The 72,089-nt window shown below is 45.6% G+C and overlaps 1 protein-coding gene and 1 long non-coding RNA gene across 2 annotated transcripts; one reads left to right on the top strand and one right to left on the bottom strand.

The window, feature by feature from the left end:
• Positions 1-22,200: 22,200 nt before the first annotated feature.
• Positions 22,201-24,768, bottom strand: LOC130285278 (involucrin-like). The gene has a single exon (XM_056536634.1). The coding sequence runs from the start codon at positions 24,766-24,768 to the stop codon at positions 22,201-22,203; it is 2,568 nt and encodes an 855-aa protein (XP_056392609.1).
• A 4,944-nt stretch (positions 24,769-29,712) lies between these two features.
• LOC130283810 (uncharacterized) lies at positions 29,713-57,998 on the top strand. Its single transcript, XR_008846852.1, has 3 exons — positions 29,713-29,794; positions 57,823-57,875; positions 57,969-57,998. It is a non-coding gene; the product is annotated as an uncharacterized LOC130283810 (long non-coding RNA).
• Positions 57,999-72,089: the final 14,091 nt, after the last annotated feature.

Here is a 72,089-nt window from a genome sequence, read left to right as displayed (position 1 = left end):
GAATAATAGCCTTATACCTATCTCTGACTTATATGAAGGATAACCTTATACCTATCCCATGCATGCTTAAAGGGGTACTCCGGTGGAAAATAATTTATTTTAAATCAAATGGTTCCAGAAAGTTATGCAGATTTGTAAATGATTTCTATTAAAAAATCTTAATCCATCCAGTATTTATCAGCTGCTGTTTACTACAGAGAAAGTTCTTTCCTTTTTGAATTTCTTTTCTGTCTGACCACAGTGCTCTCTGCTGACACCTCTGTCCATTTCAGGAACCATCCAGAACAGGAGCAAATCCCCATAGCAAACCTCTCCTGCTCTGAACAGTTCCTGACATGGACAGAGGTGTCAGCAGAGAGCACTTCCTGTGAAACACACCAGTTCAGTGTGAGAAGCGTGCGGGTGTGTCCCTGTTTGAGCTCTCCAGGACTTCCAAGCAGACTACAGAGGCAGGTGTTCTAACAGCTTTTCCCAGGAGGGTGGCAGACTCCTGGGGAGAGCCTCCCTGCATGGAGCCCCGGGAATCTCGGGGCTCCACTTCCCGTTCCAGGCTGGCGGGGGGTGGAGAGAAGCCAACTACAGCCAGTCTTCCGGCCTGTGTGAGAAAATCTAGCAGGGACCGCAGTAATGTGGTCCCTGCTCCCCAGGCAACGGCGAGTAGTGGAAAGGCCACTAGTGGCAGGAAGGCCAAGAAAAGCCTGCAGAATGTTGAGATGTGGGGCAACCGAGACCCGAAAGAGTCCGCGGAAATATATTGCTCCAGGATGACGGCTCGGTTTACAGAGTACGACCGCTGTGGGAAAGAACTAAAGGCAGCCAGGGAGGATTTGCGCCTGGCCCAAAACCTGGCTGACAGGGGTCCCAAGAAAAAACGACCCGAGCTGAGGGTGAGAATACAAGCCCGGAAAACAGAGATTAAGGCGTTGGAAGAAAGGAGAAAGGTCCTTTTGGAAGGCAGTGGACTTTTCCGTGAAAAATTGCTAAACAAGGACAGATTCACCGCCATGAAATCCCCAGGTAAGGAGGTGGTGGATGATGGGGAGAGTAGTGGCGGTGAGGAGGAGGAGGTGGAACAGTCAGAGATTGTCGGAGAGGCTGAGGGGAGGGTGGAGAGTGTGGTGCTGGATGGTGGGGCCCCTGCTGTCTGTGTCACCCCTAGCCCCCCCCTCAGTGAAGACCACCTTGCTGCTGCTCAAATGGTGGCCTTACCTGTGTCATCTGCTGATGAGAGCGAGGAGGACAGTGATGGCGGGGTGCTCCGGGCCATCATCCTGCAGGAATCCCCCACTCATTTCCAGAACTTTTCTTTTGGTGATGATCTGGGCCCTGAAGGAGGGAAGAAGAAAGGGCAGAGGAGCAAAAAGAAGAGGAAAGTGGGAGAAGTCACCCGTTTTGTATTTAGTCCTTTCCAGCAGTCTGGGCCGGCTGAGAAGTCGGTACAGGCTGCTGGGCCCCCCACTCTGCAAGACCCCACTTCTGAGGTGGAGCGGGGCCAGCACGGGGGGTACAGTGTGAAATCCAAGATGGCGGAGGGAGATGCTGAGAAGCCCTCCTGTCCTGTCGGTAGGGAAGGGCAGGACAGGTTTGAAGTGGGGGGCGGTCCCCTGGGCATTGCTGGTGCTGCAGGGCACTCCTCTGTGAGGGGGGGGAGTGTCCGGGCATCAGCTGGACAGTCCATGCGGTCGTTCAGTGCAAGTGCTGACATAATGGAAACTTCCCCTGTGAGGGAGGGGATTTCCTACACGTCACATGGTGGAGGAGGAGGGGCGGCCCTGCTCATGGAAGTGACGTCAGGAGATGGAACTAGTGACATCAGTGGCAGAGATGTGATGCCAGAGGCAGAGTTAGTGACATCGGCACCAGCAACATTACAGTCTATCCCGGCCAGCTCAGCCAAAAGTAAGAGTGAAAAAGTTACTGCACTGAAAGGGTTTAGTAATACCTGTGTGGATGAGAGGAGTGGTAGTACTGTGAATGGGAGGAGTGGAAGTGCTGTGAATGGGAGGAGTGGAAGTGCTGTGGATGAGAGGAGTGGTAGTGCTGTGAATGGGAGGAGTGGAAGTGCTGTGGATGAGAGGAGTAGTGGTGTGAATGAGAGGAGTGGTAGTGCTGTGAATGGGAGGAGTGGAAGTGCTGTGGATGAGAGGAGTAGTGGTGTGAATGAGAGGAGTGGTAGTGCTGTGAATGGGAGGAGTGGAAGTTCTGTGGATGAGAGGAGTAGTGGTGTGAATGGGAGGAGTGGTAGTGCTGTGAATGGGAGGAGTGGAAGTTCTGTGGATGAGAGGAGTAGTGGTGTGAATGGGAGGAGTGGTAGTGGTGCAGATGGGAGGAGTGGTAGTGCTGTGGATGAGAGGAATGGTAGTGGTATGAATAGGAGGAGTGTCATGGATGGGAGGAATGATTGTGGTGTAAGTGCTGGTGGCTCTGGTGTGTCGGGGTCTGGTCCGGCTGCCCCCCCAGTCGCCAGGAGTTATGCAAGTGTGGCGGCTGGGGGTTCGGGAGGTTCAGGGAGTTCTTTACCTTTGGAATCTGGAAATGGTCACTTGCAGCGGCGCCTCCTGGAGGCGCTTAGGAGAGGAGAGAGGACGCTCCAGGTAGAGGGAAAGGAGGTGGACCTGTCTTTTTGGGTGGAGAGACATGGTCTTGGAGCGTTCCGAGAAAAAGATGGGGAGATCGTATGGTCCCTCCATACACCCGGGCAGGAGGCTGGCCGCAGGAATGTGGCCCGTTTGGTGTGGACTGGCAATGATGCGTGCCCACAAAGGGGCAAGGTGGTGGAGCTTCTGCTCCAGATGGGTTTCAGGGCTAGGGACATCTTTGCCCTGATTCACCCCTTCGGCTCCTCCGAGTTTGACGTCAGCTTTGTTGGGCCAGAGGGACTTGATCTTTTCTGGTCTAATTATGAGCTGATGAAGAACGAGCCCGGATGGCGTGATTTTGCTGTAAAAGCGGTATCCCGCCAAAGCATGCTGAAGAAGGTGACCGTATTAACCCGTAATGAGTCACTTTCATGCTACGATATCATGACCTGGCTGGGCAGGTACGGGGAGGTGACAGACGTCCCCCGAAAGAATTTTGATGAACACGGGATCTGGTCTGGGGCCTGGACGTTTTCCGTCCGTCTCAGGCGTTCAGGGAACACAGTCACCCACATCCCTTCGGCCACCTTCCTTGGACGCGACAGGATTCAGGTCTTCTACCAAGGGCAGCCGAAGCTGTGTCACAGGTGTGGTGACCCCAACCATTTTAGTGCAAACTGCACTCAGCAGATATGCGCCCTCTGCTGTGGGGTGGGTCACCTGGCAGCCACCTGTGGGCAGATTAGGTGTAACTTGTGTGGTGACTTAGGTCACCCTTTCAGCCGGTGTCCGCGCTCCTTTTCCTATGCTGCGACCACTCCTGCTGGGGAGAGCCTGTCGGTTGCCTCAGTGGGGGAGGGGACCAGCCATGGAGAAGGGGCACCAAAACCAGTGAGGGAGAAGCACAAGACCCCCTCTAAGCTGAGGCGAGAGGAGAAGCGCAGGTTGGAGAGGGTCCAGGAGATTTCCCAGGTGCCAGGGGTAGCTCTGGGTCCCTCTCCAGGCACGGGCTCAGTTGGTCAGCAATCTGAGGTTTTGGGTGAGACTGAGTTGGATGAGGAGGTCGGGAGAATTCGCAGAGAGGAGGGTGAGATTGCCCTCTCCTCCAGTTCTTCCCAATACGAAACAGTGGATGAGGAGGAGGAGGGAGGGCAGAAACTAAATGGTGACCGTAAAAAGAAGAGGAGGAGGAAAAGGGGAAAAAGTAAGGAGGTTCTGTTCCTCTCTTCTGTTACAGCCCCAGACCTGAAAAGGAACATCCCAGTCTCCGACCCTCTGATCGTCCTCTCGAATCGGTATGAGGCCCTCGGGGATACTATCTCGCCTCCTCCTCTTGAGGGGGAGGAAGAGGGGCGGGAAGTGGTGCAGCCTCAAGGGGGCGCCGAGCCTTCCACCCCTGAGGTGGGTTCCTCAAGGGGAAAGGCAACTCTGGATTCCAAAGGTAAAGATCCTGGGATGGATTTATCCCACAGCCTTAAAAGGGGTAAGGGGTCTTCCTCTGACTCAGATGGGGGTGGGGGAAAGGAGAGGAAGAAGGTGTAAGGGATAGAAGGCCGTCTAACTCAATCACCCTGTATGGCGGCACTCACCCCATTGACGCTGGCATCTATTAATTGTGCCAGCATAAAATCTGATACGGCTAGATTTGCAGCCTTTGATTTTCTCGGCCGCGTTGAAGCCGACATTTTCTTTTTACAGGAGACCAGGTTGTCAGATCTAGCCTCCCTGGTAAAAGCCAGGAGAGAGTGGAGGCGCGGTCCCTCCCACTGGTCTCTTGCGGCTGAGCCGTATAGTGGGGTGGCGGTCCTTTTTACCGCTCCTGTTGAATGCCGACGGGTTATTGAATTAGAAATGGGGAGGTGCCTGATCCTAGATGTCCTCATGAAGGGGCAGGAGCTCCGGCTCATTAACATCTATGCCCCGCAAACTAAGCGGGGCCGTAAAGATCTCTTTATGAGGATTAAGCCCTTTCTTTTTACGAGTCGGCAGGTGATCTTTGGAGGGGACTTCAATAATGTCACGAGGTCCCAAGATAGGAGAGGCTCCAATGGTCCGCTGACTTGTGATAGTGTGGCACTGATTAGCATAGCTAGAGAAGCTCGCCTAGAGGATGCCCACATCCGGAACCCCTCGGGCCACGCGGGTTTCACCTATCATCAAGGTAGTCGCAGGTCTAGAATAGATAGGTTTTATTTAAAGGAGGAAGCCGTCTCTTCCGCAGTGTCCGTGGTTGAGGTGGAGTTCTCCGATCACTGTATGATTTTGTTTTCCCTGAATGTTTCAGAGACCCCCCGGATGGGTAAAGGTTACTGGAAGCTGAATTCGTCCCTCCTGGAGGAAGTGGAGGTAAGACAGTCCTTTGAGGATTTTCTTCAGAGTCAGGTACCTTTACTGGGCCTATGTAGTAGTAAGTCAGAGTGGTGGGAGATATTCAAGAAGCGGGTTGCGGGGTTCTTCCACCAGCTCTCGAGCCTCAGGTCCCTGAACAGGTATCGCCTGTATCAGGGACTGAGGAGGAAACTCGAGCTTCTCGTCTCGACTGGAGGTAGCCGAGAGGATATCTCCAGAGTGAAATCCTTGCTGATGGGGTGTCAGTATGATAGGCACGCATCTTTGGTTTTTGAGAGGGATTACGGGAGGTACTGCTCGCCCGACCCTTACAGAAACTGTAAGATGTCAGTGAGTAGTAAAGTCATTTCAGGACTGATTGATAGTACAGGATCTCTGAATCGGTCCAGATCAGGGATCTTGGACGTCGTCAGATCCTTCTACTCGCACCTCTTGGGGAGGAAGGATCTAGATCGAGACAAGATGTCGGTTTTCCTGACTGAAACCATTCCTGAGCCAGGGGTAGACCCCTCTCTTGATGTTTTGGCAGAAGAAATCAGGGAAGAGGAAGTGAGACTGGCGATCGAGGGGCTTGCCCCTAAGAAGTCACCAGGTCCGGATGGCTTAACATCCGAGTGGTACAGGACCTTTAAGGAGTCTTTAGCTCCCCTCTTGACTGAGGTATTCAATGAGTGTCTCTCCTCGGGCACTCTGCCGAAGTCATTGAGGAGGTCAGCCCTGATTCTTTTGTCAAAGGGTAAAGATCCCAGCCGTATTGAGAATTGGAGGCCCATAGCTCTTCTCAATACGGACAGGAAGCTTCTGGCTAAGATACTGTTTAATCGGCTGGTGAAGTTTGCACCCTGGCTCCTTTCGCGGGCCCAGCACTGCTCTGTTCCAGGCCGAAGCACCTTAAGTGCGGTCCTTAGTGTCAGGGAGGCAGTGGAGCGGAGTAGTGCGGGTTTCTGGAAGGGGTACTTGCTGTCCCTGGATCAGGCCAAAGCGTTTGATCGGGTGAACCACGAGTACCTCTGGTCCGTCCTCCTGAGATATGGCTTACCGAGTCCTTTTGTTAATTGGCTTAAGATCTTGTATGCAGGGGCAGAGAGTTTCCCACTGGTGAACGGTTGGTCTGGCCGCTCTTTTGAGGTGGGGTCCGGAGTCCGTCAGGGTTGTCCTTTGAGCCCGCTGTTATACGTGTTCGCAATCGATCCCTTCGTCCGGAGGGTAGATTGTGGGCCGTTGGCGGGAGTCGGGATGAGTCTGGCGGAGCTGGATGTCGCCCAGAGAGTGGTGGCGTACGCTGACGATGTCACCATTTTCGTGTCCTCGCGAGAGGAGGTCGATGTGGTGATGTCGGAAGTGGACCGCTACTCGGAGGCATCCGGGTCTAAGATCAACCGGGATAAGTGTGAGAGTCTCTGGCTGGGAGGGGGAGATCCCACGTTTGATCTCCCGGACACCCTTCCAGGGCCCCAAGAGTCAGCAAAAGTTTTGGGCATCATATTCGGCAAGGATGATTATCCCACCAAAAACTGGGATGGTAAGCTCCAGGATGCCGCTCAGAAGGTGGACCAATGGAAGAGTTGGTCTATGACCCTCAGGGAAAGGGTACACCTGATCAAATCGTACCTGCTCCCCTTGTTTATCTATCTGGGCAGCGTATGTATCTTGCCAGAGGCTTACCACACTAGGATCTACAGCCTGTTTTTCCAACTGTTATGGGGAAACAGGATGAACCTAGTCAAGAGGGAGGTTACGTACCGCACGAGGAGACTAGGGGGTTTATCTATGGTAAACCCTGTGGTGTTCTTAACCAACACCTTCTTGAAAGCTAACATCTCAAACCTCTGGTCAGAGAGGGCTTCTCCGTGGGTACTCTCCTGCAGGGAATGGTTTCGGCCTTTCTTCCAGGAATGGGAGACAGGAGGGCAAGTGAAGGACCTCCGTACGCCCCATGGGCATCTTCCGGCTTACGCTACCCCGACTCTGAAGGTGATACGTCGGTGGGGTCTGGGAGTGTGGGAGATCAGGACCCAGTCAAGGCAGTTCCTTGACAAACGGGTTCTGTTGACCCACTTCCAGAAGCCTCTGGCGCTCAGGGACTGCCCAGGTCGGGATCTGAGGGTGGGGTTGTACCTTTTAAACATGAAAAGGATCCCCCAGAAGTTTTGGGACTTGGCCTGGCGCTGCTTTCAGGGGAAGCTATATGTGAGGGACAATTTGAAGTGTAGGAACTCTGATGACCGGGGATGTCCCCGAGAAGAGTGCGGGGACACGCTGGAAAGCATGGACCATTTCCTGCTTCATTGTCCCTTTAATATAGGGGTTTACAACAGGGTGGGCGCTTCCATCGGCTGGAGTCAACTTGCCGGCCTTACCTATCAGGAGTGGGCTTATGGGGCATTCAGGAACCTGGGTGGCCGAGATCGGGGCACTTTATTCTTAGTTAGTTTAGTGGTTAGGTACTACACGTGGAATGCACGGTGTTTAGTGTCGACCCAACAGAAAATCCTCTCCGAGGTGGAGGTCTGTAGGAACATCACTGGTGACCTCGGGAAGATCAGGTCTTTGGAGTATGGCAGTCTTGGTACCAGTAGGGCTTCTCTCCTATGGAGAGGGTTTTCTTTTGATGTGCCCTAGGTACTAGACCTTTTAGGTAGAGTACCTTTATTTTGGTTAGGGACAGTGTTATAGGGATAGAGATAGGATGAGAACAGGGTTAGTTTGAATGGAGGGATAGGATTAGGGAGAATTGTAGGGGGAGTTAGGGAAAGAGTGTAAAATTATTTTGAATGTATCAAGTCTGCCATCCTTCTCCCTGGTGGTGGGCTGATGCATGTGCACGCTAGCTTTTTGTTTTGTTTTTAAGCTGATATGGTATGAAGGGCTTACAGGCGACCAAACTTGGGCCTAAAGTGGTTTGTGGTTCAGTGTGTATAAGTTTGTGTATAAGTTGGTTGGGAGGAGTGCTAGGTGGGGAGGGTGTGCTTGTGGGTGGTGGTGTTCATCTTTGGGGGACCTGACATGGGTCAGTTAAGGACTGGACTTTGTGAACTGTAAGAACGGTATGGACTCTGACCCATGTACAGGAGGGGTGGTATGGGTGAGGGTACAGTTTTAGTGTAGGGTTTTTCCTAGGGTTTTCTATTGATCTTGTAGGTGTTTTCTGTAGTGCATATATTTTGTTTATATTATATTTTATTTATATAGTATATTTAGTAATTTTGTACGTATATTGTGTTATATCTATATTGTTATACCTATATTGTTTCATATTGTTTCATGTTATAGCGTTATGGTAGCCGGACCAGTTGTTGTGTTGATATGTGATTTATTTTGTTTATTTCAGTTATTTGGTCTGTTTTATGTTTTCTTTGGTATTTTCATTAGTCCCGGATAGAGGATCCAGTTAATTTGGACATTTTGTAAGTGAATGTATGTGTGATATGATTATTTTGATTATTATTATTCTTATTATTATTGCTATTTTATTTTATTTTATTTTATTTTTTTAATTTTTTTTATTTTATTTTTATTTTTTTTGTTTATAAAAAAAAATGTGTGTGTGTGTGTATGTATATATATGTATATATGTATATATATATGTATATATATAAAAAGATTAAAAAAAATATAAATAATGTAAAAAAATAAGTAAAAAAAAATATATAAAAAAAAAAAAAGTAAAAAAACATAATAATTTTTTTTTTTTTTTTTTTTTTTTTTTTTTGAGGTTTCTGTTTAGTTTTCTTGTTGCGTGTTCCCAAGTATGGATGGTTTTGAGTTATAGTCGGGTAATGATAACTTTTATGTTTATATTTTGACAAGCCAAGTTGTGCTATTTTATTTATTTATTTATTTTTCTTATGTTCATTTTCGGTAAGCGTGTGAGTGTTTGATTTAGATATTTTGGGCATATTTTAATATCTTAGTATTTTAGTATCTTAGTAAAGCTGGGCTGGCCGGTTAGGCAGGGTTTTGTTTGAGGTTTTGTTTTTGGTTCTAAAGTATTTCTTATTTATGTTATAGCTGGTTAAGCTTGCTTTGTGTTTTGTATTTGATAAGTTTTGTATTTTTCTAATAAAAAGAGTGTCAGCAAAGAGCACTGTGGTCAGACTGAAAAGAAATTCAAAAAGAAAAGGACTTTCTCTGTAGTAAACAGCAGCTGATAAGTACTGGAAGGAGTAAGATTTTTTAATAGAATTAATTTACAAATCTGTTTAACTTTCTGTCACCAGCTGATTTAAAATAAATTGTTATCCAACAGAGAACCCCTTTAAACTCTTTTGCTGTATTTGCAGCTACTACTTCTTCAGGAAGGCTATTCCATGTAGCCCTGCGGCCCCCTCTTCTGTCATTTGTCAGTTGTAAATACCCTATTAGGGTAAAGTCACACGTAGAGTAGACGCTGTGCATCAGACTTTGCTAGCAGTGAAATACACAGCGTATATGCTACCTGTGACCCTACCCTTACACTGGGCGATGTGTAGCCGATATACAAAACAATATTTAAATCTGTGAAAACCCAATGATAACCTGGTACCTGTGCAGAACCAAAAATTTCGTTTTTTTCGTTTTGTTCATTTTCGTTTTTTTTTTAATTTTTGGTTCTGTGAATATTCGGAATGCTGTGCATTCGTCACATTCGTTTTTCGGATGCATCCGCAAATTTTTTTTTCGTTTTCGGATGCATTCGTCAATAGCATCAAATGCATTCGTTAATTCAGATCTTTCGTTATATCTGTAAAATTCGTTAAATTTAGTATTGGTTACTAAACGAAATGCACATTAGTTTCCCTTGCTGATCCTCTTTTGTAATAAATAGCAGGTGTTACCTTAGGATTCTTGTTGTTTTCACCTTTTTTTGCAGTTTTCTCTGTGTAGGAAGGCAAGTTTTCCTCAGGTAAACCCAATGAAAAGAATCTAATTCATTCCTTACATTTGGTTTACTGATAACGAATGCATTCGTTATTCGTCAACATGCATTATTCGTTATGAGTTACTTAACGAATGCATTCGTTAACTTTATATTCGTATTCTTTTTCGGAAATATTCGTTTTTTTTTTTTTTTTGTGCATTCGGATTGTAACGAACACCCGAAAACGGGAAAATTCGTTAAGTTTAGTATTCGCTCCGAAACGAATTGCACATGTCTATAACCTGGCGTTTTCTTATTCGTTGGCTGATTTCCGGCCCTATTACATAGGGTGACATCTGCCAATTCTGCTCCATAATTGCTCCATTTATTGTACCCTGATTCTTTCTGCAATGTTCTGTGTAGCTTGCATAGGATGGAGAAGAAACTATATCATGAAGGTGTCAAATATTTATCAATCAGCTACATGTTTTTCCAAATATTCCTTGTAACAATAAACTATAAAATATCAAAGCTATGATCTAGTAACCAGTTCTACAGTGAGGGTTTGGTAATGTTCCCATTTATTTATTTATTTTATTTATACAAGAAGTTGCAATATTTTATTGTATCGCTAGAGGTCGGTAATGAGCCTTTGATTCACGGTATGGATGAAATAATACGGGAAAAGTGAAACTGATGACCCAGTTTAAGCAGAACGATTTCTTGCACAAACCGATTATGGTGCAAATGAACTTTCTAAGAAACCGTCATTCCCTATAATCGGCCTGTGTAAAAGGGGGAACCAAACTACTGACAAACAGGCAGAAGCTCGTTCATTGGTTGATCGCATCTTTTGTGCGGCCATTGAAATGATCTCTATCGGCCACATAACGCCCTGTCTGAACAGGTATTGTGCAGCCGACAGGGATGTATTTAAAGGGGTACTCTGGCCCTGAGACATCTTAACCCCTATCCAAAGCATAGGGGATAAGATGTCTTACCATGGGGGTCCCGCCTTGTATTCACCACTCACCACCCCCGCTATGCAAGTCTATGGGAGCGGGCGTGACGCCCCCTCCCATAGACTTGCATAGCAGGGGCGGGGGATGACATCACACGGGGTGGAGTCGTGACGTCACGATACTCCGGCCCATGGTCACCACCAAGCTGTTTGTGAGCTGGCACCACGGCGTACAGCTCAAACAGGTGGGTGGCGAATACAAGATTGCGGGGGTCCCCAGCAGCGGGACCCCCGCAGTGAAACATCTTATCCCCTATCATTTGGATAGTGGATAAGATGTTTCAGGGCCGGAGTACCACTTTAATGGGCCGAACCAATGATCTAGTGAACCAGTGATCCCATGATCATTCGGACGGCTTCACTGCGCTATTACTTGCTCCTTGGCGCTCTTTCCCTGCCTCCCATCAGTCTGTCTAAAAAGGCCCTTAGACAGTGTAAACCTACACAAGACAGTCAAAGACAATTTCAGATTTAATAAAGTGTAATATTGTGTTTGATAAATCTGTTGCATTATTACAACTATATAGTCTAAGTTTTGACCAAGGAAAACGGTCATCCTGGTCACCCACACTAAACCCAATACACCGCGTTATAGTGTGGATGAACTGGAGACCAGTGAGGGGGTCACTGACTAATATATGTACATTCAGTCCGGAGATACACTGCCCAAGAATTAAAGGGAACACTTAAACAACACAATGTAACTCCAAGTCAATGACACTTCTGTGAAATCACACTGTCCACTCAGGAAGCAACACTGATTGACAATCAATTTCACTTGGGACAGACAACAGGTGGAAATTATAGGCAATTAGCAAGACACCCCTCCCCAATGAAGGAGTGGTTTTGCAGGTGGTGACCACAGACCACTTGTTCTTATGCTTCCTGGCTGATGTTTTGGTCACTTTTTAATGCTGGCGGTGCTTTCAATCTAGTGGTAGCATGAGCCAGAGTCTACAACCCACACAAGTGGCTGAGGTAGTGCAGCTGATCCAGGATGGCACATCAATGCGAGCTGTGGCAAGAAGGTTTGCTGTGTCTGTCAGTGTAGTGTCCAAAGCATGGAGGTTCTACCAGGAGACAGGCCAGTACATCAGGAGACATGGAGGAGGCTGTAGGCAGGGCCAGATTAAGGATGCCTGGAAGATAGAGCAATTCAGCATGATGGGGCCCCCAAACAATCTCCCCAAGACAGTCCCCCCTCCCCCCCCACTGAGACTTGTTTCCGGCTAGCAGGGGTGGACTGACAACTCATAGGGCCCCCCATGCACCCGCACCCATATAGATGCCCTGCCCACATACAATAAATACATTTTTCAATTCATAAAGAAAATATAGCAAAATAACACAATTTTGGAAAGTTTTTGGGGGTGTGGGTTCGTTTCTATGCAATATATTTTACGGTGAAAATTACACATTATCTCTATTCTGTAGGTCCTATGATTACAACGATAACCAATTAATGTAGGTTTTGTTATATTTTACTACTTTTCGTGAGAAAATTGACATGCATAAAATTTTCCCATTCTGAACCCTATAACGCTTTTATTTTTCTGTATAAAAGACTATATGAAGGACCATTTTTTGTGCCATGATCTGTATCATTTTTGTTTAGATGGGAATTTTTTATCACTTTTCATTCATTTTTTATGGCATGTGATGGGAGCAAAAATCAGCAATTCTAGACTTTGGTATTTTATTTTTTTACATTTATGCCATTCACTGTCCTCTCCTAATCTTACCACTGAGTGCTGACTGACATCACCCCCTCAGTGCTCAGAAATTAACCCCCTGACTTCACCAGTGACATCACCCCTGATATCACCACCCAAGTGCTCACTGACATCCACCCCCAACAAGTAATGTAATGTATGTACACCCACCAGCAGAATAGTGAGTACAGCTCTGAAGTATATAATACAGGATATAACTCAGGATCAGTACAGGATAAGTAATGTAATGTATGTACACAGTGACCCCACCAGCAGAATAGTGAGTAAAGCTCTAGAGTATAATATAGGATATAACTCAGGATCAGTAAAGGATAAGTAATGTAATGTATGTACACAGTGACCTCACCAGCAGAGTAGTGAGTACAGCTCTGGAGTGCTGACCAATTAGTTGCGGGTGTGGTCGTGCTTCAGCTGTGCTGCGTGTGTCTGCTGTGTCTCCTGAGCTCCAGGGATTTCCACCTGTTCCACCTGGGGCCTGCTTCCTCCTCCCCAGGGAGGGAGTGGGTTTCCAGGCATGAGTGAGGGAGGCGAGGCCCAGGCTTCTGCTCCTCGGACTAGGCCGCAGGGGAGCAGTAGAAGCCAGCAAGCGGCCGGAACATCGGAGGATTTGGGGGTGAGGCGTTCCACCAGGAGTCGCAGCAATGCTGCTCCAACTCCCCCCACAGAGGCGAGAAGCTCCAAGGTGGGATCCTCCTTGGGAAAGCTGGGTGCTGCCAGTGGAAAGCTGGGTTCGTCCGGAAGAAGGCAGAGTGCTCACGGAGGTGAAGCCGACCTCAGTGAGGAAGGCTGGGGAGTGCTGAGGACCCGGGAGTCTATTTCCACCTATACCTCCCGGGTAAAAAGTCACCTCCGTGAGTATGAAGACGCCTGTAAGGCCATCAGGAGGCTCCGAGAGGAACTGCGCTGTGCCCGTGCCAGAGCCAAGGTAACTCCTAAACGGAAAAAAACTGAGATCAAGGCAGAGATAAAAAGACTTATGGCTGACATGCAAGTTTTGGAGGAGAGGAGAGCTGAATTATTGGAGAAGAGTGGGCCATTTAAAGAAAAATTGGAAAATGAGGAGCGCTTCAGGGTGACAGAAGAAGAAAAAAATAAAAGGTTGATGGGGCTGCAACCTGAGAGCCAGGTGGATGATGCGGAGGAGATGGAGGAAGAACTACAGCCAGATCCACCTGGTGGCCTGCGGCAACAGCAGCAGGCCCCGTACAGTGGGCCCCCTGCACAGCAACCAGTATCACCTGCCGACTCAGGAGAGGACAGTGACAGCAGCTACCAGGGAGGGGCGCTAATGGCCCAGATCCGCATGCTGGAATCCCCAGTGTGTCCTCAGAATCTGGTGTTTGGAAATGAGCTCCCAAATGAGGCACCTGGGGGTAAGAAGAAAAAGAAGACCAAGCCAAAGCAGCAAGAAGTGGTGAGTTACATCTACACCCCCCTCCCTGTAAACCCTGAGTCGGCCGCAGGGTCAGCTCATTGTGCAAGCCCCGTTACCCAGCCCAGCCCGTTTTCTGTGGTGGACTCGGTGCAAAGGTGCGGGGAGAGTACAGATACTAAAAGGGCGCAGAGCTCCATGCCTGTTTGCAGTAGCAGGGATGGAGCAGAGAAGGCATCGGCCGCAAGGCCGTACAGTGAGGGCGGCTCAGCGGTGGGCATAGAGGCAGACTCCGGTGCTGTAGTTCGCTCCCCTGTGGGAGAGGGGGGTGACTCAGAGCCGGAGGTAACAAAGGGCATAACAGACACTCCTAAAAGTAAAGAAAAACGTTTATTTTGCATTGGTGCCGCTGATCCCATTGATCAGCGGCGCCATGAGAAGACTGGAGATGATGCTGATGAGGCGGAGGGCACTAATAAGAACAGGACTGGGGCCTCCTCTAGACTGGGCAAGCATGCTGCCCGGTCCCTTAAAGGGCCAGCGGAGGTTGTCCCAGCCCCAGTGCCCCGTGATGCTGAGGCAAAACGGGGAAAAACATCATCATCATCATCATCCTCGTTTCCCGGATTTGCTATTTCTGGTCCAGCTAGAGTGAATGAGAAGGTAAATGGGGGTGCGGGGTGTATGACTGGAGAGAGGATGGAGGTTAATGTTATTGGAGAAGGTGATTTTGCTGTTGCTGTAATTGGGGGTGGTGGTGATGGGACTACAGATGAGGCTCTTGGAAACAATGTTGTTGGGGGAAGTGCTAATGTTGTCATTGGGGGTGGTGGGGATGTTGTCATTGGCAGTGGTGTAGGTGTAGGGTCTGGTCCGGTTGCCCCCCCAGTGGTGACAGACCATAGGAGTTATGCCAATGTCACTGCTGGGGGAAGTAGAATATTTTCCTCGTCTCCTGACTCTAGGGACGGTTTATTGCAGCGACATCTCCTGGAAGCTCTGAAAAAGGGGGAAAGGTCGATTAATGTAGAGGGTAGAGCAGTTGATCTGTCTTTCTGGATAGAGAGACACGGTCTCTCTGCCTTCCGAGAGGAAAGAGGGGGCGATACTGTGTGGTCCCTCCCAACAGCCGGGGCAGGTAGTAACCGTAGGAATGTGGTTCGTCTTCAGTGGCAGGGCGAAGATACGTGTCCTTCAAGGACCAAAGTGGTTGAGCTCTTGCTAAAGATGGGCTTCAAGGCAGTCGATATCTTCGCCTTGATAAATCCCTACGGTACTCCTGAATTCGATATCAGTTTTGTTCGGCCAGAGGGGCTTGAGCTTTTCTGGTCGAATTATGAATTGGTAAAGAATGAGCCCGGCTGGCGAGACTTTGCCGTACAGGCATTGTCTCGTCAAAACGAAATCAAAAAAGTGACCGTTTTGACCCGTAACGAATCACTCTCTTGTGTTGACATCATCACCTGGTTAGGACGGTATGGCGAGGTAATGGGGGTCCCGCAGAAGAACAGGGACGAGTTTGGCATCTGGTCAGGAGCCTGGACGTTTTTGGTAAAACTTAAGCGTTCAGGAAATACAGTTACCCATATTCCATCCTCTGCCTTTCTCGGTAGGGATCGTATCCAGATTTTCTACCGGGGTCAGCCGAAGCTCTGTCACAGATGTGGTGACCCCACACACTTCAGTGCAAACTGTACGGTGCAGAAATGTGCCTTGTGTGGGGGTGTAGGCCATCTTGCCGCATCTTGTGCAGAGATTAGGTGTCACCTGTGTGGTGACTTAGGTCACCCATTCAGTCGTTGCCCTCGTTCTTTCGCTAATGCGGTCTTGTCCCCAGCGGGTGAAGATCACGAGCCGGAATCTGCTGGGGAGGGGACTAGCAGGGGTGGAGGAACTGAGGGGTCAGTGAGGAACAGCAAGAGAAAGACACCAGCCCAACTAAGACGTCTTGATAAACGCCAAAGGGATAGGGTGATGGGGAAAGCCCGGGTCACCGGGACGACCTCTCATTCTGTCCCAGAGGCCAACCTTGCTGCTGAGACCCCGAGGGATGGCGAGTTGAATGAGGAGGTCAGGAGGATCCAGAATGAGGAAGGTGCCATCTCCTCAGATAGCGTGGAGGAGGATGATGGGGGATGGCAGAAGGAGACACGAAAGCGGGGTACAAGTAGAAAAAATGGAGATTTAAGATCTTCTCCCACCCTGGTCCAGGTGCCAAAGGAAGGCAAAACTGACTCCCCTCTGGTTGGCCTTTCCAATCGATTCCGACCCCTCAGGGACATCTCCTCCTCTTCTTCGGAAGGGGAGGATGAGGGGGAGGTGGCAGAGGGGCTTCCAGGGGGCGCCGAGTCCTCTTCCCCTGGGGAGGTTATGTCCTCAGGGGAAGGGACTGGCCTAGAATCCGGAGACGAGGAAAGTAAAACGACGTCTGGTGAGATGGACACTTCTATTTCTCTAAAGAGGGTGAAGAGTTCTTCTGATGTGGAGGGTGAGAAGGGGAGTGGGAAAAAGAAAGCTGTTTAACTCAATCACCCTCGATGGCGGCACCCTCTCCGTTGACGCTGGCGTCCATTAATGTCGCCAGCATTAAGTCAGATACAGCTCGTTTTGCTGCCTATGATTTTTTTGCCCATATTAATGCTGATATTTTATTTTTGCAGGAGACCAGGCTAACAGATATGTCATCTATCTACAAGGCTAAAAGAGAGTGGAGGAATGGGCCCTCCTACTGGTCTCTTGGGGCCGAGCCGTATAGCGGAGTGGCAGTCCTTTTTACCGCAGCGGTAGAATGCCGACGGGTTATCGAGTTAGAAATGGGGAGGTGCCTGATCTTAGATGTCCTCATGAGGGGACAAGAACTTCGCCTTATTAACATCTACGGCCCACAGTCTAAGTGGGACCGGAAGTGTCTCTTTATGAGGATCAAGCCCTATCTTTTTACAAGTCGGCAGGTGGTCTTTGGAGGGGACTTTAATGCTGTCACGAGGCCCCAAGACAGGGGAGGTGCCAGAGACAAGCTGACTTATGATAGCGTCGCCCTTAATAGCATAGCGAGTGAGGCTCGCCTGGTGGATGTCCACATCTGGCACACCCCAGGCCACGCGGGATTCACCTATCATAGGGGTAGTTGTAGGTCTAGGATAGACAGGTTTTATTTAAAGGAGGAAGCCGTCTCTTCAACAGTGTCTGTTGTTGAGGTGGAGTTCTCCGATCACTGTTTAATTATGTTTTCTCTGAATGTCACAGAGACCCCCCGGATGGGCAGAGGCTATTGGAAGTTGAATTCGTCTCTCTTGGAAGAAGCGGAGATAAGACAGTCCTTTGAGGATTTTCTTCAGAGCCAGGTACCATTGCTGGGCCTTTGTAGCAGTAAGTCAGAGTGGTGGGAGATCTTCAAGGAAAGGGTTGCGAGATTCTTCCGCCAGCTCTCGGGCCTCAGAAGCCTAAACAGGTACCGCTTGTACCAGGGCCTGAGGAAGAAACTTGAGAACCTTGTCTCGACTGGAGGTAGTCGTGATGATATCTCCAGAGTGAAGTCCTTGCTGATGAAGTGCCAGTACGATAGGCACGCATCTTTGGTTTTTGAGAGGGATTACGGGAAGTACCGCTCGCCCGACCCTTACAGAAACTGCAAGATGTCAGTGAATAGTAAAGTAGTCTCAGGACTGATTGATAGTACGGGATCCTTGAAAAGGTCCAGATCAGGGATCCTGGAGGTCGTCAGATCCTTCTACTCGCACCTCTTGGGAAGTAAGGATCTAGATCGAGATAAGGTATCAGCTTTCTTGGCTGAAACCGTCCCTGAACCAGGAGTAGACCCCTCTCTTGACATTTTGACAGAGATGATCCGGGAAGAGGAAGTCAGGATGGCTATTGATGGGCTTGCCCTCAAGAAGTCACCCGGTCCGGATGGCTTAACATCTGAGTTCTATAAGACCTTTAAGGACACTTTGGTTCCCCTCTTGACTGGGGTTTTTAATGAGTGTCTATCCTCGGGCACTCTGCCAAAGTCAATGAGGAGGTCAGCGCTGATCATCCTGTCAAAGGGTAAAGACCCGTCCCACATTGAGAATTGGCGTCCCATAGCACTTCTCAATGCGGACAGAAAGATTCTGGCAAAAGTGCTGTTTAACCGGTTGGTGGAGTTTGCACCCCGGCTCCTTTCGGGGGCTCAGCATTGCTCTGTTCCGGGCCGCAGTACATTTAGTGCTGTGCTCAGTGTCCGAGAGGCTGTGGAGCAGGGTAGGGCTGGCCACTGGAAGGGGTACTTGCTGTCCTTGGATCAGGCAAAAGCATTTGATCGGGTTAACCATGAATACCTCTGGTCTGTTCTTCTGAGATATGGCCTGCCGGGGGGGTTTGTTGATTGGCTTAAGACCTTGTATGTAGGGGCAGAGAGTTTCCCGCTTGTGAATGGTTGGATTGGCCGCTCTTTTGAGGTTGGGTCTGGTGTCCGTCAGGGTTGTCCTTTGAGCCCTTTGCTGTACGTGTTTGCAATCGATCCTTTCCTTAGAAGAATTGATTGTGGACCGTTGGCGGGGGTGAGAATGGACCTGGTGGTGCCGGATTCGGCTCTGAGGGCGGTAGCGTACGCTGATGATGTCACCGTGTTTGTCTCCTCACAAGAGGAGGGCAGATGGGTGATGTCAGAGGTGGACCGCTACTCGGAGGCATCCGGGTCCAAGATCAATCAGGATAAGTGTGAGAGTCTCTGGCTGGGAGGGGGAGATCCTGATTTTGATCTCCCGGACGCCCTTCCAGAGCCCCAGGAATCCGCAAAAGTCCTCGGCATCGAATTTGGTCAAGGGGATTACCCCAAACAAAACTGGGAAAGCAGGCTTAAGATCGCCGCTCAGAAGGTGGATCAGTGGAAGGGTTGGTCTTTGACCCTCCGGGAAAGGGTTAACCTGATGAAAACTTTCCTGCTCCCTTTGCTGATATATCTGGGCAGTGTATGCATGTTGCCAGAACCTCTTTGGACCCGGGTCTACAGTGTGTTCTTCCAAATGTTATGGGGGAATAGACTGAACCTAGTGAAGAGGGAGGTTACTTACCGTACAAGGAGACTAGGGGGGTTGTGTATGGTCAACCCTGTGGTGTTCCTAGTGAATACCTTTCTTAAGACCAATATAGCAAACCTCTGGTCAGAGAGGGCTCCTCCGTGGGTATCCTCCTGTAGGGGATGGTTTCGGCCTTTCTTCCAGGAATGGGAGACAGGAGGACAAGTGAAGGATCTTCGCACACCACACGGGCATCTCCCGGCTTATGCTACCCCGGTTCTGAAGGTTATTCGTCGGTGGGGTCTGGGGATGTGGGAGATTAGGACTCTGTCGAGGAAATTCCTTGACAAGGGGGTCCTGTCTTCTCATTTCCAGAGGCCATTGGCGCTCAAGGACTGCCCAAGTCGGGATCTGGAGGTGGGTTTAGAGCTTTTGAATTCTATCAGGATCCCCTTGAAGTTTTGGGACTTGACTTGGCGCTGCTTCCATGGGAAACTGTGTGTGAGGGACAATCTGAAGTGCAGGAGCTCTGATGACCGGGGATGTCCCCGCGAAGAGTGTGGAGGCATGCTGGAAAGCATGGAGCATTTTCTGCTTCATTGTCCCTTTAACACAGAGGTTTACAACAGGGTGGGCGCTTCCATTGGTTGGCCTCGGCTGGCCAGTCTCTCCTATGCGGAATGGGCCTATGGGGCATTCAGAAACCTTGGAGGCTGGGACCGGTGCACTTTATTCCTAGTCAGTTCAGTGGTCAGGTATTACACGTGGAACGCACGGTGTTTAGTGTCGACGCAGCGTAAAATCCTCCCTGTGGGTGAGGTGGTTAGGAACATTCTTGGTGACCTGGTGAAGGTGCGTTCTCTGGAGTACGAGAGGCTGGGTGCTGGCAGGGCCTCTCGTCTGTGGAGGGGCTCTGCCTTTAAAGTGCCTTAGCCTGTTGTCTCCCCCTGGTGGTGGGCTGATGCTGGCACATTAGTCTTTTTGTTTTGTGCTGTAGATATATGGTAATATAGGGCTTGCAGGCACTGAACTTGAGCTTTAGGGGTTTGTGTGATTGAAAAGCCTTATTGTTGTTTGTTGTTTGGTTTGTATAGTTTGCATTATTTTGTATATATTTGTTTTGTTTGTACATTTATGTATATGTGTATATATGTATATATATATATTGTGTTTTTTTCTAGGGGTTGTGTTGTGTTGGGGTTCAGTGTTAGGTTGGGTGGTGGGTAGATGGGGGGAGGGGGGTTTCTGTGTGGGACTTTTTATTAAAAAAAAAAATCCTGGACTGGTTCATGGACGTCTGTTATCATGTACTGGGGGCATGGGATGCGGGACCAGCTCAGGGCCAAAAAAAAAAAAAATAAATAAAAAAAATACAAAAAAATAAAAAAATAAATAAAATAAATACATTGTATATTCTGTTTTTCTGTTTGCGGTGTTTGTTGGTGGTTTGACATATTTATTATTTTGGGTGGGGAAATGCAACCGGACCAGTTTTTAGTTATTATTGTTGTTATTATTATTACTGTAAGTATTATTATTATTGTAGAGTGTTTAGTAGTTGTTGTTATTATAGCGGTGTGTTTGGTGAGAATGAGGCTGGACCAGAAGATACTTGGTTGGACATTTTTGGACTAATATGGACTCATTTTTGTATATATTATACAGGTGTATGTTGTTTGTATTATTGTTATGGTGATGTTTGTTCTTTTTGTAATGTTTTATATTTTTTTAATAAAAGATCTACAGGATATAACTCAGGATCAGTACAGGATAAGTAATGTAATGTATGTACACAGTGATCTCACCAGCAGAATAGTGAGTAAAGCTCTAGAGTATAATATAGGATATAACTCAGGATCAGTACAGGATAAGTAATGTAATGTATGAACACAGTGACCCCACCAGCAGAATAGTGAGTAAAGCTCTAGAGTATAATATAGGATATAACTCAGGATCAGTACAGGATAAGTAATGTAATGTACACAGTGACCAAACCATCCTCCAGTTCTTGCAAAACTACAACTCCTAGCTTGCCTAAACAGCCTTTGGCAGCCATGAGGGTGGTATGAGGGCCCGACGTTCACAGGTGGGGGTTGTGCTTACAGCCCAACACAGTGCAGGACGTTTGGCATTTGTCTAAGAACACCACGATTAGCAAATTCGCCACTGGCGCCCTGTGCATTTCACAGATGAAAGCAGGTTCACACTGAGCACATGTATCAGACGTGACAGAGTCTGGAGACGCCGTGGAGAACGTTCTGCTGCCTGCATCATCCTCCAGCATGACCGGTTTGGCGGTGGGTAAGTAATGGTGTGGGGTGGCATTTCTTTGGGGGGGTGCACAGCCCTCCATGTGCTTGCCAGAGGTAGCCTGACTGCCATTAGGTACCGAGATGACTTGACCTGGTACAGGGACTTGACCCCTGGTAATAAGTATGAGGGTGTAATAGCCACCCTTCTAACTGACCATACTATTATATAACCAGGTCAGTAGCGTGTATTGTGTATGAGCGACAGCCAATTCTGCCTATGAGGCACCAGAACCATTGCACACTCGCCTATGCCATGTTTCGGTGTTATAAGGACCATTTAGCATACACACACATACATGTCATGAATAATTTATCACAACAGTTTCTGCATGATGTCAGCTCCTTGGGAGCTCCTGTCGGCTAACCACAACACGGTGTAACATGAAGCACTTAAGGAAGTCATTTAAAGGGGAACATTCTGCATGTCGTAAAAATGGAAGATAATGCTTTTTTTCATGTTAAAAAGGTATACAGGCATAATACAGACGTAGGGGGGAAATTAATCAACTGCCGCGCATTTATAAAATTTCGTGCACAGTGTGGGGTTTTATTGCACATTGACATGCACCAAAATGATCATCTAAATTTGCACTATTTTTATGATGTCTGAGCTGGTTTAGTCATTTTTTTCATGTTGTATTTCCACAGAGTATGGTGTGCAGATGCACTGGTTGGTGCACTGAATTTATTGCTTGTGCAAAAATAATTTTGAGACAAATTCAGTGATCATCTGGCATAGGAATGTCTGTGTGTGTGTGTGAGTTTTCAGCCCTTTTTGCACTATCCAGGTTTTTCTTTGCAGAAAAATCTGCGCTAATGAAATTTGTGCAAATGACATTCAATGCAGCACATTTACGCAAACATTTATAAGTTCAGCACACTAACCAGCACATCTTCTAACCACACCCCTGGAAGCGCATAACTAGAAAAATTACAAAGTCAGCGCAGACAACCTAAAAATAGCACAGCAATTAAATGGTGCCTTCAGCACAAGTCAATGCGCAAAGTAAAAACATGTAAGCGCAATTTTGCAGGTAATAAATTCCCGTATATGTTGTAGCTGGTGATACATTTCCCCTATATGTTCTAGCTGGTGATACATTTCTCCTATATGTTCTAGCTGGTGATACATTTCCCCTATATGTTCTAGCTGGTGATACATTTCCCCTATATGTTGTAGCTGGTCATACATTTCCCCTATATGTTCTAGCTGGTGATACATTCCCCCTATATGTTGTAGCTGGTGATACATTTCCCCTATATGTTGTAGCTGGTGATACATTTCCCCTATATGTCCTAGCTGGTAATACATTTCCCCTATATGTTCTAGCTGGTGATACATTTCCCCTATATGTTGTAGCTGGTGATACATTTCCCCTATATGTTCTAGCTGGTGATACATTTCTCCTATATGTTCTAGCTGGTGATACATTTCCCCTATATGTTGTAGCTGGTGATACATTTCCCCTATATGTTGTAGCTGGTGATACATTTCCCCTATATGTTGTAGCTGGTAATACATTTCCCCTTTATGTTCTAGCTGGTGATACATTTCCCCTATATGTTGTAGCTGGTGATACATTTGCCCTATATGTTCTAGCTGGTGATACATTCCCCCTATATGTTGTAGCTGGTGATACATTTCCCCTATATGTTGTAGCTGGTGATACATTTCCCCTATATGTCCTAGCTGGTAATACATTTCCCCTATATGTTCTAGCTGGTGATACATTTCCCCTATATGTTGTAGCTGGTGATACATTTCCCCTATATGTTCTAGCTGGTGATACATTTCTCCTATATGTTCTAGCTGGTGATACATTTCCCCTATATGTTGTAGCTGGTGATACATTTCCCCTATATGTTGTAGCTGGTGATACATTTCCCCTATATGTTGTAGCTGGTAATACATTTCCCCTATATGTTCTAGCTGGTGATACATTTCCCCTATATGTTGTAGCTGGTGATACATTTGCCCTATATGTTGTAGCTGGTGATACATTCCCCCTATATGTTGTAGCTGGTGATACATTTCCCCTATATGTTGTAGCTGGTGATACATTTCTCCTATATGTTCTAGCTGGTGATACATTTCTCCTGTATGTTGTAGCTGGTGATACATTTCCCCTATATGTCCTAGCTGGTAATACATTTCCCCTATATGTTCTAGCTGGTGATACATTTCCCCTATATGTTGTAGCTGGTGATACATTTCCCCTATATGTTGTAGCTGGTGATACATTCCCCCTATATGTTGTAGCTGGTGATACATTTCCCCTATATGTTGTAGCTGGTGATACATTTCTCCTATATGTTCTAGCTGGTGATACATTTCTCCTATATGTTCTAGCTGGTGATACATTTCTCCTATATGTTCTAGCTGGTGATACATTTCCCCTATATGTTGTAGCTGGTGATACATTTCCCCTATATGTTGTAGCTGGTGATACATTTCCCCTATATGTTGTAGCTGGTGATACATTTCCCCTATATGTTGTAGCTGGTGATACATTTCCCCTATATGTCCTAGCTGGTAATACATTTCCCCTATATGTTCTAGCTGGTGATACATTTCCCCTATATGTTGTAGCTGGTGATACATTTCCCCTATATGTTCTAGCTGGTGATACATTTCTCCTATATGTTCTAGCTGGTGATACATTTCCCCTATATGTTGTAGCTGGTGATACATTTCCCCTATATGTTGTAGCTGGTGATACATTTCCCCTATATGTTGTAGCTGGTAATACATTTCCCCTATATGTTCTAGCTGGTGATACATTTCCCCTATATGTTGTAGCTGGTGATACATTTGCCCTATATGTTGTAGCTGGTGATACATTCCCCCTATATGTTGTAGCTGGTGATACATTTCCCCTATATGTTGTAGCTGGTGATACATTTCTCCTATATGTTCTAGCTGGTGATACATTTCTCCTGTATGTTGTAGCTGGTGATACATTTCCCCTATATGTCCTAGCTGGTAATACATTTCCCCTATATGTTCTAGCTGGTGATACATTTCCCCTATATGTTGTAGCTGGTGATACATTTCCCCTATATGTTGTAGCTGGTGATACATTCCCCCTATATGTTGTAGCTGGTGATACATTTCCCCTATATGTTGTAGCTGGTGATACATTTCTCCTATATGTTCTAGCTGGTGATACATTTCTCCTATATGTTCTAGCTGGTGATACATTTCTCCTATATGTTCTAGCTGGTGATACATTTCCCCTATATGTTGTAGCTGGTGATACATTTCCCCTATATGTTGTAGCTGGTGATACATTTCCCCTATATGTTGTAGCTGGTGATACATTTCCCCTATATGTTGTAGCTGGTGATACATTCCCCCTATATGTTGTAGCTGGTGATACATTTCCCCTATATGTTGTAGCTGGTGATACATTTCCCCTATATATTCTAGCTGGTGATACATTTCCCCTATATGTTCTAGCTGGTAATACATTTCCCCTATATGTTCTAGCTGGTGATACATTTCCCCTATATGTTCTAGCTGGTGATACATTTCCCCTATATGTTCTTGCTGGTGATACATTTCCCCTATATGTTGTAGCTGGTGATACATTTCCCCTATATGTTGTAGTTTCATACATTTCCCCTATATGTTCTAGCTGGTGATACATTTCCCCTATATGTTCTAGCTGGTGATACATTTCCCCTATATGTTCTAGCTGGTGATACATTTCCCCTATATGTTCTAGCTGGTGATACATTTCCCCTATATGTTCTAGCTGGTGATACATTTCCCCTATATGTTCTAGCCTGTCATGTATTTCTCCTGCAGTAAATCTTATAAAGCAATGCTATGTACTCTGTGTACAGTATTGACCTGTATGTTGTTTATAATTAGACATATTCCGAAGATTTCTGACAAAATTATCAAGTGTAGTAAAACCAAATTCTTCAGAAGTCAGGTATATACAACATCTAATATTCACTGAATGTAAAGTATACTTGGTTACTAATTTTTAATTCCTCTAAAATTCGTCATAAACACAAGGCTTTGGGAAGATGTCCTATACTTCTTCCTAGCCTCAGTTTCTCGAGGAAGAGCCTTTATTAAAGATAGGCTGAGACTATGTTATTAGCTATACATATCTGCATCGTAGGGACTGAACATGAGCAGATGTTACAAATCATATTCTAAGTATGTTTTACATTCCTTTCATGTAACGATTCCAGTTGGGAGATTCCACACCAATTATCTGACCAGCTGTAAACCCCATGGGCACCTGAGGGGTAACACTATACACTTTAAAGGTAAAATTAACTGTTCGCTATGAGCTGATCAATAAAAACGCTATTTACTGAATATATCATAAACCTTTTAAATGGAGTGTATTAAAAACAGTGCCATTCTTGGTCACAGGCTGTATTTGGTATTGTAGCTCAGCCCTATTCAAGCAGAGGTAAACTAAGTTGTGGTAGAATTGCAGGTGACAAAAACAACTCACTCAAGGTTGCAGGGTCAAAGAGAACTTTCTTACACGCTGTTCTCCATGGTTCTATAGATAGCAGCTGCCTCAGTCTAATCTGCTCACCCACCCTACTTCCTGCAATCTACTATCTGCTATTGCTCGGCAGAACATGCAAATAAATAAACAACAAACACAACTGGATATAGTTATGACAAAGTTAAATCCCTCCTCTCCTGTCAAAAAAAAGTGCGACCATTTTAAAAAGTTGTGGTGACAGCTCCTACCTACACCTGAGCCTGGAAGTGGCCAACATCATCTCCAAACCCAAACCAAGCACCAAATTGGTGGCACCGAAATGTACCACCTAAACCACCAAGTATTGATGTAATGCAAAGACCTCTAAAAGGTTGAAGGGAACAACGTATGGTCCATTGTAACAGGTGGGGGTAAAAACTTCCCCTGTAAGGCTCTACTCTCGTATTATTACACTGGGGATCAAAAGTTTGGGCACCCCAGGTAAAAATTTGTATTAATGTGCATAAAGAAGCCAAGGAAAGATGGAAAAATCTCCAAAAGGCATCAAATTACAGATTAGACATTCTTAGAATATGTCAACAAAATTTAGATTTTATTTCCATCATTTACACTTTCAAAAAAATTGCATCTGCAAAAGTTTGGGCACCCTGCAGAATTTATAACATCCACTGCCCCCTTTGCAAAGCTGAGACCTGCCAGTGTCATGGATTGTTCTCAATCAGCATCTGGGAAGACCAGGTGATGTCAATCTCAAAGGTTTTAAATGCCCAGACTCATCTGACCTTGCCCCAACAATCAGCACCATGGGTTCTTCTAAGCAGTTGTCTAGAAATCTGAAACTGAAAATAGTTGACGCTCACAAAGCTGGAAAAGGCAATAAGAAGATAGCAAAACTTTTTCAGATGTCAATATCCTCTGTTCGGAATGTAATTAAGAAACGGCAGTCATCAGGAACAGTGGAAGTTAAAGCAAGATCTGGAAGACCAAGAAAATATCAGACAGAACAGCTCTCAGGATTGTGAGAAAAACAATTCAAAACCCATGTTTGATTTCACAATCCCTCCGGAAAGATCTGGCAGACACTGGAGTTGTGGTACACTATTCCACTATAAAGAGATACATGTACAAATATGGTCGTCATGGAAGAGTCATCAGAAGAAAACCTCTTCTATGTCCTCAACACAAAAATCAGCATTTGGACTTTGCAAATGAACATATAGACAAGCCTGATGCATTTTGGAAACAAGTTCTGTGGACCGATGAAGTTAAAATTGAACTTTTTGGCTGGAATGAGCAAAGGTACGTTTGGAGAAGAAGGGGAACAGAATTTAATGAAAAGAACCTCTGTCCAACTGTTAAGCATGGGGGTGGATCAATCATGCTTTGGGTTCTCTCCCAATCTCTCTCCCTTCCCTATCAGTGCTTCTAGGCTGGATTTTGGCTTCAGGTGAATCGCTACTGTAAAAATGCTTTTCTGTGCAACACACTGCTCTCTGTCCATCTCTTTCTGCAATAGAACCCTGATGTGACTGGCCGCAGGATGGCTGCCAATTATATAGGACTGTGACATCACAGGGGTGGCCGACTGCTGATAGGCTGCATGCTGCATGCGATTCAGGGTCATCCCATCTACCCATCTTCCCGCCTTCCCAGACTTCCTTGCCCCATGTCCTCACATGTGGAGCTGCCATCTTAGATGCCCTGGAGCCTGGACCACACTGCGATCAAATCGCAGTGATATTTGGATTCGTTGCAAAGCAAATTTTTCCTGAAATTCGTAACGAATTCGGATTCATCAGATTCGATTCGATCATCCCTGTCAAAAAAGAAATCTCCTTGTCACTGGACTCACATGAAAATTCATGACACCCATTTAGGTATTGTACATATTCGAGAAGCTGAGGCTGTGTGGATGATATTTTCATCCTCTGGGCTGGCTCACAGCCTCAGCTTCTCGAATATGTACAATACCTAAATGGGTGTCATGAATTGATCGAATTTTCATGTGAGTCCAGTGACAAGGAGATTCACTATCTTGATGTAAAGGTGACTAAAAATATAGAGGGGAGTCTTGATACTACCCTGTATGTTAAAGAAACTGATTGTAATAACTTACTACACAGAGAGAGCGGACATGCGCCGCAAACTTTTAAAGGCATTCCGAAAGGACAAGAATATTTGAGAAACAAAGATACAGTTATTCAAAAATTCACTAAAAGACGATATGAAAAAAAATTATTTGAACAGGTTAGCCAGGAGGTAGATCTATTGTCGAGAGAAGATCTTAGAAGTAATAAGAAGAATAAAAAGTATACACAGGAGGACAAAATTGGTTTCTTTTCTACATATAATGGTCGCTCTAATATGATCAAAAAAACTATATGCAAATACAGGGGATCAAAGGATGTCATTCTTGTAACAGTAGCCAAGTGATATATTTTTTAAAATGTCCCTGCGGGATGGGCTATGTGGGGCAGACAATGAGGCCAATAAAACAAAGAATAAATGAACACAAGAGTGCGATTCGCACGTACAAAAAAGAATCTGAGGGAGATACTCAAAGACAAAAGTATGAAACCAGTGTAGCAAGACACTTTTTCGAAAAGGGGCACAACATTAATGAACTGAGGTGGCAAGTATTAGAAAACATTGAAGGAGATCATAAGGAACAAATCAAGATGAAATTATTAAAAAGGGAGGTATGGTGGATTCAAAGATTATGTGCATTAAAACCCCATGGGATTAATGAGAACTGTAATTTTAATGTTTTTTTGTAAGATGTAGTTAGGATATTTTCTATGATTATATAGTCATTTTTAACAGTAATTTCTATATGCCTTGTATTCTTGTAGAGTTAAAATCTCGCGAGAGTTTGACACTATGTATTTTGGTGATGGGAGTGTTCACTATGCTTGACAAAGGGGGCGTAGCCTCTGAAACGTTGCAACTCAGTTCACCTGTCCTTTGTGTGAATGGACACGGCCAGAGAAGCACAGCAGTGGAGCTGCATGTTGAAACCTTAAAGGGGTACTCCGCCCCTGGCATCTTATCCCCTATCCAAAGGATAGGGGATAAGATGTTAGATCGCCGCGGTCCCGCTGCTGGGGACCCTGGGGATGGCCGCTGTGGCACCCCGCCATCATTACTGCACAGAGCGAGTTCGCTCTGTGCGTAATGACGGGCGATATAGGGGCCAGAGCAGCGTGACGTAATGGCTCCGCCCCTCATGACATCACGGTCCGTCCCCTTAATGCAAGTCTATGGCAGGGGGTGTGACGACCGCCATGCCCCCTCCCATAGACTTGTATTGTTGGGGGCGGGCCGTGACGTCACGAGGGGCGGAGCCGTGATGTAACGATGCTCCGGCCCCTGTATTGCCCGTCATTACGTGCAGAGCGATCTCGCTCTGCGCAGTAATGATAGCAGGGTGCTGCAGCAGCGATCCCCGGGGTCCCCAGCAGCGGGACCCCGGCGATCTGACATCTCATCCCCTATCCTTTGGATAGGGGATAATATGTCTAGGGGCGGAATACCCCTTTAAAGAAGCCGACTATTTCTCCAATATACATCTTGCAGACTATATATATCCACCTGGGTGATTATTTACTGCTTTTCTTACCTTGTTGTATTTTGTGAAGAATATTTTCATATAAAGGAAAAATAATTTTTTGCAGTTAAAACAGTGTGTGTGAATTCTTTTTTGACTGTGTACATACATAGGAATAGAGCACCCAGTCACCACACTGATACACCCTGAGACGTATGTCCATTCCCTTAATTTTTCACCTGTGGAATTCGCTCATCCCTAGCACCAAAATATTCTTCAGCGCTATAATGACTTTGCCTTTACAATATTAGAAGGACTCCTAGCACCCCTCAAGGACACAGGTCTGCAATTAGATCTCCAGCTATTGCAAAACTACAACTCCCAGCATGCCCGGACAGCCAACGGCTGTCCGTGCATGCTGGGAGTTGTAGTTTTGCAACAGCTGGAGGTCGGCAGTTTGGAGACCACTGCCCTAGAAGGACTATGCATCTTACTTTTGGTCTCCAATGCAATCAGCTCTAAACTGTGCAATATATAATTTCACTGCATCGCCCCTACAGGTGAAATTAAACATTACATGTTGTGCGCTGAAATGACTAATAGATGAGGGTCCCTATATTAACCCCGAAACTCCCTAATACGTTCTTTTAACATGAGTTTTCTAAACCATATATTTATAATAGTTTTATTTATTTATTTATTTATTGATCTATCATTTATTTATTTATAATTTATTTCTGTATTTATTATTTTTTTTATTTATAATTTATTTAATTAGTTTATTTATTATTAATTGATTTATTATTTATTTATGTATCTATAATGTATCTATTATTTATTTATGTATTTATTATTTATTTATCTATCATTTATTTAGTTAGAATTTATTTCTGTATTTCTTATTTTTTTATTTATCATTTATTTATTAATTAGTTTATTTATTATTAATTGATTTATTATTTATTTATTTGTTTTTCTTTGGATAGTTCAAAAGTAAAAAAAAATAAATGAAAAAAAAAACCATTGATTTAAACTTCCCATTCCCATTGCGTATCCTACTTCATTCTTCTTAATCTATCACTACAAAAGCAAATACTGTTCCAGCCGTATGGGTGCTGTCTATGGTGCTGGTTGGAATACAAAGCATTTCTTGTGGATTTCCCATTGTGTCTGATGAGCGTCTGGCTGCATGCAAGTGAGCTGGGACGCAGGCTGCGAGGTTCTCCCCATGTGACCTGTTGTTGTCTCACGTGTCACATGTCTCCAAACACAAAGGGAAGATCTGTAACAGGTGACTCCCCAGCACTGGCTGATTCCAAAGCAGACAATCCTCGCCTTAGCTGCACGCACAATTGGTTGATCCTAGGTCCAGTAATAGAAGCTCAGTCATATCTGCGCTGAGCGTTTTTCGTGCTTAACATGTTAACTGTGGATTGCCCCGAAGAGTTGTTGTCATTTATTGTCTTCATTTTTTTTTATCAATTCTTTATTTAGGTGTTCCAATTTTTCATACAGAATAAGAACAAGAGTCATAGAACACTGTAGGCACACGATGTAGGCATACCGGCAACACTGAAACATAAACCGGATCTCATTCTAAAACAACAGAGATAACATCACATAGTATCCCCGGTTGCAGCTAACCCATATAGAGTAAATAAGCAAACGTGCATATAAAAATATAGTCAGCAATGGCAAGAGTATGTGAGGGTCTGGCACATCAAAGCCACCTAGAACACTAGATGTAGGCATACCGTCAACACTGAAACATAAACCGGATCTCATTCTAAAACAACAGAGATAACATCACATAGTATCCCCGGTTGCAGCTAACCCATGTAGAGTAAATAAGCAAACGTGCATATAAAAATATAGTCAGCGATGGCAAGAGTATGTGAGGGCCTGACACATCAAAGCCACCTAGATGTGTCTCATAAAATAGCGGGTGTAATGGCTGTTACGCCGAGCGCTCCGGGTCCCTGCTCCTCCCCGAAGCGCTCGCGGCGTTTCTCTCCCTGCAGCGCCCCGGTCAGACCCGCTGACTGGGAGCGCTGCACTGACATTGCCGGCGGGGATGCGATTCGCATAGCAGGACGCTCCCGCTCGCGAATCGCATCCCAAGTCACTTACCTGTCCCGGTCCCCGGCTGTCATGCTCTGGCGCGCGCGGCTCCGCTCTCTAGGGCGCGAGCGCGCCAGCTCTCTGAGATTTAAAAGGCCAGTGCACCAATGATTGGTGCCTGGCCCAATCACCCTAATTAGTTTCCACCTGCTCCCTGGCTATATTACCTCACTTCCCCTGCACTTCCTTGCCGGATCTTGTTGCCTTAGTGCCTAGAGAAAGCTTCTTCTGTGTTTACCAATACTGTGTTCCTGACCTCCTGCTATTACCATTGACTACGAACCTTGCCGCCTGTCCCGACCTTCTGCTACGTCTGACCTTGCTCTTGTCTACTCCCTTGTACCGCGCTTATCTCAGCAGTCAGAGAGGTTGAGCTGTTGCCAGTGGATACGACCTGGTTGCTACCGCCGCAGCAAGACCATCCTGCTTTGCGGCGGGCTCTGGTGAATACCAGTAGCAACTTAGAACTGGTCCACCGACACGGTCCACGCCAATCCCTCTCTGGCACAGAGGATCCACCTCCAGCCTGCCGAATCGTGACAATGGCAAGGAGTCCTGTTAATGACCGTCTGCGGTGCTGACAAAGAAAGTAGGCTGAGGCAATTAATTATAAGCCAGAGATAAGAAAAAAGGCTGAGCCGGTCCAGTTCAGACATGTCAGCGGGTACAGTGATCAAAGTTGCAGGGGCACCTTCGTGGCACGTATGGTATCCGTTTTATAACAGGTACCATCCATCCCATGGTGGTGCCCCCGTAACTTTGACCACTGTACCCACTGGCATGTCTTCAATAAAGAGAAGTTGAACAGGACCGGTGAGTGCGGCTCAGCCTTTCTTCTTATCTGCGGTACATAAAAATATAGGGGGAGATTAATCAAAACCTGTTCAGAGGAAACATTGCTGAGTTGCCCATAGCAACCAATCAGATCGCTGCTTTCATTTTTCAGAGGCCTTTTCAAACATAAAAGAAGAAATCTGATTGATTGTTATGGGCAACTTAAAAAACGTTTCCTCTGGGCTGGTTTTGATAAATCTCCCCCAAAGGTATAGCATTACCAAACATATAGGGTAATTCGTAAACCCTACTAACAAATATAAACCAAGAAGAGAAAAGTAGAGAAAGCAGGATAGAATAAGGAGAGAAGGAAAAGAAAGAAAGCAGGGGAGCAGAAAAGAGTAGAGATATACAAGAAGAAAAGAGATGGGAGGAGAAAGTGGGGAGGAAGGGGTAGGTATAGAAAGGGTAAGTGAAGGTATGGCAGGAATGGGAGGAAGGGGAAAAGATAAAGGAGGGGCAAGGGTAGAGGGGAGGCATTCTGCTACAACTACGATAAATATGAACCAAGGAGATAGTGGGTTACATGTAAACATCAGTCAGATAGTCGAAGGAGGTAGCTGTGAACGGCAACCTAATGCGAGGCCATATATGCACGCCAAGGCGCCCAGACTTGCTGGAACAAGGAGTATGAGTGGTCGCTAGAAAGTTCCTCCATCCGATACATCTGAGAAACTTGATGAATCCATTTCTGTAGGGTAGGAGGGTCAGATTGCTGCAAATGTAACGGAATAAGGGCTTTTGCTGCTGAGAGTAGATGTGCCACCAGGGACTTGCTGTTGAGTGGACAAGTTGGGCTAGGGAGTATAGAGGGGAAATCATTAAGCTGTTTACATCGTTTTTTGTTTTTTTTCTAATCTAAAATTGTCTTTAAAAAAGTCTCAGTCACTTCCCCTGCAAATTTTTTTGCAACTTTTGCAATAGATCATATCTGAAAGTGAACTACCATGTGCAGTACTGTAGACTACTTTTATGTAGTGGGCACAGATTCATTACCTGCGACTTTTCACTGAAAGTCTCAAAAAAGTCGCAGCACCGTGATTTAATCACAAACTCACACAATGTCCCTTCAGCCCTAGAAAGCAGTGTAAACGAGTAGCATGGGCATAGGAGTCGGTTAATTCATCAAGTGACATGTGACCTTTGGTGAATTTGAAGCAGGAAGGTATATTCTTAACCCCTTAAGGTCCCAGGGCGTATGGGTACACCCTGACTCCCTGGTACTTAATATATATACTTAATATAATATCTATCAGCAGGCATCCCGTGCAAATGCCCAGGGGGGTCCTGAGACCCACCCATGTCGGCAATCACCGCAAATCCCCAGTCAATTCAGACCGGCGATCTGCGGCAATTCCGGATCATACGGGTCTCCGGTGACCCGGAAAATAAGGGGGATCGGAGTGTCCAAGACACCCACAATCCGCCTGAAGGGGTAGGAGGGCGGTGACCCTCCTATCCCTGCTATTGGTTGGTCAGAAGCAACCGACCAATAGCAGATCGGGGTCGGGGGGTTAAAGTTCGGTTACCCCGTTCTGCCCACCCACAGCAGTGTGGGCAGAACGGGGGAACTGTCTTGTGACAGGCGCTGGAGGTCCACTTACCATCAGCGGTGGCGGAGGCGATGATCGGCGGCGGAGGCGACAATCGGCGGCGGTGATCGTCAGGCGACCATGACGTGCGGCTGGCTCCTTGGTGCAGCGTGCTTCAGACTACGGAAGTTGATGAGTTGCCTAGCAACATCTGGAGGGCTACAGTTTGGGCATGCTGTAACCCTCCAGATGTTGCAAAACACTCCCAGCATGCCAAGACAGCTGTTTGGGCATGCTGGGATTTGTAGTTTTGCAACAGTTGGAGGGCCACAGTTTGGAGATCACTGTACGGTGGTTTCTAAACCGTGGCCCTCTAAATCTTGCAAAACTACAACTCCCAGCATGCATGAACAGCAAACGACTGTCTCGCCATGTTGGGAGTTGTTGTTGCATACCTCCAGCTGTTGCATAACTACATCTCCCCGCATGCCCTTCGGTGATCAGTACATGCTGGGAGTTGTAGTTTTGCAACAGCTAGAGGCACACTGATTGGAAAATACTGAGTTAGATAACAGAACTTAACTGACGGTTTTCCAACCAGTGTGCATCCATCTGTTGCAAAAGTACTACTCCCAGCACGCACGATCTGTCAGTGCATGCTGAGAGTTGTCGTTTTGAAACAGCTGAAGGTTTGCCCCCCCCCCCCAATGTGTACATTCACAGGTGGGTTTACAGTGAGTTTCCTGCTTCAAGTTGGAGCTGCGGCAAATTTTCCGCCGCAGTGCAAACTCCTTGAGGGAAACTCCCCGTAAACCCCCGCCAGGGTGAATGTACCCTAAAAACACTACACTATACTAACACATAATAAAGGGTAAAACATTACATGTACTGCCCCCCCCCCCCCCCCAATAAAAATGAAAAACGTGTCGTACGGCAGTGTTTCCAAAACTGAGCCTCCAGCTGTTGCAAAACAACAACTCCCAGCATTTCTGGACAGCCACTCACTGTCCAGGCATCCTGGGAGTTTAGCAACAGCTGGAGGTACCCTTTTTGGGAATCACTGGCGTAAAATACCCCTATGTCCACCCATATGCAATCCCTAATTTAGTCCTCAAATGCGCATTGGTGCCAGCTCCCTTTGGAGCCCTGTCGTATTTCAAGGAAACAGTTTAGGGCCACATGTGGGGTATTTCTGTACTTGGGAGAAATTGCGTTACAAATTTTGGGGGGCTTTTTCTCCTTTTATCCCTTATAAAAAGGAAAAGTTGGGGTCTACACCATCATGTTAGTGTAAAAAAATTTAAAAACTTACACTAACGTGCTGGTGTTGCCCAGTAGTTTTTATTTTCACAAGAGGTAAAAGGAAAAAAAGACCCCCAAAATTTGTAACACAATTTCTCTCGAGTACGGAAATACCCCATATGTGGGTGTAAAATGCTCTGCGGGGCGCACAACAATGCTCAGGAGTGAGAGCGCACTATGTACATTTGAGGCCTAAATTGGTGATTTGCACAGGGGTGGCTGATTTTACAGCGGTTCTGACATAAACGCAAAAAATAAATACCCACATGTGACCCCATTTTGGAAACTACACCCCTCACAGAATGTGACAAGGGGTATAGTGAGCCTTAACACCCCACAGGTGTTTGACGAATTTTCCTTAAAGTTGGATGGGAAAACGAAAAAAAAATGTAATTAAAATGCTGGTGTCACCTTAAATTCTTCCTTTTCACAAGGGAAAATAGGAAAAAAAGCCCCCCAAAATGTGTAACCCCATTTCTTCTAAGTAAGAGCATACCCCATATGTGGATGTAAAGTGCTCTGCGGGCGAAATACAATGCTCAGAAGAGAGGGAGCGCCATTGGGCTTTTCGCGAGAAAATTTGTTCGGAATTGAAGGCCACGTGTGTTTACAAAACCCCCATAGTGCTAGAACAATGGACCCCCCCCCCACACATGTGACCCCATTTTGGAAACTTCCCCCCCTTTTTATAAACGGGGATCAGGAAAAAGCAAATATATTAAACAAATTCTTCTCCACTGTGTTTACCGAGGAAAATGAAATGCCAGGTGAAATACAGTGTGATAAGGTAAACTCCCCAGTACAGGTCACCTGTCTAACCCAGGAAGAAGTACAGTGCCACCTACAAAAAATCTAAATAGACAAATCACCAGGTCCAGATGGCATTCACCCCCGTGTTCTAAAGGAGTTGACTAGTGTAGTGGACAGACCCCTATTTAATATTCATGGACTCTATAGTAACAGAGACTGTTCCCCAGGACTGGCGCATGGCAAATGTGGTGCCAATATTTTAAAAGGGGACAAAAGGTGACCCCGGAAATTATAGGCCTGTTAGTTTAACCTCTGTAGTATGTAAATTGTTTGAGGGTTTTCTAAGAGATGCTATTTTGGAAAATCTTGATACAAATAAATGTATGACCCCATATCAGCATGGCTTTATGAGGGATCAGTCCTGTCAAACTAACCTGATCAGCTTTTATGAGGAGGCGAGCTCCAGACAGGACCAGGGGGAATCGCTGGATGTCGTATATATCTCAATTTTTCCAAAACATTTGATACGGTTCCACATAAACGGTTGGTGAATAAAATGAGAAGGATTGGGCTAGGGGAGAATGTGTGTAAGTGGGTAAGCAACTGGCTCAGTGATAGGAAACAGAGAGTGGTTATTAATGGTACTTATTCTGATTGGGTTACTAGTGGGGTACCACAGGGGTCATTATTGGGTCCTGTCCTATTTAATATATTCATTAATGACCTTGCAGAGGGGTTGAATAGTAAAGTAGCAATCTTTGCAGATGATACTAAACTCTGTAAAGCGGTAAACACAATAGAGCACTGTCACAAATGGATCTGGATAGGTTGGAGGTTTGGGCTGGGAAGTGGCAGATGAGGTTCAACACTGATAAATGTAAGGTAATGCACATGGGAGGAAACATCCAGACTGGGATTATGTATTAAATGGGAGCACACTTGGGACGACTGACGTGGAAAAGGACTTGGGAGTTGTAGTTAATGGTAAATTTAGCTGTAGTGACCAGTGTCGGGCAGATGCTGCCAAGGCAAAGAAAATCATGGGGTGCATCAATAGGGGCATAGATGCCCACGACAAGGAAATAATTCTACTGCTGTACAAATCACTAGTCAGACCACACATAGAATACTGTGTACAGTACTGGGCACCAGTGTACAGGAAAGATATAGTGGAGCTAGAGAGGGTTCAAAGACGGGCAACCAGGGTAATACGGGGAATGGGAGGACTACAGTACCCAGAAAGATTAGCAGAATTAGGGTTATTTAGTTTAGAAAAAAGAAGGCTTAGGGGAGACCTAATAACTATGTATAAATATATCAGGGGACAGTACAGAGATCTCTCCCATGATCTATTTATACCCAGGACTGTATCTATAACAAGGGGGCATCCTCTACGTCTAGAGGAAAGAAGGTTTCTACACCAGCACAGATGGGGGTTCTTTACTGTAAGAGCAGTGAGACTGTGCAATTCTCTCCCGGGGGAGGTGGTCATGGGGAACTCTGTAAAAGAATTTAAAAGGGGTCTGGATGCATTTTTGGAGAATAATAACATCGCTGGTTATGTATACTAGATTTATAGGGACAGAACGTTGATCCAGGGATTTATTCTGATGCCATATTTGGAGTCGGGAAGGAATTTTTACCTCTAGTATGAGGTTTTTTTTTTTCTTCCTCTGATTAAGGGTGGTTTCACACCACGTTTTGTACTTACGTTCCAGTATACGGCTGGAAGGAGGGGGCGGGGCTTAATTGCGGCGCCCGCACTCAGCCGTATAGGGGAACCGTATTTAATGCATTTCTATGAGCCGACCGGAGTGAACCGCAGCCTCCGGTCGGCTGCGTTTTCGGCCGTATGCAGTTTCCTGACCGTAGGCAAAAATGCGGTCGACCCGCCCCCCTCCTCCCAGCCGTATACGGGAACCGTAAGTACAAAACGTGGTGTGAAACCACCCTAACTCAGTAGGGACTCATTAGGAATATAGGTTGAACTTGATGGACTCTGGTCTTTTTTCAACCTTATGAACTATGTTACTATGTAATGTTATAAGGGGTACAGTGAGCACTTACGCCCCACAGGTGCCTGACAGATTTTTGGAACAGTGGTCCTTGAAAATGAAAAATTTCATTTTTAATTTGCTCAGCCCATTGTTCCAAAGATCTGTCAAATGCCAGTGGGGTGTAAATGCTCACTGCACCCCTTATTAAATTCTGTGAGGGGTGTAGTTTCCAAAATGGGAACACATGTGGGGGGGTCCACTGTTTTGGCACCATGGGTGCTTTGTAAACGCACAAGGCCCCCGACTTCTATTCCAAACAAATTCTCTCCCCAAAAAATCAATGGCGCTCCTCCTCTTCTGAGCATTATAGTTGACATCCACACATGGGGTATACAATTGGGTTACAAATTTTGGGGGGGCATTTTCTCCTATTACCCCTTGTAAAAATGTAAAATTTGGGGGAAAACCAGCATTTTAGAGACATTTTTTTTTCTTTTACACATCCAACTTTAACGAAAAGTCCTTCATTCTCTCCATTTTTTATTGGCATGTCATTTTAATAGGACTTTTGCTTTATTCATATTTTTTGTAGCGCAAACTGATCATCCAATGAATATTTCCCCTGTAACAGGCCCCATCTAGCAGATTTCGTATACTTTATCATATTGTATTGATGGAAAATTAGTCCCCCATACACACCAAGGCTCGGCAAATATACAACATATACGTTAATCTCATTTCACTGGCCAGGAGAGGACCAAGTACCTGTTCAGGGATTGTTGATGGGATCCAAAAATAAAAATAAATTAAATAAAGCAGTACTCACCTGCCTGATCCCAAACATTGCCAATGGTTGGGTGTCTGGTCCCCATTGGACTTCAACTTCTTGATTCTCATCCCGACACAAAGAAAATGTCTGCTCAGCCAATCGCTGGCCGAGGTGGGTCACCATTGTTGCTAGTAATTGGTTAAACAGACATTATTTGACTTGAAAGTGAAGATGAGCAAGATCCAGGCACTACCAGTAGTTGGGAGCAGAGGCGTAGCTTGTAGCTTCTGGGCCCCGATGCAAGATCTGCAACAGGGCCCCAAATGCCAATAATAATACTGGTCTCTTATGGGGCAGATATGCTTTGGGGCCCCCTACGGTACCGGGGCAACAGTGCGACTGTTACCCCTGCTACCTCTATAGCTATGCCCCTGGTTGGGGGGATCTGCATTTTTGGGGAGGTTTAAACCACCCTGTCTGTTAAAGAAAAAAAAAAGTTAAAAATGTAAAAAAAAAAAAATATATATATATATATATATATATATATATATATATACATATTTATACAGGGGCGGACTGACCTGCCGGTCCGATCGGATGTCGTCCGAGGGCTCGGCCGGTTAAAGGGCCCGCTGCCACCGCTGCTGAGGATCCCGGACACCTGTCCCGGATCCCCAGCAGACAGCGCTGCCCTCTCCTTTGTGTGAGCCAAATTTGCAGCTTACACAGAAGAGACGTGACCTCCGCCCCCACGCAGCGCAGGTGCCGATGATGTCACTCATCGGCGCCTGCACTGTGGAGGAAGAAGGACGCGGGCCCCTGCTGCGCTCCGGAGGAGAAGATCCGGGACATCAGGTGAGCATTATTTATTTTTATTTTTTGACCTGGAGAGGGGGAAAAACTCTGCTGCCTACACCTACCTACACCTACTAGAAGGGGGGGGACGCTAACTCTGCTGTCTACACCTACTGGGGGAGGGGGGACTCTAGCTCAGAAGTCTACACCTACTGGGGGGGACTCTAACTCTGCTGTCTGCACCTACTGGGGGGACTCTAACTCTGCTGCCTACACCTACTGGGGGAGGACTCTAACTCTGCTGCCTACACCCACTGTGGGGGGACTCTAACTCTGCTGCTTACACCTACTGGAGGGACTCTAACTCTGCTGCCTACACCCACTGTGGGGGGACTCTAACTCTGCTGCCTACACCTACTGGGGGGGACTCTAACTCTGCTGCCTACACCTACTGGGGGGGACTCTAACTCTGCTGCCTACACCTACTGGGAGGGGACTCTAACTCTACTGCCTACACCTACTGGGGGGGAATCTAACTCTACTTCCTACACCTACTGGGGGGACTCTAACTCTGTTGCCTACACCTACTGGGGGGGGGGAAGGGACGCTAACTCTGCTGCCTACACCTACTGGGGGGGACTCTATCTCTTCTGCCTACACTCACTGGGGGGGACTCTAACTCTGCTGCCTACACCTACTGGGGGGGATTCTAACTCTACTGCCTACACCTACTGGGGGGGACTCTAATTCTGCTGCCTACACCTACTGGGGGGGACTCTAGCTCTGCTGCCTACACCTACTGGGGAGGGATCTAACTCGGATGTCTACACCTACTGGGGGAACTCTAACTCTGCTGCCTACACCTACTGGGGGGACTCTAACTCTGCTGCCTGCATCTACTGGGGGGAACTCTAACTCTGCTGCCTGCACCTACTGGGGGGGAACTCTAACCCTGCTGCATGCAACTACTGGGAGAGAACTCTAACTCTGCTGCCTTCACCTACTGGGGGGATTCTAACTCTGCTGCCTGTACCTACTGGGGGGGGGCTCTAACTCTGCTGTCTACACCTACTGGGGGGGACTCTAACTCTGCTGCCTACATCTACTGGGGGAGGGAACTCTAACTCTGCTGCCTTCACCTACTGGGGGGATTCTTACTCTACTGCCTACACCTACTGGGGGGGACTCTAATTCTGCTGCCTACACCTACTGGGGGGGACTCTAGCTCTGCTGCCTACACCTACTGGGGAGGGATCTAACTCGGATGGCTACACCTACTGGGGGAACTCTAACTCTGCTGCCTACACCTAGTGGGGGGGGGACTCTAACTCTGCTGCCTGCATCTACTGGGGGGAACTCTAACTCTGCTGCCTGCACCTACTGGGGGGGAACTCTAACTCTGCTGCATGCACCTACTGGGAGGGAACTCTAACTCTGCTGCCTTCACCTACTGGGGGGATTCTAACTCTGCTGCCTGTACCTACTGGGGGGACTCTAACTCTGCTGTCTACACCTACTGGGGGGACTCTAACTCTGCTGCCTACATCTACTGGGGGAGGGAACTCTAACTCTGCTGCCTTCACCTACTGGGGGGATTCTTACTCTGCTGCCTGTATCTACTGGGGGGGCTCTAACTCTGCTGCCTACACCTACTGGGGGGGACTCTAACTCTGCTGTCTACACCTACTTGGGGGGACTCTAACTCTGCTGCCTGCACCTACTGTGGGAGGGGGAAAAACTCTGCTGCCTACACCTCCTGGTGGGGGACTTTAACTCTGCTGCCTACATCTATTCGGGGGGACCCTGCTGCCTACACTCACTGTGGGGGAACTCTGCTGCCTACACCTACTGTGGAGGAACTCTGCTACCTACACCCACTACAGGGGAACTCTGTTGCCCACACCTACTATGGGGGAACTCTGCTGCCTACACCCACTACAGGGGAACTCTTTTGCCTACACCTACTATGGGGGAACTCTGCTGCCTACACCTACTATTGGGGAACTCTGCTGCCTACACCTAATGTGAGAGAACTCTGCTGCCCACACCTAATGTGAGGGACTAACTACTATGTTCCTGCCTTGCTAAGATAGGGAACAACAACTAAACTAATAGGAGGGCTACCTACTAACTGCATGGCTTCCAGATCTACCTACCTAGTTAACTATTTATCTTGCTACCTACCTACCTGCCCTTTAACTGTGTAGGACACCAAGGAGACCTTTATAACAGTTAGGGGCTTGTAGATGGAAAGATTGTGTAGAGGAGGGGATGGCACTGGAAAAATTTAGAGTCTAACATGTTTGTCTAGCAGATGTTTAGAGATCGACATGGCAATCTGATCTGGATGGAGAAGAAAAGAAAAGAGGATGCCACTGATCAGAAAATACATAATTGTGAGTCCCTAGATGTAACTGTAACCATTTATATGGTATACAGATCCTTTGTACAGCTGAAATCTACCACCATATGGTCCTGTATATTGTCCCTTATATTACAGATCCTGTATAGTATATTGGTCTGTGTATAGTGGTTTTATTCAGTACAGTATGGCTGTATTATCCAGTTATTGTGTGGTGGTATATATTTACTCATTGTATACTGGTATTATTGGTCATGCACATTTTTTTATCTATCTTAAAGTGTTTCTTAGATATAAAATTTTGTTTATTTTGTGTGTAGGGGTGGTGGAGGGATTTGGGTAGAATAGGGGCAGAAGTGTGACCAGCAGCATAGCATCACAGGGGAACTTTACTTTTTTTGGTCCGGGGGCCCTGAGTGTTGTCAGTCCGCCCCTGAATAAATAAATATGTGTATATATATATATATATATATATATATATATACCGTATATCCCGGTGTATAAGACGACTTTTTAACCCCGAATTTTCTTCTGAAAAGTCGGGGGTCGTCTTATACGCCGGGTATTGAGGTCTGGGATAGGAAAACTTCTGATTATCTGCCCAGGCCGGCTCCTGTGTGTGGTTGCAGGCGGGGGCCGGCCAGAGCAAGTAAAAACTAATACTGTATACTAAAAACCAGGGTGCCTCCAGCTGTTGTGAAACTACAACTCCCAGCACGGCAAAGGCTGTCCGGGCATGCTGGGAGCTGTAGTTTTACAACAGCTAGAGGCCCCCTTGTTTTTAGTATACAGTATTAGTTTTTAGCTGCTCTGGCCGGCCCCCGCCTGCAGCCACACATGCAGATAATCATAGGTATTCCTATGCCGGACATCCCTGTGTCCCGAAAAATCTTTTCGGGACATAAGGATGTCCGCCGGTCACTTACCATTCCCCGACGGCGCGTGTCCTCCTGCGATCCTCCTTCGGTCCTCCTGCGTTTCGGTCCTCCGTCTCTATGGTTGTACGCACGGGACGTCAGTGACGTCACGTGCCTACAACCATAGAGGCAGAGGAGCGCAGGACCAGGAGGACCGCAAGGACCCAGCCATTTTACACCTTAGGACCCGGCCATTTTTTGCACATCTGACCACTGTCACTTTAAACATTAATAACTCTGGAATGCTTTTAGTTATCATTCTGATTCCGAGACTGTTTTTTCGTGACATATTCTACTTTAACTTAGTGGTAAAATTTTTTGGTAACTTGCTTCCTTTCTTGGTGAAAAATCCCAAAATTTTATGAAAAATTAGAAAATTTTGCATTTTTCTAACTTTGAAGCTCTCTGCTTGTAATGAAAATGGATATTCCAAATATTATTTTATTTTATTCACATATACAATATGTCTACTTTATATTTGCATCATAAAATTGACGAGTTTTTACTTTTGGAAGACATCATAGGGCTTCAAAGTTCAGCAGCAATTTTCCAATTTTTCAAATAATTTCCCAAATCACAATTTTTCAGGGACCAGTTCAGGTTTGAAGTGGATTTGAAGGGTCTTCATCTTAGAAATACCCCACAAATGACCCCATTATAAAAACTGCACCCCCCAAAGTATTCAAAATGACATTCAGTCAGCATTTTAACCCTTTAGGTGTTTCACAGGAATAGCAGCAAAGTGAAGGCGAAAATTCACAATCTTCATTTTTTACACTCGCATGTTCTTGTAGACCCAATTTATGAATTTTTACAAGGGGTAAAAGGAGAAAATGTATACTTATATTTGTAGCCCAATTTATCTCGAGTAAGCACATACCTCATATGTCTATGTAAAGTGTTCGGCGGGCACAGTAGAGGGCTCAGAAGGGAAGGAACGACAAGGGGATTTTGGAGCGTACGTTTTTCTGAAATGGTTTTTGGGGGGCATGTTGCATTTAGGAAGCCCCTATGGTGCCAGAACAGGAATAAAAAAACACATGGCATACCATTTTGGAAACTATACCCCTTGAGGAACGTAACAAGCAATAAAGTGAGCCTTAATACCCCACAGGTGTTTCACGACTTTTGCATATGTAAAAAAAAATTCAAAAAATGTCAATAAAATGTGTGTTTCCCCCCAAATTTCACATTTTTGCAAGAGTTAATAGCAGAAAATACCCCCCAAAATTTGTAACCCCATCTCTTCTGAGTATGGAGGTACCCCATAAGTTGACATGAAGTGCACTATGGGCGAACTACAATGCTCAGAAGAGAAGGAGTCATATTTGGCTTTTTGAGAGCAAATTTTGCTCGGGGGCATGTCGCATTTAGGAAGCCCCTATGGTGCCAGGACAGCAAAAAATACCCACATGCCATACCATTTTGGAAACTAGACCCCTTGAGGAACGTAACAAGGAATAAAGTGAGCCATAATACCCCACAGGGGTTTCACGACTTTTGCATACGTAAAAAAAAAAAAAATTTCACTAAAATGTGTGTTTCCCCCCCAAATTTCACATTTTTGCAAGGGTTAATAGCAGAAAATACCCCCCAAAATTTGTAACCCCATCTCTTCCGAGTATGGAGGTACCCCATAAGTTGACCTGAAGCGCACTACGGGCGAACTACAATGCGCAGAAGAGAAGGAGTCATATTTGGCTTTTTGAGAGCAAATTTTGCTTGGGGGGCTTGTCGCATTTAGGAAGCCCCAATGGTGCCAGAACAGCAAAATAACCCCCACATGGCATACCATTTTGGAAACTAGACCCCTTGAGGAACGTAACAAGGGGTACAGTGAGCATTTACCCCCCACTGGTGTCTGTCAGATCTTTGGAACAGTGGGCTGTACAAAATGTTTAATTTGTGCAGCCCACTGTTCCAAAGATCTGTCAGACACCAGTGGGGTGTAAATTCTCACTGCACCCCTCATTACATTCTGTGAGGGGTGTAGTTTCCGAAATGGGGTAACATGTGTTTTTTTTTTTATTTTTTTTTTTGCATTTGTCAAAACCGCTGTAACAATCAGCCACCCCTGTGCAAATCACCTCAAATGTACATGGTGCACTCTCCCTTCTGAGCCTTGTTGTGCGCCCCCAGAGCACTTTGCGCCCACATATGGGGTATCTCCGTAGTCGGGAGAAGTTACATTACAAATTTTGGGGGGCTTTTTTCCCTTTTACCTCTTGTCAAAATGAAAAGTATAGGGCAACACCAGCATGTTAGTGTAAACAATTTATTTTTTTACACTAACATGCTGGTGTAGACCCCAACTTCACCTTTTCATAAGGGGTGAAAGGAGAAAAAGCCCCCCAAAATTTGTAAGGCAATTTCTCCCGAGTACGGCGATACCCCATATGTGACCCTTAACTGTTGCCTTGAAATACGACAGGGCTCCGAAGTGAGAGCGCTATGCGCATTTGAGGCCTGAATTAGGGATTTGCATAGGGGTGGACATAGGGGTATTCTACGCCAGTGATTCCCAAACAGGGTGCCTCCAGCTGTTGCAAAACTCCCAGCATGCTTGGACAGTCAACGGCTGTCCGGCAATATTGGGAGTTGTTGTTTTGCAACAGCTGGAGGCTCCATTTTGAAAACAGTGGCATACCAGACGTTTTTCATTTTTATTGGGGAGGGGGACTGTGTAGGGGTATGTGTATATGTAGTGTTTTTTACTTTTTATTTTATTTTGTGTTAGTGTAGTGTAGTGTTTTTAGGGTACAGTCACACGGGCAGGGGGGTTACAGCGATTTTCCCGCTGCGAGTTTGAGCTGCCGTGCAAAATTTGCTGCATCGCAAACTTGCAGCCTGATACTCACTGTAAGCCCCCTGCCCATGTGAATGTACCCTGTACATTCCCAAGGGGGGGGACCTCCAGCTGTTGCAAAACTACAACTCCCAGCATGCACAGTCTATCAGTGCATGCTGGTAGTTATAGTTTTGCAACAGCTGGAGGCACACGGGTTGGGAAACACTGAGTTAGGAAACAGACAATGTTTCCCAACCAGTGTGCCTCCAGTTGTTGCAAAACCACAACTCCCAAACATTCTCAGGCATGCTGGAAGTAGTAGTTCGGCAACATCTTTAGAGCCAGATGTTGCTGAACTACAACTCCCAGCATGCTTGGAGTTGTAGTTTGCAACATCTGGAGGACTACAGTTTGCAGACCACTAATACAGTGGTTCCCAATCTGTGCCCTTCCAGATGTTGCAAAACTACAACTTCCAGTATGCCAAAACTGTCCAGGCATGCTGGGAGTTGTAGTTCTGCAACATCTGAAGGGCCAGATGTTACAGAACTACAACTCCCAGCATGCCTGGACAGTAAGGGCATGCTGAGGATGTGTAGTTTTGCAACATCTGGTAGGGCACAGTGGTCTCCAAACTGTGGACCTCCAGATGTTGCAAAACTGCAACTCCCAGCATGCCCAGATGCCAAGGGCTGTCTGGGCATGCTGGGAGTTGTAGTATATAGGGTCCCAATACAGCAATGCATGTCGCTTTACGGCGACGTGCATTGCTGTAAAGGGCCCGACCGCGGCTGAAGATCAACTCACCTGTCGCCGCCGCCGCCATCTTCCTCGCCAGGATCCGGGTCTTCAGGGACGAGGTAAGTACCGGGGCCGGTCCCCAGCACTCCCCCGTCCCCCGCCGCGTCCTCCGGTCTTCCTCCCGTCCTCTCCGGACTTCCAGGGGCCGGGCAGGACGGGAGGAAGTAACCGCCCCCCCCCCCCCCCCTGCGATTGGTCGGTTAACTAACCGAAGAATCGCAGGGGATCGGAGGAGGTGGCAGGCTTGCCACCTCACTCCTATGCTTTAGCATGGTCCTGGCTGTCTGTGACAGCCGGGATAATGCGAAATTACCAGGCGGTCGGGTCCCAGAGACCCGAATCAGCCAGGTATCGCCGCAGATCGCAAGGGCGATTGCCTACATGGCCCCCCTCGACGTTTGCCCTGGATCCCTGCTGAAGGATTTCAGCAGGGATCCGCTTCCGATCTCCTCCGGGTGAGCGTCGGAGACCAGGAAAAGACATGACGTATGCATACATCATGGGTCCTTAAGACCCAGGGTGTGATGACGTATGCATACGTCATGGGTCCTGAAGAGGCTATGGTTGTACGCATGGGACGTCAGTGACGTCACGTGCCTACAACCATAGAGGCAGAGGAGGGCAGGACCAGGAGGACCGCAGGAGGATGCGCGCCGAGTGGGGCCTGGTGAGTGACCGGCTGTGTTATCTTAAGTGATCTGGTCACAGCTCCCCGGTCCCGGTACCTACTGCTATGGTCCATAGGCCATAGCAGTAGATGGTGACCCGGGCCGGAGGAGCGGTGATCGTAACACTGTGGGGGCAGACCAGTACTGACATACAGCCTGCAGCCATACACTGTATATGGCTGGAAGCTGTATGTCTGTTGGGGGGAGCTGCCAATCTAATGTGGGGGGAGCTGCCTACTATTGTGGGGGAACTGCTGACCTAATGTGGGGGGAGCTGCCTACAAATGTTGGGGGAGCTGCCTACAAATGTGGGAGGAGCTGCCTACTATTGTGGGGGAGCTGCCTACTATTGTGGGGGAAATGCTGACCTAATGTGGGGGAATTGCCTACAAATGTGGGGGGAGCTGCCTACTATTGTGGGGGAACTGCTGACCTAATGTGGGGGGAGCTGCCTACAAATGTGGGGGGAGCTTCCTACAAATGTGGGGGAGCTGCCTACTATTGTGGGGGAACTGCTACTAATGTGGGGGAGCTGCCTACTAATGTGGGGTAACTGCTGACCTAATGTGGGGTAACTCCCGACCTATTGTGGGGGAGCTGCCGACCTAATGTGAGGGAACTGCCGACCTAATGTGAGGGAGCTGGCAATCTAATGTGGGGGAACTGGCAAGCTAATGTTGGGGGAACTATACTGCCTACCTAATGTGGGGGGTACTATACTGCCTACCTAATGTGGGGGAACATGATGCCTACCTAATGTGGGGGGGAACTACAAGGTACCGTACATTGCGGTAGGAGGGGTAGTCTTATATGGCGAGTATATCCCAAACTCTATATTTTAACTGTAAAAGTTGGGGGTCGTCTTATACGCCAAGTCGTCTTATACGCTGGCATATACGGTATATACAACTTAGGCAAAAAGCCTTTATATCCTTTTCTAATGGTATGAGGTCATGGTTAGATGTAGTTTTTACCAACCAAATGAGAAGTCCGTCCAAATCTGATGAACAAACCCCTCAAATTAGGTCACAGCTTGAGGTTCCCAATGTATACCCCGGCAACAATACATGGTACACACATAGACAATATAATGGGACTTGCAGCATCTTATCTGGTTCGTGCTTGTTGCCATAACAACCTAAGTGCTATATCTTCTGTACTTTCAACTTGTAAAGGTGTGACAGCTTATAACTCTGCTTTGAACATACTAAATAACATGTCTTATGATATATGGCAGACACGTTTGATCTCAATTAGGAATGAGGAGAAATGCAAAGAATATCTTCAAGATTAATCACAGAAACAGAGAAGTTGACAGGAGATAAAAACTACTTATGAGTTCACAGCTCTGACTCTGCTCCCCACCTCTCTTCTTCAGATTAAGAACTCTGTTTGATCTCTGACCTTTCTTTAATATAGTGTGGACAGTTGAGTTCCACGTGTATGGACTATACCAAAGAACACAGTCATTGTACATTGGTCAGTCATGGTAACAAGTAGTCGGAACCAAGGGTTCAAGGGAAAGGATGGAAGAAACAAATAAAAAGATATCCCAAAATGTTGAAGTTTTCCTTTATCCACATGATAAGGGGTAACCTACTGATCAGTAGTAGAACCCCACCTCTGGGAACCCCACAGATTCCAAAAACAGAGGTCAATTTTCCCCTGAGTGAATGGAATGGCAGCACACATTCTTGACCACCATCCATGGGACTTCTGAACATCGGACTTGCTGACAATGCTGAGCACTGAAATTAGATACAGTCCCATGGAGAGTGAATCCATTTTTTACTGATGTGCATTTCCAATCCATTGGCACAGGGAGAATTGACCTGGTGAGGGTCCGAGCATTTAGAACGGCACTAATCAGCTAACTCCCTTTAATAGTTCTGCAACCCATTTGGGTACTGGATTGTCCAGACCACCCAGAGTTACTAAATAGAGCACGCAGATGTTTTACATGCCTTTTTTATGTGTCTAGCTTCTGGATTTGGCTCACAAATCCCTCTGTTCTGCTGTTCACTCATTCTGACATCCACTGCTCAAGAAGGGGCATGTCCGATGCAAGCACTGAACCTGCACTCACTATTCATTCACTTTCTCACTGAGTATGCTGTGATGTGCTGGGTCTCTTCATCCAATCACTGCAGGCTGCTCTGTAACCCCCTCCTCTCTGTTGTCATGCTGCAGTCTAATAGGACAGGTGTGAGCACAGAGGAGAACTAGTCCCATCCTCACTTTCTGCACTTTGTCCCGGATTGTGCTTCAGCTGGGACAAAGATGATGCTGCAGTCGGACAGGATTATGTTCTGGATGGTATGAGGGACCTGCATAACATGTCCTTATAGAGTATATTATAAAGGTTAATGGGGGGACTTTATCGTTGGTTTTACCCGGGTGTTGTGGTGTACATTTGTCTTACAGTTTGTCTCAGATGCTGTTTTAAGACTTTTCATTGTGACTTTTGCTTTAGAAGGTTTTTCAAAAGGAACATACCAAGTCATGATTTCAGTTGATAACATGCAGTGGTCAGGAATTCATCATATGCAACTTTTCAGTTTGTCGCATCTTTTGTCGCAACTGTGCTAACATAGGCACAAACCTACACCAGCCCTGACTCGGCTTACAGAACTGACTGCGGACAGCAGTCAGTCGCACGGAATAAAAAGTAGCACAAAAAGTCACAAATGAATCACCATACAAAATGAAGTACTGAAGTAAGAAATGTGATCAGCACCAGATTCATCACTTGCCCTGCACCATGTAATACATTTGGTGCAGGGCCACAGTTTCCACCACATGAATTAATGGAGTAAAAAGACGTTCACCTACTCCAATCTTGATGAATTCCCCCCCAAAGTTTTGTCAAGATTTACAACTAATAAAAACTTTTTGATTCTGACAGTGCTCATTTAACAACCTTAGCTATGCCATTATGTTTTCAAGGTTCATTATAAAAAAAGAGTTTAGCTGCACCCAGTTTTCAATAAATAAACTGTATTTGTTGTATATGTATTGTGGCAGTGTGGCAAGGAAAGGGTGTATTTCCCTTGCTAACTCTGCAGAATGCTCCACCTATGGCCTGGTTAAAGGGGTAGTCCAGTGGTGAAAAACTTATCCCCTATCCTAAGGGGATCCTGCGATCTCTCTGTATGGGCCCCCGACTCTCCGGCCAGATAGTGGGTGTCGACCCCCGCACGAAGCGGCGGCCGACACGCCCCCTCAATACATCTCTATGGCAGAGCCGGAGATTGCCGAAGGCAGCGCTTCGGCTCTGCCATAGAGTTGTATTGAGGGGGCGTGTCGGCCGCCGCTTCGTGCGGAGGTCAACACGCCCCCTTCCCGCGGGCTCCCGGGGCTCCGTACAGGAGATCGCAGGGGGCTCCAGCGGTCGGACCCCTGCGATCTCAAACTTATCCCCTATCCTTAGGATAGGGGATAAGTTGTTCACCACTGGGTCACCACTGGACTACTCCTTTAATGAGGTATCAGGAAGGGAAACAGAATAGTTGCGGCTCTCCCTGGGAAACAGTATGCTGGCTGTTAGAGGGGGAGACACACAAGCCCTGTTTAGGTAACACGCAGAAGGCGCTGCGAGTGGTCCAAGAAGTGGTGTGAACTGTGAGTAACAGGTTGCAGGAGACACATGTTTAACTGGCTGAGGGTAGCTTACAGGGCATGCTGATATGTGTAGTCAGTGACCAGACGGTCTAGGACTTTTATTTTGTTCCTGATTATGTTTTGTTTTACCTGCAACCTGTGGAAATAAAGCTGGCGAGGAGCCAGACTTGTATGCGGAACTGTGGTCTGTGGTGTTATTGTGAGGAACGTGTCCCGTGGCAAGTGACCAGGATGATCCCAGAGCCAATCCCCAAGGAGGAATTCTTACAGTATAAATACAATTTCTAATATTCTGTTGATTTCTTCTCATTTTTCATGATGTTCATTCAGTCATTGCATGAAAAATGTTATATTGGAAATGTGATGATTACTAGGGTCAGAAATCAGGGGGCCTCCAGCTTTTGCAAAACTACAACTCCCAGCATGCCCAGACAGCCCTTGGCTGTCTGTGCTGTTGTAGTCGAGTTATTACAAGAAAACGAATCATGCATCCATGTGATCATCCAATGAGAAGACTTCTTTCCTCTGAAAGTAAACAAGAAAGGTTCCCATTCAATGTCAAACCAATTTCAGGTGCATATGCATGGTTTCTTATCTTTTCTTGTGCTTCAAAATATCCAGATATGAGTGGGGCGATGTGATTAAAGGGGTACTCCAGGGAACTAAACCCATAGCCCATCATTTCCCTCTCATTAACCTATTTAATTGTACCATTCATTAGCTATATAGAGAAGTTTTACCTCTTTTGGTTGTCACTTACATGCATGAAGTGCCGGAATGACATCATCCAGCCATCCACTCTGTCTCTTTCCAAATCTTTCTCTGGAAGCAGCCCCCACCCTCCTGAGAAACACAGACAATGTGGTTTCGGCTCCGCACTGATGAATCATGCTCTCTTTAGTCTGAGAACTGGAAGGTGTGTGCAGCCTAAGCCAATCAGACACTTAGGGGGGTATTTAACAATTTTACCTGTTGACAGTTTCTTTTTACCCTTTTTTTTCACTTTGGTTTTCGTGGACATGCACCAAATTTATCATTTGGTGCAAGTTGTTAGTAATTTTGGCTCAAATGTTGAAATCAGCTGTTCACAGCTGTTACGCCGAGCGCTCCGGGTCCCCGCTCCTCCCCGGAGCGCTCGCTTCTCTCTCGCTACCGCAGCGCTCCGGGCAGCTCCACTGACCCGGTGCGCTGCGATACCGTCTCCAGCCGGGATGCGATTCGCGATGCGGGTAGCGCCCGCTCGCGATGCGCATCCCGGCTCCCGTACCTGACTCGCTCTCCGTCTGTCCTGTCCCGGCGCGCGCGGCCCCGCTCCCTAGGGCGCGCGCGCGCCGGGTCTCTGCGATTTAAAGGGCCACTGCGCCGCTGATTGGCGCAGTGGTTCCAATTAGTGTGTTCACCTGTGCACTCCCTATTTATACCTCACTTCCCCTTCACTCCCTCGCCGGATCTTGTTGCCATTGTGCCAGTGAAAGCGTTTCCTTGTGTGTTCCTAGCCTGTGTTCCAGACCTCCTGCCGTTGCCCCCGACTACGATCCTTGCTGCCTGCCCCGACCTTCTGCTACGTCCGACCTTGCTTCTGTCTACTCCCTTGTACCGCGCCTATCTTCAGCAGTCAGAGAGGTTGAGCCGTTGCTAGTGGATACGACCTGGTCACTACCGCCGCAGCAAGACCATCCCGCTTTGCGGCGGGCTCTGGTGAAAACCAGTAGTGACTTAGAACCGATCCACTAGCACGGTCCACGCCAATCCCTCTCTGGCACAGAGGATCCACTACCTGCCAGCCGGCATCGTGACAACAGCGCCTTTTACACAGAACTTACCGCCACAGAGGACGCGTATTTTACCCTGTAGAGCAGCCATTTCGGAGTCCCTCCTGCAGTATATCATCAAGCGACATGAGTTATTTTCTTTTGTGGGGTTTATAGCCACCATGTGAAATGGATTTCATTTTCAACTTGGGTAGTTTGATTTTTTTTGTTACTTTAGTGCAGTGGTCTTCAACCTGCGGACCTCCAGATGTTGCAAAACTACAATTCCCAGCATGCCCGGACAACCGTTGGTTGGAAACCACTGCTTTAGCGCTTACCTTTCCTGAACCAGTGTGGCCATGTCCAATGCTGGCTCAACGGAGGGTGAAGGTTCCTCAGAGACAACTATGTCGCAGGATAGTATTGAGCAGCCCTGGAGGCGTCGCTGCTTTCACAAACAAAAAATTTATTTGTATGTATGTATTTTGACGCCTTTACGTTTTCTGACTTTGGTAAGTGTGTTTTCCATGTGCAAAATTTCTTGGCGGGGATTTGCACCAAAAAAACGGGATGTGTGCCAAAATTGCGCCAAAGATTGATTGGCGCAAATGATGAATTACTGACTAAAGTTAAAATCACACACAGGACCATGTGATTTTGAGAAAGTTGTAAAAATGACAGTGGAGAAGATGTGCACCAAAGTATTGCGCCAAAGTTAAAAAGTGAAAAAAGACACATAAATCCTTTGATAAATATCCCCCTTAATCTCTCTCTGCTGCTCAGAGCAAGAGGGTGGGGGCTGCTCTCAGAGAGGGATCTGGCTGGCAATGGGAGGGATGGATAGCAAAGAACATCAAGCAGCCAGAAAAGACAACAGAGGCCACAGGAGCCATACATGTCAGGCAGGATGTTTACAAACAACATATCCAGGTAGCTTGGGGAGAGTTATACATATATATATATATATATATATATATATATATATATATATATACTTAATTGGAGAACCCTTTAGCTTAAAAATACATGATTTTTCTATACTCTGTAGGGAGATGTATATGCTATCAGCAGATGTATATATTGTATATACAGTCTGTCGAGCTCCCCATAATAAGATATCTAATTTGTATTGTAAGAAACTGGAAATGAAAATTCACAAAATGTAACAAATAATGACATATGACTGGGTATTTTTATAGCTTCTGTCCATTTAGTACATTTTATGACTGCGCTCAAACTAGTGTATTAACTTGGAGACAGAACAGGAAACATCTTCTGTTTTATCTCTCAGGCAAAAATGCTGGTTAGAGATGTGTCAGCTGGAAACGGTTGAGACGCTATATCATCTGACATGTCTGACTTCTTAAATTGAGAGATATCACAGATAAGTGATTAATATCTACAGCTGCCAGATTAGACTGGGCCGGCAAATTAACTGACTAGAACTCAGGGTTCTTTAGCCTTTCTCAAAGGAATATGTCAGGTTACATTCTCTTACAGTTTATGTTGTATGTGTTATTTTTTTTTCTCCATAATTTAATGCTTTCCAGAAACACTGCCACTCATAGACTGTGCCTGGTAATCCATCTCTCAACCCTACTCACCACCAACTAAGGCCTCACATCTGCGGTGGAGCTCCATTCACTAAGTCTGTTAAAATGATGGGATATGAGCAGAAAAAAAAATACTACACATCAGTTTTTTTTTCCTCCGCTTAATTCCTTCAAAGCAACGGACACCAAATGGAAACTAGACGGATCCAATTTAACCCGATAATGACCATGGACGTCTATGCTAGTCCAATGGCCGTTATCGGGGGATGACTCCTGACTCGGGCCCACGTCATACTGGCCGGCCCCCAGCTGATTCCTGTAGCTGGGGTCGGCGTTAATAGCTGACATGCGACGATCGCAGCGGCCGGCTATTAACTCTTTAGATTGCCGCTGTCAAAGTTGGTGGTCCAGTGGGGTCGATCCACTACTTAGGTAGCCTGAGAGCTTACCTCTCCTATCATGCCGGCTCCCATGCACAGAATGATAAAGCCTGGCAGGGCCAGGCTTTATCAATCGAGTGCAGAGCACACAGATCAATGGGATTGTATGTAATACCATTGATCTGTATGAGGAATCAAATGATTCCTCCTAAAAGTCCCCTAAGGGGACTAAAAGTGTAAAAAGAAACAAAGTTTTAAAACGCACATTAAGCCCTTACTTATTAAAAGTTTAAATCCCCCCCCCCCTTTTCCCAAATTCCATATAAAAAATATGTAAACATAATAAAAATAAACATATATGGTATTGCTGCGTGCATAAATGTCCGAACTATAAAAATATATCGTAAATTAAACTGCACGGTCAATGGCGTACGGGCAAAAAAATTCCAAAGTCCAAAATAGCGTATTTTTGGTCACTTTTCATACTATAAAAAAAGGAATAAAAGTCTATAAAAAAAAGTCCGATCAAAACAAAAATGGTACTGATAAAAACTTCAGATCACGGCACAAAAAATGAGCCCTCATACCACTCCATATGCAGGGAAAAAAAATAAGTTATATGGGTCATAAGAGGACAATTTTAAATGTATTAATTTTCGTGCATGTAGTTATGATTTTTTCCAAAAGTAAGACAAAATCAAACCTATATAGGTAGGGTATCATTTTAATGGTATGGATCTACAGAATAAAGATAAAGTGTCATTTTTACTGAAAAATGTACAACGTAGAAACAGAAGCCTCCAAATTTACAAAATGGTGTTCTTTCTTAAATTTTGTCGCACAATTTTTTTTTTCCGTTTTGCCGTAGATTTTTGGGTAAAATGACTGATGTCATTACAAAGTAGAATTGGCGCTCATATGGATTTTTAGGTGCAAAATTGAAAGGGTTATGCTTTTTAAAAGGTAAGGAGGAAAAAACAGAAAAACGGACAGTCAAAAGGACACGTCAGGATCTATTGTTGTCCGTTGTGCAATAGACCGTCAAGCTCCATTGTTTGCATCTGGATGGAGCTACTGAACGGAGCTCCAATGCAGATGTGAGTTTAGCCTAATTCTTTTGTGTTGATCTTAGACACCTCATTTCATGTTTTTCAATGCAAACATGTGAATTTTTCAATAATATGTACAATGAGAATACTATTCATAGTACAGAAAATATTTGTTTGCATGAGTTTCTAAGAAATGTTCTGATTATAAAAATAATTTTCCTGCATATATTATTTAAACCTTTGCAAAGTCTGGAGAATCTAAGGTAAGGTAAGTACTGTGAAGCCTCTTCAAAAGATCACCTCCTTGAGAACACCACCTCCTTACCCAGACAAGATTTTCTTTGACGCATTTTCAGTCCCTCATTTATTATGCATTTATTATGAAGAATTTTTGTGCAATTTTGGGTGGTAATCTCAAAGAGGTTTCATAGCCCATCCTTTCCTTCTCATCAACCTGTCTAAATATCATACATTAGCTATATAAAGAGTTTTAGTTTTTGGGTTGTCACTTGCATGAAGTGCGGGAATGACATCATCCAGCCATCCACTCTGTCTCTTTTCAAATCTCTCTGGAAGCAGCCCCCACCCTCCTGAGAGACACAGACAATGTGGTTTCTGCCCTCCACTGATGAGTCATGCTCTCTTTAGTGCTAAGAACTGGGAGGTGTGTGCAACCTTAGCCAATCAGACACTGAACCTCTCTCTCAGAGCAGGGTGTGGCTGCTCTCAGAGAGTGAGCTGGCTGGCAGAGGTGCAATAAATGCTTGGAGATGTAGGCAAGAAGACCGCTTTTGTGCAATTTTGGATGGTAATCTTAAAGAGGTTTTACTGACTATATTATAAAATAATTCATACTAAATATTGGCATAAAGGACTACAATGTACCAACCTGAAATTTAGTTTTTGAAGTAACAGTTTTGCAAGAATAGCTCCCTGACTTCCAAATCCTCGATTGATGCTTTATATATCCACACCCAAGCTTACCTGACAGAAACTCCGTTGTGAAGTCACAGCAGCTTTCCAGACTATGAGACTCATGGATCACAGAATCTTTCCAAAAACCAGTTGTGATGTCATGGCTGCTTACCCTACATAAAACTAGTTGTGACAGTATTAGGGTACATGCACACCACGTTTTTGTTATACAGTTCCCGTATACGGTTTCAAGTTAAAAAAAAACGCACGGAGCCATATAGAAAACTGTATGCATTGACTTAACATTGTAAATAGTATGTCAAATGCATCATCCGGTTTAGTCCGTTTTGCGTCTTATACGATTTTCTCCGGGTTTTTTACCCGTACCCAAAACCGTAGACTACCCTACCACGGTCTTTTGTATGGTTGACAAACTGTACTAGAACCGTTTTAGAACCATATATGGTTTATTTAACATGGGAGTCAATGGGAACTGTACAGAACGCATGTGCGTATACGGTTTGATACGGATTTCACAATCCGTTTTTAGACTTTGCACATGGCCGAAGATACCGCCCACCTTCTAGAATTTTCTTTCTGGGAGCAGCCTGAAGACCCCCACCCACCATCTTCTTGCAGCAGCACCTCATTCTCTTCATGATCTTGACCAGGAGCCATATTTTGCCTCCTGTAAGTACCTTATTCAGCACTTTTGTGAAATCTTTGTTTTTGTGTATCCCCAATGCCATTTTGCATGTATATTAGCTTAAAGGGGTACTCCGCCCCTAGACATCTTATCCTCTATCCAAAGGATAGGGGATAAGATATCAGATCGCCGTGGTCCCGCTGCTGGGGACCCTGGGGATCGCTGCTGCAGCACCCCGCTATCATTACTGCGCAGAGCGAGATCGCTCTGCATGTAATGACGGGCAATACAGGGGCCGGAGCATTGTTATGTCACGGCTCCGCCCCTCGTTATGTCACAGCCCACCCCGTCAATACTAGTCTATGGAAGGGGGCGTGACAGTCGCCACGCCCCCTGCCATAGACTTGCATTAAGGGGATGGGCCGTGATGTCATGAGGGGCGGAGCCATGACGTCACGCTGCCCCGGCCCCTGTATCGCCCGTCATTACGCACTGAGCGAACTCGCGCTGTGCAGTAATGATAGCGCAGTGCCGCAGCGGCGATCCCCGGGGTCCCCCGCAGCAGGACCGCGGCGATCTAACATCTTATCCCCCATCCTTTGGATAGGGGATAAGATGCCAGGGGTGTTTTGGTTTTTATTACAAAAAATAATTATTTTGTGCATTACTTTTTAGAAGTATGTCTAGTTATAAATCTTTTAACTTTTAATCTTCTGTCATCTGTCATTCAGGGTTTGCTGGGACTTGTAGTGTTCACACAATATGCACTTTAGGTGGACTGGATTTGCTGTTTGTATTTTTGGGCAGTATGCAATAATATGGGCATGCTTGGACTTGTAGTGTTTTTTTAAATTATTTAATGCCAGTATGCTGTGTAATAATCTGGGCACGCTGATACTTTTAGTGTCCAGACCTTAATCACTTACATGCTGTTTCCGTCAAGCAAAATATCTAATAGGATTTTGTTTAATATGCCAAATTATTTTATTTTGCAAATTGCAATATCCAAACTTCTTCCATTTTTTGCTCTGACATAGGTTGAAAGATATCATCCCCACATTTTAGTGACACTTCAGAGCACTTTCCTGGGGTATGTATTGCTTTCACCAAAATATTGTATTTTTTGAACTGGCATACCAATCCTGTTTCCTTATTTTAATTTTTATTTCCGAAATGTATGCAGACTCCAAGTTCAGAATTTATTCCCTAAAGCCCGCCAGTGTCTGTAAGTTTATTATTAAACCACATTTTTTATTAAAAAAAAATGTAATACTTTATTAAAATACATTTTTGTTGGTTAATTTCAACAGCCTACCATGGGAGCAACCACACCAGAGGAGCAGCAAATACATTGCTTCCACAATTCTGTGGAAGTCAAAAGTTTCCTGCTGGCAGACAAATATGTGAAGATACAATTGGATATGATGCCAAATAAGCCTAGTAAAAAATTATCAGCTACCCATTTGATTTTTAAAGTATGCAATGTTCTTTTAAAAATTTCAAAATAATTAAGCTTTATATACCGTATATACTCGAGTATAAGCCGAGTTTTTCAGCACAATTTTTCGTGATGCAAACACCCCTCTCGGCTTATACTCGAGCAAACTCTCCGCCTGTCAATCCCTTCTCAGTGGTCTTCAACCTGCGGACCTCCAGATGTTGCAAAACTACAACTCCCAGCATGCCCGGACAGCCATCGGCTGTCCAGACATGCTGGGAGTTGAAGTTTTGGTAGTTTTGAAACATCTGGAGGTCCGCAGGTTGAAGACCACTGCGGCCTTTGTCATCATCCCGACCCCCCTTTAGTTTTCTACTCACCTCCCCTCGGTGGGAAGGAAGGGTGAGCTGGTCCGGGCCATCTATGCTGCAGGGACCGTTCGGTGGTAAGGGTTAGTCGTTCCGGGCTGTCCATCTTCACCGGGCCGGCCTCGACCTTGACAACGACGCACAGGGACGTTCATGCGCAGGGACGAACATCCCTGTGCATCGTCGTCAAGGCAACATAACTAGTACGGGGCCGGGCCCGGAGCGGAGAAGAGGGCCCCCCCAGTGAAGATGGACAGCCCGGAATGACTAACCCTCCCAACCCGGATGGTCCCTGCAGCATAGATGGCCCGGACCAGCTCACCCTTCCTTCCCACCATTGGTAGGTGAGTAGAAAACTAAAGGGGGGGGTCTGGATGATGACGAAGGCCGCAGTGGTCTTCAACCTTCAAAACTACAACTTCCAGCATGCCCGGACCACCGATGGCTGTCCGGGCATGCTGGGAGTTGTAGTTTTGCAACATCTGGAGGTCCGCAGGTTGAAGACCACTGGATTGACAGGCGGTGATGATGAAGGGGGGTGTGGGATGATGACAGGGGGATGATGACAGGCGGTGATGATGAAGGGGGGGATGATGAAGGGGGCTGATGACAGGGTGATGATGATGGTTAATGAAGTGGGTCTGGATGAGGACAGGGGGGGGATGATGACATGGGGATGATTTATTTCCCACCCTAGGCTTATAGTCGAGTCAATAACTTTTCCTGAGTTTTTGGGGTTAAATAAGGGGCCTCGGCTTATATTCGGGTTGGCTTATACTCGAGTATATACAGGGTGTGTGTGTGTGTGTGTGTGTGTGTGTGTGTGTGTATGTATATATATATATATATATATATATATATATATATATATATATATTTTGTTTTGTTTTTTTTGTTTGTTTGTTTGTTTAAAATAAAAAACCATATGATTCTGCTACCAGTCAGGACCCAACATCAAGCCAAAGAGGGGGAAAAAAAGAGGATCTTCTTTCTGCTTCAAAGTCTGGAAAGGTAAGTTGTAAAATGCTGGAATTTTTTTTTTACTTTTTTTTACTGATTTTGGACCCTAGTCATTTTGTCTTCCCCCAAAATTTCCTGCAGTAACCTCGTTCTTTCTTTTTTGGGGTAGTTTTTTTTTAAATGAAAGTGTACAAAATAATAAGTTTTAAAAAGATATTTAAATTTTGTAATTATGCAGGCAAAAAAACTAAAACAAAAGTATTTGCATGTGATTGACCCGACCGATTTCCTCAGCGAGGATGTAGTAAATCTGGTTCAGGAAAGACCCTCCTTGTGGACTAAGCAACACCCTAAGCATTGATGGAGATATACATTAAGCTTTTCCAAAATTATAATAATTATGATATTCTGCTTCAAGATGATATACCGTATTTTTCGCCGTATAAGACGCACTTTTTCTTCCCCCAAAACTGGAGGGAAAAAGTCGGTGCATCTTATACGGTGAATACACCCCTATCGCGGCGGTCCCTGCGGCCATCAACGGCCGGGACCCGCGGCTAATACAGGACATCACCGATCGCGGTGATGCCCTGTATTAACCCTTCAGACGCGGCGATCAAAGCTGACCGCCGCGTCTGAAGGAAAAGTGACACTAACCCGGCTGTTCAGTCGGGCTGTTCGGGACCGCCGCGATTTCACCGCGGCGGTCCCTAACAGCCCGACTGAATAGCCGGGTTAGTGCTTACAGGACACTGGGAAGGACCTTACCTGCCTCCTCGGTGTCTTCTCCGTTCAGGGATCCCCTGTATGGCCGGCGCTCTCCTTCCTCGTCATCACGTCGTCGCGTACGTGCATCGGCGTGCGTAACGACGTGATGGCGGCGACGGAGAGCGAGGATACCCGGCCGGCAGCAGAGACGTTCTGGACCGACGGATGGAGCAACATCCAGGGCAGCGGTGACGGGTTCGGAGCGGCGGGGACACGTGAGCATTACCTCCTATGAAGTGGTCTTCAATCTGAGGACCTCCAGCTGTTGCAAAACTACAACTCCCAACATGCTCGGACAGCCAACGGCTGTCCGGGCATGCTGGGAGTTGTAGTTTTGCAACATCTGGAGGTCCGCAGGTTGAAGATCACTATTGGGTTCAAAATCTTTATTTTTTTAGATTTTGCACCTATAAATTGGGTGCGTCTTATACGCCGGTGCGTCCTATAGGATGAAAAATACGGTAGGTAACGACTTTTGTTACCTGGTTGAACTTCTGTTTTCATTTCTCTGCACTTTGTCCTTAGCTTCCCTGGTTCAGAAAAGATGGAGGTCTGTTAGGGATAGTTACTTCAAGTTAAAGCGGGATGCACATATGCCTAGCGGGTCGGGAGTGAATAAAAGAAACTACAAACATGCTTCCAGACTGGCCTTTTTGGATAAGGTTCTAAAATTACGAGCATTAAGTATGACGCTCACAGTTGCATTTTTTAAAAGAATTCATGTATTCTGAAATACTTTGAACGCTTTGAGGATAGTGGGGGAGATTTTTCTGTGAAGGGTAAAAGTTGCCTAGTTGCCCATAGCAACCAATCAGATCCTTTTTTTATTTTGACAAGGCCTCTAAAAAATGAAAGAAGGGATCTGAATGTTTGCTACGGGGAACTAGGCAATTCTCCCTCTGCACAGGTTTTGAGAAATCTCCCCCACTATGCTTATATTTGGAGAGCAGGATCTAAACCAGTGATTTGCAATCTGTGGCCCTCCAGATGTTTCAAAAATACAAATCCCATCATGCTTTTCACAGCTGAGCATTGCCAGACTGCAAACAGCTGTCTAGTCATGCTTGGACTTGATTTTTTGAAACATCTCGAGCTCCACAATCTGGACATCAATGATCAACAGTGTGCTCCTTTTGCTTAACCTCTTAAGGACCCATAATGTATGCATGCGTCATGGGTCCCGATCCTGCGATATAACGCGGGGTCACACGGTGACCCCGCATCATATCGCGGCGGGCCCGGCGTCATAGTGAAGCAAGGACCCGCCTCTAATAGCGCGCGGCACTGATCGCTGTGCCGCGCGCTATTAACCCTTTAGCCGCGCGCTCAAAGCTGAGCCGCGCGGCTAAAAACGAAAGTAAAAGTGCCCGGCTAGCTCAGGGAGCTGTTCGGGATCGCCGCGGTATAATAACGGCATCCTGAACAGCAGTAGCACAGGAGGAAGGTCTCTTACCTTCTCCTGCGCTGTCCGATCGCCGAATGAATGCTTCAAGCCTGAGATCCAGGCTTGAGCATTCAATCGCCGAAAACACTGATTGATCCATTCCTATGGAGATGGATCAACCAGTGTAAAAGATCAGTAAATGCAATGTTATAGCCCCCTATAGGAGCTATAATATTGCATTAAAAAAGTGTAAAAAAATCATTAACCCTTTCAATTATCCCTTCCCCTAATAAAAGTTTAAATCCCCTGGCATTTCCAAAAATAAAAAAAAACATTATGTAAATAATGATAAAAATAAACATATGTGGTATCGCCGCGTGCGGAAATGTCCAATTTATAAAAATATACCGCTTTTTAAACCGCTCATTCAATGGCGTACGTGCAAAAAAATTCCAAAGTCCAAAATAGCGCATTTTTGATCACTTTTTATACCACAAAAAAGTGAGTAAAAAGTGATCAAAAAGTCTGATCAGAACAAAAATGGTACCGCTAAAAACTTCAGATGACGGCGTGAAAAATGAGTCCTCAAAGCGCCCTGAACACAGAAAAATAAAAAAAGTTATAGGGGTCAAAAGATGACCATTTTAAACGTATAAATTTTCCTGCATGTATTCATGATTTTTTTCGGAAGTGATACAAATTCAAACCTATACAAGTAGGGTATCATTTTAACCGTATGGACCTACAGAATAAAGATAAGGTATCATTTTTGACAAAAAATGTACTGCGTAAAAATAGAAGCCCCCAAAACTTACAAAATAGTGTTTTTTCATCAATTTTGTCGCACATTGATTTTTTTTCCCGTTTCACCGTAGATTTTTGGGGAAAATGACTAATGTCATTACAAAGTAGAATTAGTGACGCAAAAATTAAGCCATTATATATAATTTTAGGTGAAAATTTTTAAGAGTTATGATTTTTTAAAGTTAAGGAGGAAAAATTTTAAATGAAAAAACGGAAAAAGCCCGGGTCCTTAACCCCTTAAGGACACATGACGTTCTCATACGTCTCCATTTCCGAGTCCTTAAGGACACATGACGTATGAGAACGTCATGTGTTTTACCGGCCCCCCGCAACCATCTGGAGCGGAGCCGGTCCCCGATGCCTGCTGAAATCGTTCAGCAGGCATCGGGGCATATCGCCCAGGGGGGGTCATTATGACCCCCCATGTCGGCGATGGCCGCAGATCGCTGGACAATTCAGTCCAGCGATCTGCGGCGGATTCCGGGTCAATCGGGTCTCCAGTGACCCGGTGACCCGGAATTATTGGCTGATCGGGGCCGTCAGAGACGGCCCCGAACAGCCAGAGGCAGCAGGGGTGAGGTGGCACTGGTGCCACCTCGTGATCGCCCTGATTCGTCGGCCGGATTACCGGCCGACCAATCAGGGCGCCTGCTGCGGGTGTCACTCCCGCAACCCGCTCCGCCCCTCTTCCGGAGGACGTGAGCGGGTGCGGGACGTGCACCCCGGGTGCTGGGGACCCCGATCCCCGGCGCCCCTGTTGGGATCGGGGCCCCAGGAGCAGCGGCGGCGGCGGAGACGACGAGGGACTGACCTGGTGCAGCGAGGATCGTTGGAGGTGAGTGACAGCCTCCTGCTGTTGCTTAGCAACAGCTCCCAGCATGCAAAAAGGGCATGCTGGGAGCTGTAGTTATGCAACAGCAGGAGGCAGACCACCACAACTCCCAGCATGCCCTTATGGGCATGCTGGGACTTGTAGTTTTGCAACAGCTGGAGGCACATTCTTTCTATGGAAAAGTGCACCTTCAGCTGTTGTGTAACTACAACTCCCAGCTTGCACAATCAGCTAAAGTGCATGCTGGGAGTTGTAGTGGTGCATCTGGTGGTTGCATAACTACAACTCCCAGCATGCCCGTTGGCTGTCGGTGACTGCTGAGAGTTGTAGTTTTGCAACAGCTGAAGGCACACTGAGTTAAGTAGCAAACCAGTGTGTATCCAGCTGTTGCATAACTACAATCCCCAGCATCCCCAGCCAAAGTAGTATGCCTCCAGCTGTTGCATAACTACAACACCCAGCATGCCCTTCCGCTGTCCGTACATGCTGGGGGTTGTAGCTTTTGCAACAGCTGAAGGCACACTGGTTGCAAAACACTGAGTTTGTTACCAAACTCGGTGTTTCACAACCAGTGTGCATCCAGCTGTTGCAAAACTACAACTCCCAGCATGCACTGATAGACCGTACATGCTGGGAGTTGTAGTTTTGCAACAGCTGGATGTTCCCCCCCCCCCCCCCCAATGTGAATGTACAGGGTACACTCACATGGGCGGAGGATTACAGTAAGTATCCGGCTGCAAGTTTGAGGTGCGGCAAAATTTCTGCCGCAGCTCAAACTGCCAGCGAGAAACGACTGTGAACCCCCCGCCCGTGCGACTGTACCCTAAAAACACTACACTACACTAACACACAATAAAATAAAAAGTAAAAAACACCACATATACACATACCCCTACACAGCCCCCCTCCCCTCCCCAATAAAAATGAAAAATGTCTGGTACGCCACTGTTTCCAAAACGGAGCCTCCAGCGGTTGCAAAACTACAACTCCCAGCATGCACTGATAGACCGTACATGCTGGGAGTTGTAGTTTTGCAACAGCTGGATGTCCCCCCCAATGTGAACGTACAGGGTACACTCACATGGGCGGAGGATTACAGTAAGTATCCGGCTGCAAGTTTGAGCTGCGTCAAATTTTCTGCCGTAGCTCAAACTGCCAGCGAGAAACTACTGTGAACCCCCGCCCGTGTGACTGTACCCTAAAAACACTACACTACACTAACACACAATAAAATAAAAAGTAAAAAACACTACGTATACACATACCCCTACACAGCCCCCCTCCCCTCCCCAATAAAAATGAAAAACGTCTGGTACGCCACTGTTTCCAAAACGGAGCCTCCAGCTGTTGCAAAACAACTACTCCCAGTATTGCCAGATAGCCGTTGACTGTCCAGGCATGCTGGGAGTTTTACAACAGCTGGAGGCACCCTGTTTGGGAATCACTGGCGTAGAATTCCCCTATGTCCACCCCTATGCAATCCCTAATTTAGGCCTCAAATGCGTATGGCGCTCTCACTTTGGAGCGCTGTCGTATTTCAAGGCAACAGTTTAGGGCCACATATGGGGTATCGCCGTACTCGGGAGAAATTCGGCTTCAAATTTTGTGGGGTATTTTCTGCTATTACCCTTTTAAAAAATGTAAAATTTTTGGGAAAACAAGCATTTTAGGTAAAAAAAATATATATTTTTTTACATATGCAAAAGTCGTGAAACACCTGTAGGGTATTAAGGTTCAAATTACCCCTTGTTACGTTCCCCGAGGGGTCTAGTTTCCAAAATGGTATGCCATGTGTTTTTTTTTGCTGTCCTGGCACCATAGGGGCTTCCTAAATGCGGCATGCCCCCAGAGCAAAATTTGCTTTCAAAAAGCCAAATGTGACTCCTTCTTTTCTGAGACCTGTAGTGCGCCAGCAGAGCACTTTTCACACCCATATGGGGTGTTTTCTGAATCGGGAGAAATTGGGCTTCAAATTTTGGGGGGTATTTTCTGCTATAACCCTTTTTAAAATTGTAAAAATTTTGGGAAACCAAGCATTTTAGGTAAAAAAAATATATATTTTTTTACATATGCAAAAGTCGTGAAACACCTGTAGGGTATTAAGGTTCACATTACCCCTTGTTACGTTCCCCGAGGGGTCTAGTTTCCAAAATGGTATGCCATGTGTTTTTTTTTTTTGCTGTTCTGGCACCATAGGGGCTTCCTAAATGCGGCATGCCCCCAGAGCAAAATTTGCTTTCAAAAAGCCAAATGTTACTCCTTCTCTTCTGAGACCTGTAGTGCGCCAGCAGAGCACTTTTCACCCCCATATGGGGTGTTTTCTGAATCGGGAGAAATTGGGCTTCAAATTTTGGGGGGTATTTTCCGCTATTACCCTTTTTAAAAATGTAAACATTTTGGGAAAACAAGCATTTTAGGTAAAAAAAATTATTTTTTTTTACATATGCAAAAGTCGTGAAACACCTGTAGGGCATTAAGGTTCACGTTACCCCTTGTTACGTTCCCCGAGGGGTCTAGTTTCCAAAATGGTATGCCATGTGTTTTTTTTTTTGCTGTTCTGGCACCATAGGGGCTTCCTAAATGCGGCATGCCCCAAGAGCAAAATTTGCTTTCAAAAAGCCAAATGTGACTCCTTCTCTTCTGAGACCTGTAGTGCACCAGCAGAGCACTTTTCACCCCCATGCGAGGTGTTTTCTGTATCGGGAGAAATTGGGCTTCAAATTTTGGGGGGTATTTTCTGCTATTACCCTTTTTAAAAATGTAAAATTTTTGGGAAACCAAGCATTTTAGGTAAAAAAAATATATATTTTTTTTACATATGCAAAAGTCGTGAATCACCTGTAGGATATTAAGGTTCACTTTACCCCTTGTTACGTTCCCTGAGGGGTCTAGTTTCCAAAATGGTATGCCATGTGTTTTTTTTTGCTGTCCTGGCACCATAGGGGCTTCCTAAATGCGGCATGCCCCCCAAAAACCATTTGTCGCTCCTTCCCTTCTGAGCCCTCTACTGCGCCCGCCGAACAATTAACATAGACATATGAGGTATGTCCTTACTCGAGAGAAATTGGGTTTCAAATACAAGTAAAAATTTTCTCCTTTTTACCCCTTATAAAAATTCAAAAATTGGGTCTACAAGAACATGCGAGTGTAAAAAATGAAGATTTTGAATTTTCTCCTTCACTTTGCTGCTATTCCTGTGAAACACCTAAAGGGTTAATACACTTACTGAATGTTTTTTTGAATACTTTAGGGGGTGTAGTTTTTATAATGGGGTCTTTTATGGGGTATTTCTAATATGAAGACCCTTCAAATCCACTTCAAAACTGAACTGGTCCCTGAGTTTGAAAATTTTGTGAAAAATTTCAAAATTGCTACTGAACTTTGAAGCCCTATGGTGTCTTAATGTTTAAATGTTTAAATGTTTATTAATGTTTAAAGTGACAGTGGTCAGAATTGCAAAAAACGCTCCGGTCCTTAAGGTATAAAATGGCCTGGTCCTTAAGGGGTTAAGGGGTTAAAGGGGTATTCCAGGAAAAAAACTTTTTTATATATATATATCAACTGGCTCCAGAAAGTTAAACAGATTTGTAAATTACTTCTATTAAAAAATCTTAATCATTTCAGTACTTATCAACTGCTGAAGTTGAGTTGTTCTTTTCTGTCTAAGTGCTCTCTGATGACACCTGAACCTCCCCTGAAGAAGCGGCATAACAGCGAAACGATCGTTGGGGTTCAGGTGTAGGTATGGTCTGGCACCCTTAATGCAGTATCTTGTACTTATGGGAGGTATCATTTTTGTACCTTACCTGTTACTTTGGCATTTTCTTATTGTATTTGCATATTCTAATGTACTTGGGTCCTACCATAGTCCTATATCCTTGCATGTTTACTGGTGCTTGTATATTGTTTCTACTCCTTTGTTTTAATTTCATTTTTATTTCTTCATTGTGTTGCATTAATAAAGTTTATCTTTTAAATCTTATTACTTTCTTGTTGTTGTGGTACGGTTCTCTCTTTGGTGTTAGAGGTTTAATTACATACCCTTACCTACTATATATGTAGGGTTATATATCTTTGGTGACCAATTAGAATGATGCAAATACACTTGTCAGAGGTTATCAACAACATCCCTAGCAACCAATAGTAAAGTTGCCCACCCCCTCACTGTTTTCTTGCTCGAATATGCGAATATAACGCATATGCAAAATTCACGAATATAGGGCGAATATTCGTCTATATATTAGCGAAATATCACAAATTTGAATATGGGCAATGCCGCTCATCACTAGTCATTAACTGGGGGAACCCAGAAACGACAGGCCAAACGCTGTATTTTACGCTCCCTCTCCCTGCAGCAGCTGCATACATAAAATTGGCGTACTAATCATCGAAGAAATAGAGAAAATGTAAGAAAAAGCACGAGTCACAAAAACACCCTACTCCCTTCTCTCACTCCAACCTAGAAAGGCAAACCACATGGCAAGCCACAACTCTTTCCTAGCGATTTCAAGGAAAAAGGCTAATTTTATTCAAAAATAAGGAGAACATTTTCAACCGTATACAGTTTTTTTTCTTAAAAAACGGATGCAACCTGATAAAACCGCACTTCGTTTTTTTTAACTATGTATGGTTTGAAACTGTACACGGGTTGATTCTGGTGCACACATTTCTATACGGTTTAGTCCGATTTTGGTCAATGCGTTTTTTTTTTTTAAACCTGATATGAGAACTGTATAGCAAAAACGTGGTGTGCATGCAACCTTACAGTAGCTCACCTGATATATATTTGTGATGTCACAATCGCTTTCTTGAGTGAAACAGTTTCACTGCCACAGCAATTACTTAGTTTAAAGGGGTACTCCACCCCTAGACATCTTATCCCCTATCCAAAGGATAGGGGATAAGATGTCTGATCGCTGGGGACCCCCGCAATATATCATGCAGCACCCACCTGTTACTGCTCCGGAAGCGCTGGAGGTTCTGGCTCTCGACCACAGGGACGGAAGAGCGTGACTTCACGACTCCGCCCCCTCCCATAGACTTAAATTGAAGGGGCGGAGCCTGACGTCGAATGGGGGCGGGGTCATGACGTCACGATCTTCCGTCCCTGTGGTCAGGAGCCAGAACCTCCAGAGCTTCCGGAAGCAGATACGGGGGGTGCTGCATGCTATATTACGGGGGTCCCCAGCGGCGGGACCCCCACGATCAGACATCTCATCCCCTGTCCCTTGGATAGGGGATAAGATGCCTAGGGGTGGAGTACCCCTTTAAATTGTTGTAATATCAATTTAGCTTCTACTTTGATGTCACAGCAGCTTAACTGAAACATGAAACAAGTCTTACACTTACCTCACTTTAAAGGGGTATTCCAGCGGAACATTTTTTTTATTGTTTTTTTTTATTGTTTTTTAAATCATTTGATGCCAGAAAGTCATACCAATTTATAAATGACTTATTTTTAAAAATCTCAATCCTTCCAGTTCTTATCAGCTGCTGTATGCTCCAGAGGAAGTTGTGTAGTTTTTTCCAATCTCACCAATCTGTCTATGTCAGGAACTGTCCAAAGCCGGAGAGGTTTGCTTTGAGGATTTGCTCATGCACTGGACAGTTCCTGGACACAATCAGGAGGTAGGTTCTTGGATTACTTTATTTATCCAGAATGCAATATGTTTCGCGGCACAGCTGTCTGCTTCATCAGGCATTGATGTCTGATGAAGCAGCCAGCTGTGCTGCGAAATGCATTGCATTCTGGGTAAATACAATTTTCCAAGAACCTAGCTCCTGATTGCGTCCAGCACCGTGTTAATCCATCTAGTTTTTGAAGCAAGCTTTCTCCATACGTTGTTGGTTACTCTGGTGGAAAGGCTGCAGGACCCCTATTTATTTAAGCGCTGTCCATGGTTGTGTATGGGGTACACAACCTTGTGGGGTAAGCACAATTGTTGTTGTTTGCCTCCCCACTAATTACCATCTTGAATTTACTATGCCTTGGAGCGCCCTGTTTTTATGTTCTGTACAGTTCCTGACATGGACAGAGGTGTCAGCAGAGAGCACTGTGGTCAGACTGGAAAGAACTACACAACTTCCTCTGGAGCATACAGCAGCTCATAAGTACTGGAAGGATTAAGATTTTTTTTTAAGAAGTAATTTAAAAATGTGTATAACTTTCTGGCACCGAGTGATTTGAAATTTTTTTTCCTACTTCAGAGTACCCCCTTAATGCAATATCATAAAAAGTTTAAAGTGGTACTCCACTGCCCCAGCGTGCGTTCTGAATATTTTTGTATTGACTTGTATTAAGGGGGCGTGGCATTACATCCCAAAGGGCATGGCTGTGACGTCATGATCCCCGCAGCCTGTACCCAGCATTCAGAACAAAATGTTCCGAATGCTGTGGTAGTGGAGTACCCCTTTAACTAACCAAAACCTACTTGTTCTGTCATAATAGTTTTACTGCCTAAAATCTAATTGTGATGTCACAGCAGTTTATATGAATGAAACAAGTTTTCATGAGGCACACAAAGTTGTGACATCACAGCAACTCACCTGTCCTCAACATAATTATGATGTTACAGTAGCCCATCTTATTGAAGACCACTATGATGTCATGAAACAAAAGCACAAAAGACAAGGCGCTCCCTTGTGGGAATTCTTCCCAATAGGCACAGATGGAATATAAGGCAATGACAGACTCACCTGTGCGAGTCATGCAAATGCCGCCACAACACGTAATAAAGCATGATCGTAAATGTGTAATGGTGTGACAGTTTTCCTGATGTAAACACATATGTGAAGTCACAGCTCCCTACCTAGGGGCAGACACCAACAATAGGGGCCAGACAGCCCTATTGGCAGACACCAATAATAGTGTAATGTTTTTCATAGACAACCTCATTAATGGCTTTCAAGATAATCCCAAAAATTTTACTAATCCACCAGTCATTTGGATATGTGGGGAGGGGTATATCCCCTCACATGATCGCTGCTGTTTTTTGAGCACCCTCACCTTTATAGCCCCATTTCAGCTGCACAATTTGCACATATGTTTGACATTTCAGACATATTAAAGGAGTAGTCCAGTGGTGATCCAGTGGTGAAGAACTTATCCCTTATCCTAAGGATAGGGGATAAGTTTGAGATCGCGGGAGGTCCGACCGCTGGGGCCCCCTGCGATCTCCTGTACAGAGCCCTGACAGCCCGCGGGAAGGGGGCATGTCGACCTCCGCACGAAGCGGTGGCCGACACACCACCTCAATACAACTCTATGGCAGAGCCGAAGTACTGCCTTCGGCAATCTCCGGCTCTGCCATAGAGATGTATTGAGGGGGCGTGTCGGCCGCCGGTTCGTGCGGAGGTCGACACCCGCTATTTGGCCGGAGAGCCTGGCCCCCGTACAGAGAGATCGCAGGGGGCCCCAGCGGTCGGACCCCCCGCGATCTCAAACTTATCCCCTATTCTTAGGATAGGGGATACGTTTTTCACCACTGGACTACCCCTTTAAGCATATACTTAAAATGTAAGTTATGTAAGTTATCTTTAAAGATCCCTGTTCACACGTCCTACATGCTATTAAGGAGATCAAAGTGTTTTCAGTAGAGAACCAAGTAATAACCTAATAACAATTAACCTCTGCAAACAAATGTCTGAACGTCTAGAATGGTGTCTTAATGGAGTAAAGACTGAACTACTACTAAAAGGAGAAAAGCTGCATATTCTGCATACATTATTCAGTAGGGGCTTAACTGATAAGTATATGGTGCACAATGACAGGATGTAATTCTGTAAAAATACAGGAAGCTGGTCGCATAATAATATAACCCTTTTTAAGCATAGTGATGACAAATTATAAAAAAAATTATCAATAAAATGAAACATCTTCATTCTAGGTTATATTAAATATTTTTAGATATTCTGGAAGTCCTTCAGTCAAAATAACTACTGTACTGTGTATCCCTCAGTAACCATTATGTCTTCTCGCTATTTTATAATATTCTGTAGTGTTATTTGGTTATTGCAACAGAACAATTTAGAACAACTGTAAAAGCAGAGCACAATGTCACGTCGTAGAGTGCAGCCTTGAACTTGCCCACTACCTCTGTCCCTGCCTACTTGCGTACCCACCCTAGGCAGCGGGTCCACAACCACGGTGCTGGTCCCTTCCTAAATAAGTGATGGACAGTCAGTGGTCAAAACAATAAACTACAAAAACTGACAAAGTTCGGGAACAGCTGGAAGCACACAAAACTAACAGAAATAATCTAAACACACACACACACACTGAGTATGAAGTCGATGAGCCAAGTCAAAGCCAGGAGGGAATGAACTACAATAATAGAGAGCCAAAGAGTAGTCAAAAGCCAAGACAAAAAGTAACAGAACCAGGTAGACAATAATAATACATAGGTAACTAGTTTTAGTTGCAGGAACTTTCATAGGCAAAGCATGAATGGGAAAGGCTTCCTTATACATCCCTGTGCAGCTAACAGGAGGACTCTAATTGGCTCAGCAAGCTGAACCACACCCAGAAGCACAGAGGCATAGTCCCAGCAACAAAACAAACAACAGTGCTAGAAAGTATTAACCCGGGTTCTAGTAGTAGCAGTCATCACACACTATATGTAATTGTTAGTTGAGAAATGTGGATTGTTGTTTTTCTGTGACCTTTCTTCCAATAAATACGTTTTTTTTTTTTTTTTTATCAAATAGTCCAATCTACCTCAAAATAGATTAAATCAAAACTGCAGCTAAAT

Source organism: Hyla sarda, chromosome 8, assembly GCF_029499605.1.
Source record: "Hyla sarda isolate aHylSar1 chromosome 8, aHylSar1.hap1, whole genome shotgun sequence".
In the NCBI taxonomy this organism is placed as follows: domain Eukaryota; kingdom Metazoa; phylum Chordata; class Amphibia; order Anura; family Hylidae; genus Hyla; species Hyla sarda.
This window is presented reverse-complemented; position numbering and strand designations above follow the sequence as displayed.

Excerpts from the sequence above, each read along its gene's own strand:
- LOC130285278 (XM_056536634.1), bottom strand. The coding sequence starts at position 24,768 with ATGTATCACCAGCAAGAACATATAGGGGAAATGTATCACCAGCTAGAA.